We start from the raw sequence: 72,089 nt of genomic DNA on the forward strand, positions 1-72,089 counted from the left end.
ATTACATAAATAAAAAAATAAATGCATGAATACAGAAATAAAAATTTAAAAACCCAAATGAAGTTAAAGAATTGCATTAAAAATAGTATCTGTGTATACATTTTTATATTATTTCTTATAAATTACAAGAATCTACATGTCTAAGAATAGGAAAGTGGTTAAATTAATTGTATAAATATATATGAAGAACTTTTATTCAATCCTAATAACACTAAATCATCCTTATTATAAGTATTAATTATACAATATAAATTTAAAGTGGCCAAATTTATGTTTTAATATGTCACAATCCAGACTTTTGCCAAAAACACATATTGCTAACATGTATGTATATATGTATATGAATATATATGTATATTCACACTCATGAGCTATATATGTATATATTTATATAGGATATATATAAAAGTATCATAAGTTAACAATACATTACACAATTTAGGAATGCTGTTTATCTCCTCCCAAACATTTATATTTTTCAAAATCAATCAAAATATGCAGGCATAGTTTCTCAAAAATCAACTTTATTAAGTACGATTTATAGACAACAAAGTGTGTTCATTTAAAGTGTGCAATTTGATGAGTTTTGACACAGTATATACTCATGAAACCACCACCACAATCAAGATACAAAACATTTCTATTACCTCAAAGATTTTTTTTATACCCACTTGTAGTTCAGGCCTCCTTTCACCCTGGACCCACATAACCACTGATTTGCTTTCTGTCACTACAGATTAGTTTGGATTTGTTTAGTTTTGATTTCTCTTTCCCTGATGATAAGTGATGTTGAGCATCTTTTCATGTGCCTGTTAGCCATCTGGATGTCTTCTTTGGAAAAATGTCTATTCATGTCTTCTGTCCATTTCTTCACTGGATTATTTGTTTTTTGGGTGTTGAGTTTGATAAGTTCTTTATACATTTTGGATACTAAGACTTTATCAGATATATCATTTGCAAATATCTGCTCCCATTCTGAATGTTGTCTTTATTTTTATTGATTGTTTCCCCTACTGTGCAGAGGCTTTTTATCTTGATGAAGTTCCAATAGTTTATTCTTGCTTTTATTTTCCTTGTATCTGGAGACATATCTAGTAAGATGTTGCTGCAGTTGAGATCAAAGAGGTTGCTGCCTATGTTCTGTTCTATGATTTTGATGGTTTCTTGTCTCACATTTAGGTCTTTCATCCATGTTGAAAGTATTTTTGTGTATGGTGTAGGAAAGTGGTCCAGTTTCATTCTTGTGCATGTTGCTGTCCAGTTTTCCCAACACCATTTGTTGAAGAGACCATCTTTTCTCCATTGGATATTCTTTTCTACTTCGTACAAGATTATTTGACCATGTAGTAGTGGGCCCATTTCTGGATTTTTGATTCTGTTCCATTGATCTCTGTGTCTGTTTTTCTGCCAGTACCATACTGTCCTGATGATTACAGCTTTGTAATATAGCTTGAAGACCACAATTGTGACACTTCCAACTTTGCTTTTCTTTTTCAGGATTGCTTTGGCTATTCGAGGTCTTGTGTGGTTCGATACAAATTTTGGGATTGTTTGTTCTAACTCTGTGAGAAATGTTTGTGGTATTTTGATAGAGATTGCATTAAATATATAGATTGCTTTGGATAGTATTGACATCTTAACAATATTTGTTCTTCCAATCCATGAGAATGGAATGTTTTTCTATTTCTTTGTATCCTTTTCTTTTTTTTTTTATTTATTTATTTATTTATTTTTTTTATTTATTTATTTTTTATTTTTTATTTTTTAATATATGAAATTTACTGTCAAATTGGTTTCCATACAACACCCAGTGCTCATCCCAAAAGGTGCCCTCCTCAATACCCATCACCCACCCTGCCCTCCCTCCCACCCCCCATCAACCCTCAGTTTGTTCTCAGTTTTTAACAGTCTCTTATGCTTTGGCTCTCTCCCACTCTAACCTCTTTTTTTTTTTTTTCCCTTCCCCTCCCCCATGGGTTTCTGTTACGTTTCTCAGGATCCACATAAGAGTGAAACCATATGGTATCTGTCTTTCTCTGTATGGCTTATTTCACTTAGCATCAAACTCTCCAGTTCCATCCACGTTGCTACAAAAGGCCATATTTCATTCTTTCTCATTGCCACGTAGTATTCCATTGTGTATATAAACCACAATTTCTTTATCCATTCATCAGTTGATGGACATTTAGGCTCTTTCCATAATTTGGCGATTGTTGAGAGTGCTGCTATAAACATTGGGGTACAAGTGCCCCTAGGCATCAGTACTCCTGTATCCCTTGGATAAATTCCTAGCAGTGCTATTGCTGGGTCATAGGGTAGGTCTATTTTTAATTTTCTGAGGAACCTCCACACTGCTTTCCAGAGCGGCTGCACCAATTTGCATTCCCACCAACAGTGCAAGAGGGTTCCCGTCTCTCCACATCCTCTCCAGCATCTATAGTCTCCTGATTTCTTCATTTTGGCCACTCTGACTGGCGTGAGGTGGTATCTGAGTGTGGTTTTGATTTGTATTTCCCTGATGAGGAGCGACGTTGAACATCTTTTCATGTGCCTGTTGGCCATCCGGATGTCTTCTTTAGAGAAGTGTCTATTCATGTTTTCTGCCCATTTCTTCACTGGGTTATTTGTTTTTCGGGTGTGGAGTTTGATGAGCTCTTTATAGATTTTGGATACTAGCCCTTTGTCCGATGTGACATTTGCAAATATCTTTTCCCATTCCGTTGGTTGCCTTTTAGTTTTGTTGGTTGTTTCCTTTGCTGTGCAGAAGCTTTTTATCTTCATAAGGTCCCAGTAATTCACTTTTGCTTTTAATTCCCTTGCCTTTGGGGATGTGCCGAGTAAGAGATTGCTACGGCTGAGGTCAGAGAGGTCTTTTCCTGCTTTCTCCTCTAAGGTTTTGATGGTTTCCTGTCTCACATTCAGGTCCTTTATCCATTTTGAGTTTATTTTTGTGAATGGTGTGAGAAAGTGGTCTAGTTTCAACCTTCTGCATGTTGCTGTCCAGTTCTCCCAGCACCATTTGTTAAAGAGACTGTCTTTTTTCCATTGGATGTTCTTTCCTGCTTTGTCAAAAATGAGTTGGCCATACGTTTGTGGGTCTAGTTCTGGGGTTTCTATTCGATTCCATTGGTCTATGTGTCTGTTTTTATGCCAATACCATGCTGTCTTGATGATGACAGCTTTGTAGTAGAGGCTAAAGTCTGGGATTGTGATGCCTCCTGCTTTGGTCTTCTTCTTCAAAATTACTTTGGCTATTCGGGGCCTTTTGTGGTTCCATATGAATTTTAGGATTGCTTGTTCTAGTTTCGAGAAGAATGCTGGTGCAATTTTGATTGGGATTGCATTGAATGTGTAGATAGCTTTGGGTAGTATTGACATTTTGACAATATTTATTCTTCCAATCCATGAGCAGGGAATGTCTTTCCATTTCTTTATATCTTCTTCAATTACCTGCATAAGCTTTCTATAGTTTTCAGCATACAGATCTTTTACATCTTTGGTTAGATTTATTCCTAGGTATTTTATGCTTCTTGGTGCAATTGTGAATGGGATCAGTTTCTTTATTTGTCTTTCTGTTGCTTCATTGTTAGTGTATAAGAATGCAACTGATTTCTGTACATTGATTTTGTATCCGGCAACTTTGCTGAATTCATGTATCAGTTCTAGCAGACTTTTGGTGGAGTCTATCGGATTTTCCATGTATAATATCATGTCATCTGCAAAAAGCGAAAGCTTGACTTCATCTTTGCCAATTTGGATGCCTTTGATTTCCTTTTGTTGTCTGATTGCTGATGCTAGAACTTCCAGCACTATATTAAACAGCAGCGGTGAGAGTGGGCATCCCTGTCGTGTTCCTGATCTCAGGGAAAAAGCTCTCAGTTTTTCCCCATTGAGGATGATGTTAGCTGTGGGCTTTTCATAAATGGCTTTTATGATCTTTAAGTATGTTCCTTCTATCCCGACTTTCTCAAGGGTTTTTATTAAGAAAGGGTGCTGGATTTTGTCAAAGGCCTTTTCTGCATCGATTGACAGGGTCATATGGTTCTTTTCTTTTTTTTTGTTAATGTGATGTATCACGTTGATCGATTTGCGAATGTTGAACCAGCCCTGCATCCCAGGAATGAATCCCACTTGATCATGGTGAATAATTCTTTTTATATGCTGTTGAATTCGATTTGCTAGTATCTTATTGAGAATTTTTGCATCCATATTCATCAGGGATATTGGCCTGTAGTTCTCTTTCTTTACTGGGTCTCTGTCTGGCTTAGGAATCAAAGTAATACTGGCTTCATAGAATGAGTCTGGAAGTTTTCCTTCCCTTTCTATTTCTTGGAATAGCTTGAGAAGGATAGGTATTATCTCTGCTTTAAACGTCTGGTAGAACTCCCCTGGGAAGCCATCTGGTCCTGGACTCTTATTTGTTGGGAGATTTTTGATAACCGATTCAATTTCTTCGCTGGTTATGGGTCTGTTCAAGCTTTCTATTTCCTCCTGATTGAGTTTTGGAAGAGTGTGGGTGTTTAGGAATTTGTCCATTTCTTCCAGGTTGTCCAATTTGTTGGCATATAATTTTTCATAGTATTCCCTGATAATTGTTTGTATCTCTGAGGGATTGGTTGTAATAATTCCATTTTCATTCATGATTTTATCTATTTGGGTCATCTCCCTTTTCTTTTTGAGAAGCCTGGCTAGAGGTTTGTCAATTTTGTTTATTTTTTCAAAAAACCAACTCTTGGTTTCGTTGATCTGCTCTACAGTTTTTTTAGATTCTATATTGTTTATTTCTGCTCTGATCTTTATGATTTCTCTTCTTCTGCTGGGTTTAGGCTCCCTTTGCTGTTCTGCCTCTATTTCCTTTAGGTGTGCTGTTAGATTTTGTATTTGGGATTTTTCTTGTTTCTTGAGATAGGCCTGGATTGCAATGTATTTTCCTCTCAGGACTGCCTTCGCTGCGTCCCAAAGCGTTTGGATTGTCGTATTTTCATTTTCGTTTGTTTCCATATATTTTTTAATTTCTTCTCTAATTGCCTGGTTGACCCACTCATTCGTTAGTAGGGTGTTCTTTAACCTCCATGCTTTTGGAGGTTTTCCAGACTTTTTCCTGTGGTTGATTTCAAGCTTCATAGCATTGTGGTCTGAAAGTATGCATGGTATAATTTCAATTCTTGTAAACTTATGAAGGGCTGTTTTGTGACCCAGTATATGATCTATCTTGGAGAATGTTCCATGTGCACTCGAGAAGAAAGTATATTCTGTTGCTTTGGGATGCAGAGTTCTAAATATATCTGTCAAGTCCATCTGATCCAATGTATCATTCAGGGCCCTTGTTTCTTTATTGACTGTGTGTCTAGATGATCTATCCATTTCTGTAAGTGGTGTGTTAAAGTCCCCTGCAATGACCACATTCTTATCAATAAGGTTGCTTATGTTTATGAGTAACTGTTTTATATATCTGGGGGCTCCGGTATTTGGCGCATAGACATTTATAATTGTTAGCTCTTCCTGATGGATAGACCCTGTAATTATTATATAATGCCCTTCTTCATCTCTTGTTACAGCCTTTAATTTAAAGTCTAGTTTGTCTGATATAAGTATGGCTACTCCAGCTTTCTTTTGGCTTCCAGTAGCATGATAAATAGTTCTCCATCCCCTCACTCTCAATCTAAAGGTGTCCTCAGACCTAAAATGAGTCTCTTGTAGACAGCAAATAGATGGGTCTTGTTTTTTTATCCATTCTGATACCCTATGTCTTTTGGTTGGCGCATTTAATCCATTTACATTCAGTGTTATTATAGAAAGATACGGGTTTAGAGTCATTGTGATGTCTGTATGTTTTATGCTTGTAGTGATGTCTCTGGTACTTTGTCTCACAGGATCCCCCTTAGGATCTCTTGTAGGGCTGGTTTCGTGGTGACAAATTCCTTCAGTTTTTGTTTGTTTGGGAAGACCTTTATCTCTCCTTCTATTCTAAATGACAGACTTGCTGGATAAAGGATTCTCGGCTGCATATTTTTTCTGTTTAGCACACTGAAGATATCGTGCCAAGCCTTTCTGGCCTGCCAAGTTTCAAAGGAGAGATCAGTCACGAGTCTTATAGGTCTCCCTTTATATGTGAGGGCATGTTTATCCCTTGCTGCTTTCAGAATTTTCTCTTTATCCTTGTATTTTGCCAGTTTCACTATGATATGTCGTGCAGAAGATCGATTCAAGTTACGTCTGAAGGGAGTTCTCTGTGCCTCTTGGATTTCAATGCCTTTTTCCTTCCCCAGTTCAGGGAAGTTCTCAGCTATAATTTCTTCAAGTACCCCTTCAGCACCTTTCCCTCTCTCTTCCTCCTCTGGAATACCAATTATGCGTATATTATTTCTTTTTAGTGTATCACTTAGTTCTCTAATTTTCCCCTCATACTCCTGGATTTTTTTATCTCTCTTTCTTTCAGCTTCCTCTTTCTCCATAACTTTATCTTCTAGTTCACCTATTCTCTCCTCTGCCTCTTCAATCCGAGCCGTCGTGGTTTCCATTTTGTTTTGCATTTCATTTAAAGCGTTTTTCAGCTCCTCGTGACTGTTCCTTAGTCCCTTGATCTCTGTGGCAAGAGATTCTCTGCTGTCCTGTATACTGTTTTCAAGCCCAGCGATTAATTTTATGACTATTATTCTAAATTCACTTTCTGTTATATTATTTAAATCCTTTTTGATCAGTTCATTAGCTGTTGTTATTTCCTGGAGATTCTTCTGAGGGGAATTCTTCCGTTTGGTCATTTTGGACAGTCCCTGGAGTGGTGAGGACCCGCAGGGCACTTCCCCCGTGCTGTGGTGTATAACTGGAGTTGGTGGGCGGGGCCGCAGTCCGACCTGATGTCTGCCCCCAGCCCACCGCTGGGGCCACAGTCAGACTGGTGTGTGCCTTCTCTTCCCCTCTCCTAGGGGCGGGATTCACTGTGGGGTGGTGTGGCCCGTCTGGTCTACTTGCACACTGCCAGGCTTGTGGTGCTGGGGAGCTGGCGTATTAGCTGGGGTGGGTAGGCAAGGTGCACGGGGGCGGGAGGGGCAGGCTTAGCTCGCTTCTCCTTAGGTGATCCACTTCAGGAGGGGCCCTGTGGCAGCGGGAGGGAGTCAGATCCGCTGCCGGAGGTTTGGCTCCGCAGAAGCACAGAGTTGGGTGTTTGCGCGGAGCGAGCAAGTTCCCTGGCAGGAACTGGTTCTCTTTGGGATTTTGGCTGGGGGATGGGCGGGGGAGATGGCGCTGGCGAGCGCCTTTGTTCCCCGCCAAGCTGAGCTCTGCCGTCCGGGGGCTCAGCAGCTCTCCCTCCCTTTGTCCTCCAGCCTTCCCGCTTTCTGAGCAGAGCTGTTAACTTCTGACCTCCCAGACGCTAAGTCGCGCTTGCTGTCGGAACACAGTCCGTCCGGCCCCTCCGCTTTTGCCAGCCCGACTCGGGGGCTCTGCTTGGCCGGCGAGCCGCCCCTCCGCCCCGGCTCCCTCCCGCCAGTCCGTGGAGCGCGCACCGCCTTGCCGCCCTTCCTAGCCTCTTCCGTGGGCCTCTCGTCTGCGCTTGGCTCCGGAGACTCCGTTCTGCTAATCCTCTGGCGGTTTTCTGGGTTCTTTAGGCAGGTGTAGGTGGAATCTAAGTGATCAGCAGGACGCGCGGTGAGCCCAGCGTCCTCCTACGCCGCCATCTTCCGGAACTCTCTTTGTATCCTTTTCAATTGCTTTCATAAACTTTCTGTAGCTTTCAGATACAGGTAATTTACTTTGGTTAGATATCTTATGGGTTTTGGTGCAACTGTAAATGGGATAGATTCTCTGATTTTGATTTCTGTTATTTCTTCATTTTTGGTGTATAGAAATGCAACAGATTTCTGTGTATTGATTTTGTATCCTGAGACTTTACTGAATTCATGTACTAGTTCTAGAATTTTTTTTTTGGCAGAGGCTTCAGATTTTCTACATGGAGTATTACATTGTCTGTGAATAGTGCAAGTTTGACTTCTTCCTTGCTGATCTGAATGCCTTTTATTTCTTTTTGTTGTATGATTGCTGAGGCTAACTTCTAGCACTATCTCATATAACAGTGATAAGAGTGGACATCCCTGTCCCCATCAATGGTTTTGGGGAACCGATTTCTTGTTCACTCCCTTGTGGATGTTTTCATTCTTTCTCTCTTTCTCTCCAGCTACTTTCAGGGGGAATGAGTTTTTGAGGGATCCTGATGAGCTGCATTCTCTCTTTTTCTCTTTCTCTCTCTGTCCTCTATCCCCGAAAACAGCTCCCTACCTTTTGCCGCTCTGCAGCTTTTCTCTCCTCCAGTTCACCTCTCCACACCACATACCTGCCAAGTTCTGTGGCTCAAGTTATGCAGATTGTTGAGTTAATCCTCATCAATTTCCTAGGTGTTCAAAACGGCTTGATTCTGATCTAGCTACGTTTCAGGGATGAGATGGGCTCAGGATGCCCATGCTGCTCCACCATCTTAACTCTTCTCCTAGTTTATATGTTTCTAGGAATTTATCCATTTCTTCCAGAATGCCCAATTTGTTGGCATATAATTTTTCATAATATTCTCTTATACTTGCATTTCTGTGGATTGGTTGTGATCTCTCCTCTCTAATTCATGATTTTATTGATTTAGGTACTTTCTCTTTTCTTTTTGATAAACCTGGCTAAGGGTTTACCAATTTTATTAATTCTTTCAAAGAACCATTTCCTGGTTTCATGGATCTGTTTTACTGGTTTTTGTTTTTTGTTTGTTTCTGTATCATTTATTTCACTTCTAAGCTTTATTATTTCCTATCTTCTGCTGACTTTAGGATCATTCGTTTTTCCTTTTATATCTCCTTTTGGTGTAAAGTTAGGATGCATATTTGAGATTTTTCTTGCTTCTTAGAGTAGGCCTGTATTGTATAAACTTTCCTCTTATGACGCTTTTCTGCATCTCAAAGGTTTTTTACCATCCTGTTTTCATTATCATTTGTTTCCACGTATTTTTTAATTTCTTCTTTAATTTCATGGTTGACTGATTCGTTCTTTAGTAGAATATTCTTTAACCTCCCTGTATTTGTGGTCTTTCCAATTTTTCTTGTGGTTTATTTGAAGTTTCATAGCATTGTGTTCAGAAAATATGCATGGTATGATCTCAATCTTTTTGTACTTGTTGAGACCTGATTTGTGACCTAGTTTGTGATCTATTCTTAAGAATGTCCTATGTGCACTCAAAAAGAATGTGTACCCAGGCGCCTGGGAGGCTCAGTAGATTAAGCATCCGACTTCGGCTCAGGTCATGATCTCACCATTCCCAAGTTTGAACCCCGTGTTGGGCTCAGTGCTAACAGCTCAGAGCCTGGATGGAGCCTGTTTCAGATTCTGTGTCTCCCTCTCTGTCTCTGCCCCTCCTCCTCTCATGAGCTCTCTCTCTCTCTCTCTCTCAAAAGAAAAAAAAGAATGTGTACTCTGCTGCATTATGATGAAATGTTCTGAACATATCTGTTAAGTCCATCTAGTCCAGTGTATCATTCAAAGCCATTCTTTCCTTGTTGATTTTCTGTTTATATGATATGTTCATTGATATAAATAGGGTGTTAAAGTTCCTTACCGTTACTGTGTTGTTATCAATAAGCTCCTTTATGTTTGTTATCCATTGTTTTACGTATTTGAGTCTTCCTAGTTGGGGCATAAATATTTATAATTGTTAGATCTTCTTGTGGATTGATCCATTTATTATGATATAGTGCCTTTCTTCATCTCTTGTTACATTCTTTGGTTTAAAATCTAGTTTGTATAAGTATGGCTACTATGGTTTTCTTTTGATGTTCATTTTCATGATAAATCATTCTTCATCCCCTCACTTTCAATCTGCAACTGTCTTTAGGTCTGAAAAGAGTTTCTTGTAGGCAGCATATAGATGGGTCTTGTTTTTTTTTTTTTTAATCCATTCTGACAACCTATGTCTTTTTATTGGAGCATTTAGTCTATTTTCATTTGGAGTGATTATTGATATGAATTTAGTACCATTGTATTACCCATAAAGTCATTGTTTCTGGAGATTGTTTCTGTTCCTTTCTAGTCTGTGTTGCTTTTGGTCTTTCTTTTCTATTCTAAGAGTTCCATTTAATATTTTTTGCAGGGCTGGTTTAGTGTTCATGAACTTTATCTGGGAAAGTCTTTATCTTTCCTTCTATCCTGAATAATAACCTTGCTGGATAGAGTATTCTTGGCTACATAGTTTTCCCATTCAGTATTTTGAATCATGCCACTCTCTTCTGGCCTGCCAAGTTTCTGTGAGACATTTGCTGGTAACCTTATTTTTCTTCCCTGGCAAGCTAGGGACTTCTTTTGTCTTGCTGTGTTTAGGATTTTTTCTTATCTCTATATTTTGCAAATTTAAGATATGCATATTGCACATTACAATATGTCTTGGTCTGGGCCTGATTTTGCTTATTTTGATGGGAGTTTTCTGTGCCTCCTGGATTTGGATATCTATTTCCCCAGATTAGGCAAGTTTTCAGCTAGAATTTCCTCAAATAAAACTTCTGTCCCCTTTTCCCTCTCTTCTTCCTCCTGGAACTCCTATGATACAAATGTTATTACACTTTATGGAGTAAATGAGTACCCTACGTCTACATTCACGATCTAATATTTTTCTTTCCCTCTTCTTTTAAGCTTCACTCTTTTCCATAATTTAATCTTTCATATCACTCATTTGTTCCTCTGTGTCTTCCATCCTGTGGTCATTATAACCATTCAGTTTGAATCTTGGTTATTGCATTTTTCATTTTGGCCTGACGAGTTTTTAGGTTTTTTCAAAAATCTCTGAGGTAAAGCACTCCCTTTGGTTTTCTCAAGCCTAGCTGGTATCCTTATGATTGTTGCTTTAAATCCTAGTGAGGCATATTATTTATAATTGATTTATTAGATCCCTGTCTGCGACCTTTTTTTGTTCCTTCTTTTGGGATGAATTCCTCCATTTTGGCCTTTTGTCTAGGTCTCTGTTATATTGTTATATTTCCTGCTCCTGAAAGTAATGGTTTTATCAAGAAGGGGTCATATACTGTCTAGAGCCTGGCACTTCAGGAAGTGTTTCTGGTGTATGTTGTGTGCATTCTGCTGCTTTGTTTTAGCTGTTCTTTTTCTCAGGTCAGTCCTCTGCAGAGTTTCTCCTTGCCTACAGTGGGGTGTTTTGACCTTGTTCCGTGGTGAGTTTTAACTAGGTGTGCTCTGGTCTGCTTGTTAATAGAGGCCCAATACTATTCCCCTAGATCTAAAGCTTTGCAGCACTCTATGATCAGTAGACTTGGTGCAATGCAGTGGGGAGGGTGACTGTGTTAGTGTTTTGGGGGAGGGGCCCACTGCTCTGGTTCTCAGGTACACTTGCCCTAATAAAGAAGCACCTGCAGAGCACAGGGTGGCAGAGTTGGTTTCAGCAGTTCAGGTCATCAATGTTGGCACTGTGCTGCTTACTGAAGTTAGTTTATCCTAAGGGACAGGGGAAAGAAATGGTACCAGCTCCCTCCCTCGTCCCCAGAGAAGGGAGTTCATGTCTGCCATTGTCCTGGAAGCTCTCTCAGAAGAGTGAACAATCTCCCCTCGTGTGTCCCAGGCATCACTCAGATCCCTGCCTTTACCCTGTGTCCAGGCTGTCTGTCCACCTAGCAATATAATGCACCTGTGTTCTATTCCAGGAAAGCTGGCTGAGTTTTAAAATTCCAAACTTTACGGACTTGGCATGGTAGGGAATTGTGCTGGTCCTCTGGAGAGGGTCTTGCCACACTGGGACTGATGCAGGTTTGTCCAAGAAGGGCAGTGGCACAAAAGCACAGGTGTGTGGAGTTTGGAGTAAATTGCAGCAAAGAGCCAGTGTCCAGGTTAGCTGACCTTAGTTGCTCCAATGCTGAGGTGCAGGGGAGGGTAATGGCACCTGTCAGCTCTTTTGTCCCAGAGAGGCAATGCCACCCCTCTCAAATGTACTCCAAAAAAGGGGAAACCATCTCTCTCAATGTGTCCCAGGGGATCCTCACATCATGCCATCTGCCCCCAGGCTTTCTGCATCCTTCTCTACAGGAGCACTGCAGTGTCCCCTGGACTCCACACCAGCCATGCCATGGATCACTACAACTCCAGTCTTTGAGTCCCACTGGTTGTAAAATCTCAAGAAACTCAGGCCCTCTAGTTTTCCCAGTCAATGTCTTTGGGGGAAGAGTTTTCCTTGTGTGATCCCCTGTGTGGTTCTCTTCCTCTCTCTCTCTCTCTCTTCCTTTCTCTGTGACAAGGGCTTCCTCTCCTCTACAACACCTATGACCTGTTTCTCCTCCAAATCACAGCTGTGCATATCCTACCTTCCATGATGTGTCCTTTTCTTTCCGTCTAGTTGTGCAGTTTGTTCTGTCAGTCCTCAGATTGACTTCTTGGGTATTGAGAATGATTTGATATTTATCTAGCTGTGTTTGAGGAATAAAGCAAGCAAGCATAGGGTCTTCCTACTATTCTGCCATCTTAGTTCCTCTCCAGCGTCTAATTATTCCTTACATAATATGTATGCATAACAAGCCTGAACTTTCTCCAATGCCATAATATTCATCATCTATGTTAGGAGGAAGTAAATTTCTTTAAAACTAGGGCAGATCTGGGGCATCTGGGTGGCTCAGTCGGTTGTGTCTGACTCTTGGTTTGGGCTTAGGTCATGATTTCATGGGTTGTGGGTTCAAGCCCTGGATCGGGTTCTGTGCTGACAGCGCAGAGTCTGCTTGGGATTCTCTCTCTCCCTCTCTCTCTCTGCCCTTTGCCTGCCCGCTCTTTCTCCTTCTCTCAAATAAATGAATAAACTAAAAAATTTAAAAAAAAAAACCTAGGGCAGATCGTTTCTGATTCTTTTTTCATAGCTGTTAGCCTGACTTGGGGAGTGCTAAATCTTCAATGATGCTATTCAATTAGACACACGAAAATATAAACAAATAAAAGAAGTAGATGGATGTGTGAATGACTGAAACATTCTGATCTTAAGTGGTTTTTTTTTTTTTAATTTATTTTTGGGACAGAGAGAGACAAAGCATGAACCGGGGAGGGGCAGAGAGAGAGGGAGACACAGAATCGGAAACAGGTTCCAGGCTCCAAGCCATCAGCCCAGAGCCTGACGCGGGGCTCGAACTCACGGACCGCGAGATCGTGACCTGGCTGAAGTCAGACGCTTAACCGACTGCGCCACCCAGGCGCCCCTCTTAAGTGGTTTCAACTTGTGTCCTACAAGGTTCTACATAGAATGAAACAGCTCTGCAACAAATATTAAAATCACTAATATTCATTTTTAAAAGTTTATGTTATTCTCGTTTCCTCCCATATATACACACTCACAAACACACAACATATGAAATTATTCACTTATTTGTGTAATATTATATAGTTAGTAAACATGAAAATATTCCACTGTCTTTCATCCTCCCGAAGGGCTAAGCATGATCATGACACCTGCACCTGTGTCTTTAACGTTCTAAAATATCCTCTGGAGATATACATAATTTTCTCCCTTTGAGAAAAATGCAATAATTCTTTAAATGCTCAGTTAAATATTATAGACATCAAGGGATTTAGAGGTTAAGGGCTATACATGTACATATATTGTAGAATAGTGATGTTTTGTGACCAACATCCAGAACACCTGGAACAGACTGCATTCAGGTTATTGCTTTGCTGTCAGAAACCAGGTATTAAAGAACATACAAAAGTGGGACTAGAGACAGGATTTTTTATTTTATAGGCAGTACAATAAAGAGGAGAGAGTCTTTACATATATAACAATTGGTTATTATACTCTCAGAAACACAGGTTTGATTCCATCTACCCATCTGAAGGCAGAACTGTTGTGAAAGATTAGGTTTTCTTGGAAAAATGTTTATTTCTCCATTTCTCAGGTTGCAATTCAGTGTAACTTTCCATCACGATTATGAATATCTATGTTATCTTCCTCACCAAATAGGGATCACTTGTCCTCTTCAGGTATGAATCACCCCCATGACAAGAAGAAATGGCAGAGAGTAAGAGAACAGTTCTCATCCATGGTCAGAACACTCTTGCTGTTTACCTGCCCTTCCCTTGTTCTCAGAATGAGATCCTAATTTCCTTGTTTCATTTTTAAAGAGATTTACTTGTAATTATGGTTCTTCCATTCCAGATAGAAAAACATATTTGGAGGAACCCTCCATCATATTGAGAAAAAAACTTGTTTTATTTAAATTGAGAAAAGTATAGTGAGGGAATTAATTTATTATCTATGGGTTTGGGGAATGAAAATAGGCAACAGATGATATAAAAATGTACTTTACAAGTGGCAATATTCTTGTGTTGATGTTACTACTTCAGTATAACCTGCCCATCTATAGCATAATAGGAGCCCATTTTCCTTTCAGAAAAATTAAGTTATAATGTATGAAAATAATGTTAAATTTATTTGGGAGAAGTAATTTAATTTGTGGTTAATACCATTACTTGGCAAAAACTTGATGGATCTTTCAGAGTTTTGCAAATGTGTAGAAGATAGTACCCTAACTTCTCATGTAATAATAAAGCTAGTTTTATTCATTGACACTAGAGTTATAAAAAGGAAACACAAGGGCCATAAATATGGTATTTACCTCATATTTAGGATATATGTTCTTAAAAATAGAGCACAAGTGATCTCTGAGATATAATTCCTATTCCCAGTTTATGGGTATGTGTGCTTTCCCTAAATTTTCTACTTGCTTCTACTGCATGTATACATAGAATTAAGAGTTTACAGTTCAAATGCATTAGATGAATAAACAAGTAGTGATCTTATTTTTCAACAGCTTGTGATAATTTGACATATACTGGTCAAATAAGTGAAATAAGTCAGTCTGAGGAAGACAAATACAATATGATTTCACTCATATGTGGAATTTAAGAAACAAAACAGATGAACATGGTAGGGGGGAAGAGAACGGAAAACCAAGAAACAGACTCTTAACTATAGATGGATACCAGAGGGGAAGGGGCCGGGGGGATGAGTTAAACAGGTGATGGGCACTACGGAGGGTACTTGTGATGAGCACTGGGTATTGTATGTAAGTGATGAATCACTAAATTCTACTCAAACTAATATTACGTTATATGCTAACTACCTGGAGTTTAAATAAAAACCTATATCTATATCTATCTATATCTATATCATCTATATATATAAAGGTTATCTTATATCTATAATAATCAAATGAGGTAAAACGCTCAATAACATACTCATCCTAGATTGCTTTGCTATTTCTAAAAAAGGAAGTTCCTTTTTGCAGTACCTAATCTCTCATCATTCAGTGTGAATAAATAAAGATTAAACAGGGGTGTAGGTAGAAAAACAGAATAAGGAACAACTTGATATCTCTGATTTATCCACTATACTAAGCAGTGTTAGCTATCCTTTTAGGATGACCGGAAGTTTATTCTGGGAAGAAAATAACAAGTCCTATCAATGCATATATGTGAGGTGTGATGAAGTCCAAGGCTGCAGCATTATAAAATATGTGAGGGTTTAATCCAACATTCATATTTAAGTGTGACATCTGCAGTGTCCTTCTATTCAACTCCAAGAATGCTGGCAAACAATAAAATTTTCATTCCAGGAAGTAGATTGACAGATTCTTTTAGAAATATTACAAGTCCCTGAGAAAAGACCTATAAACAATGACAACTAAGGATGTCAACAATGAAGCAAAGAGGTCCTTACAGAAGATTCAAAATAAATATTACCAATTTCTGACACTCAATTATCACCTGGAGTTTCAAATCAGCTTTCTAAAGACTCCATATTAAGTGTGAATTAAGTCAAAATTTAAGACAATTGAGAAACACTTCCAAAATGAAAGATAAAAAATGAAGTAGGCTATAAAAATAATTTATTAAACTTAAAGGTTACAGAAATAATAGATGAGAAGTAAAATATATATGCATATATCTGTATACATATATAATTTTAATATATGTAAGTATACATATGTTTATGTATATATATATATATATATATATATATATATAATTTTTATACATTCACACTAATCAGAGAAAAATAGGAAGTTGGAAATTTGTAATATTATACAACAACAACCAAAACAATATATTTGGGCTATATAACACTTCCAGAACACTTTTAGAAAGTGGATTAAGTAGATTCAGCCTGAACAATTTTAATTAGCAAAAAAAGAAAAAAAAAAAAGAAAAAAAAGAATAAATTCAGAAGAACCAATATCTGACTAAAAAATGTGTAGAAAATAACAGGAAAAAATATTGGGAATAAATTATTAGAAATTAAGTAAATTTCAAAAGTCAAAGGTTTTAGATTTCCATTGTCAGAAACCCCATTAAATGCCTCGACAATTAGACATACACAAGCACAATACCCTTCTATCATCACCATTTAACTTCAAAGCACAAAAATTTTATATGTTCTTAAGTAATTCAGGGCCCCAAAACATAAAAATAATTTTTAAAAAATGCCAGCGGGAAAGTTCATGTACAAGATCAAGAACTGGAATGCACCTCTTAATATCTCACTAGAAGCTAGGAGATCCATATAGAAGTGTTTTTAGAAAAACTGGGGGTGAGGGGGAATAGCATTTAATCCAATTTTAAATCTAGCAAAATGATGAATAGACTAAACCATATTCAGACATTGATACTCTTCCAAAAAAGTTTTTCATGCAGTCCAGGAAATAGAAAGAAGAAAAATCAGATTTACAAATAGCAATATGACACAAACAGTAGGTGAAGAGGAATTTCTAGATGAGAATTATGTGTCTAACTGAGAAAAAAACTATTTCAGTGAAGCAGGACAAAGACTTCCCAGAAACAGACAGATGGTGTGGGATGAACTAACATTGATAGTGTTTAACTATCAAGCAATGATAGTAAAATGTTTTACAATTCTGAAAATAAGTTAAATTTTTTGAGATATCTACATCAAATACTAAGAAAAATAAAGTATTATCAGACGAGATTGGGCATATTCAGGGTGGTATGGCCGTAGACAATAAAGTATTATCAAAAGGAATTTGATATTGCATGCCAGCAACTCAGACATGAAGAAGCATCATCTAAATAGTGCCTCAATGCATTCAACTGTAAAGTGCAGATTAATAAAAATACATCCTGGACTTGTAGTTAGGATTAAATGAGTTAATATTTGTGAAGTTCTTGGAATGGTATTTAGTATAGCATAAATATAACCCAATAAGGGTAATGACAACAACAAAAACATTGTTACCATATCTGTTAGTTCATTGGAGAAATGATCGATGAACTTCTCCCTAAGAAAACACTCAAAGGGAGATATGCATAGTAATTAACATTTAAATAACATATGCTAACAAAACATCATGAGAAAGATCATAATATAATTATCATTCATTATAAATTTGAGTATTGAATTTATGAATATTGAATCTATTCCTTTTTGTTTCAAAATAGTGAAGACACAATATATGTCACAAAATCTGGAAACCAATGAGTGCTAAATATTCATTTTGAATGTATCATTAAATTAATGAATTAATGATAAACACACTCTGGGTTTGAACTATGTTTCAGTATTCTCTCATGTTGGCAATATTTGGTTGATATTAAAATGCACACTTGACAGAAAGAGAAAGGGAGAGTGAGAGAGAAAGTATGGCTAAAATTTCTCTCTTTTTTTAAAAGAATTTTTCCCCTATCTTGGAGGATCAGCAAACAAAAAAAAAACAGAAACACACAAAAATCTATAAGCTGTTTAATGATTACAGTAACGTGATCATGCTAATGTTAAACCAAACAGACCTGACTCCAGCCTCATTCATTCTTAATGGGATCCCAGGACTGGAGGATGTGCACATGTGGATTTCCTTCCCATTCTGCTCCATGTATGCTGTGGCAGTGGTAGGGAATTGTGGGCTCCTCTACCTCATCCGCTATGAGGACTCCCTGCACAGGACCATGTACTATTTCTTGGCTATGCTTTCCCTAACGGATCTTGTCATGTGCACTACTACAATCCCTAAAGCTCTCTGCATCTTCTGGTTCCACCTTAAGGAAATCAGCTTTAATGAATGCCTAGTCCAGATGTTCTTCATCTATACCTCAACAGGGATGGAATCTGGGGTACTCATGCTTATGGCGCTGGACCGTTATGTGGCCATCTGCTACCCTCTGCGCTACTCAACTATCCTTACCAATCCTGTCATTGCAAAGGTTGGGCTTGCTACTTTCCTGAGAGTGGTGCTGCTTGTCATTCCTTTGACTTTCATCATCAAGAGGCTACCCTACTGTAGAGGGAATATACTACACCATACCTACTGTGACCATATGTCTGTAGCCAAGTTATCCTGTGGAAATATCAAGGTCAATGTCATCTATGGTCTGATGGTTGCCCTCCTGATTGGGGGCTTTGACATCCTGTGCATAACAATCTCCTACACCATGATCCTCCGGGCAGTAGTCAGCCTCTCCTCAGCAGATGCTCGGCAGAAGGCCTTCAGCACCTGCACTGCCCACATCTGTGCCATCGTTTTCTCCTACAGTCCAGCCTTCTTCTGTTTCTTTTCCCACCGCTTTGGGGGCCACACAATTCCTCCATCTTGCCACATCATTGTGGCCAATATTTATCTGCTCCTGCCTCCCACTATGAACCCTATTGTCTATGGAGTGAAAACCAAACAGATACGAGACTGTGTCATAAGGATCTTTTCAAGTTCTAAGGACATCAAATCCCACAGCATATGAAAGGGATATTTGTAAGGGAAGGAAGGAGGAGTGAAGTAGAAGAGAAGCAAAGGGGGGAAAAAAGGAAGAGAAGAGAAAGGGAAGGGAGTCTACAGGAGGAAATAGAATAAAAGAAATACTTCTGTTGGTTGTTTTGTCAGGATCTAATAATGCCTTCCTGAAAGTACCATTTGGGCCAAGAAAATGGAGAGTGTTGAGTATCTCATTCTCACTCAGTGTCTTCGGAATCCTAATATCACTGTCATGCCCACAACATTTTCTATGTGTTTTCATCTCCTCTGTGAAGGACTGGTCTCATCATTAATCAGGTTTCCACAAACAAAAACATAATGAGACAACTGAGGGACATGAAATCAGCTTTGATGGATGTTTGATGGAAGGCAATCATCTACAACCAGATGCCAGTTTGTCCAATTTCAAAATAGTGATTGGAATTTCCAGTTTGAAAATATATTGTTACTTTATTTGCTCTATTTTAAATGAATTGCTGTATTTTTGTCATCATTACCAAAATTCCTCTATTTTCTCAATGTTGTTTTCCTGACAGAGAATCTATGAAATGTTCATGAGGACATTAGTTTAATGCGGTTTCAGCCTCTACATTTTTAATTTGGAAATAAGTTAGGCACCTAACCACATCTCTCCTAGCGTGTCCCAAACAAAACTGTTTCCTTACAGACTGGTGGGATATGCAGTTCTTTTCAAAATTAGCTTCAATAATAGTGTGGAGAGGTGGAAATACCTGTTAGCCAAATTAAGAAGGCTAACGGTATGCATTATTTTATGAGCACAGGATTAGGAAAGAACAAAAGGTACTTATTTTGTCTTCTTTCCATTCAAGAATGAAATTCGTGAAATAAAATTCACAGTTTTTCATCTTCATATTCTTACAAATTAATAACTAGTGGATAGACCAAAAAGTAGTAATTTTACATGAATTTCACAGAAGTAATGCCAATTAAAATAATGCAGAGTAAATTCATTAATTTAATTTCTCCCTCTCCAAGTAACAAGAATACACATTTCTTCCAGTGATTCAATTTATGGGTACTCATTAAGTTTTATTTAATTATGTCAAGTTTCCTATACTGCTCCCATTATAAAATCCTGCAAAACATCTGCCCCACCCCTCAAAATATAATTATTCTCCATGTATCATCTTTTCACTTCTCACTGTAACAGCAAGCCTTCTATAAAAGAAATTGTCAACATTCACTTTCTCTTCTCATAACCACTTTCCCTATAGTTTGTCTTTCTAACCATCACCTGGAATTAGTTTTGGTGATTTTATCATTGCCTTCCAAAGTAAATTGAATAGGTCATTCTGTAATCTCATGGAACATTACCTCTCAGAAATATTGTATGTGTATACCCCAGAGTAGCTTAACTTGTTCACACCCTTGGAAAAGCTTTTCTTTCTGTTCTTCAATTCATGTATTTGCTCCCTTTTTTTCCCCCATAAAAAACCTCTTTCTTTTACTCTACAAGCAGGAACACTATTTGGGTTTCTATCTGAATCTGTGCTCCCTGAATTGCAATTCTTTGGTCCCATATAAATTCTCATTTACCTCCCCCCCCAAAAATATATGTTTAATTTATTTATTCCTGTTGTTTTGAAATATATATATTTTTTAATATCAGAAGCATTAAAAATGTCATGTTTTTCTCCACTTTTGCTGAACACTCTTTACAACCGCTAGTTTCATGGGGTGACATAGGATATCTTTGCCTTGCTCTTTTTTTTTCCATACAGAGTGTTTATTTTATTACCACAGGTCACAAATGAAACATCACACTGCAAGAAATGTGTTCCAGATGACTGAGTTTACTGAAATTGATAAAATACCTTATTCGTATTTGCTGATGTGAAAACTCATTAGTAGTTCTTGATGTTAGTAGCATGGAGTCTCTGTTGAATATGATACAAGCTGGGGTTGTTTGTATGTATCTTTTGTTAAGGCAGGAAGTTTTCTTTTTTTTTTTTTTTAGTGTTTTTATGATAAACTGGTATAGAACCATAAAAATCACTTTCTATAACTTCTATAAATATTAAGATAATTATATGATCTTTGTTTCTTTTTTAATATGGTAGGTATATCAATTAGCTGCATCAAATCACTTATGTATCACTGAGATAAACATTTCTTGTTTATTACATAGTTTTAATACACTATTATTGGTTAACTAATCTTTTACTTACAATTTTTGTTATAAATAATGAAGAAACTGTGCCTATAATTTTGTTTCTTCATATCATCTCTATAAAGTACATGTCTTTGAAATTAACATTGTAAGTGCTTGGCAAAATGAATTGTATATCTTTTCTTATTTTACCATTTTCTGGTATACTTTGCATAATTAAAAAATTATCTATCACTTGAAATTTGCTCTTCTGCTGTGAACAGAAACAATCTGGGCCTACAGGATTATTTACTTGTTGGGGGGAATGGAGTGGATTGAAAGGGTTTGAATATGGTATTAATTGTCTTTAATTTTGCCCTGTTTAATTTTTTAGTTCTCTTCTGTTATTTTTTGTTTTCAAATATGTTAGCATATAGTGCTTAAAATGTAAAAAGTATTTAAAGAGTGCATGCTATTTGGTTCTTATACTTTTAGGGCCCAAATTTGGTTTTTTTGCATCTTATTTATAATTTTTCTCTCACTCAGATATATAAGAAATGTATCTATATTAATAATATTTTTAGAATAAGTTTTTTTTCATTAATCTTCAATATTTTTTATAGTTTTATTTCCTGTTTTTATTGCATTAAATTCTGTCCTGTCCTGATTATTTTAGTTTTTGACTTAATTCACTTGTTCTTCATCTGTATTTCTGTATAAAATATTGGATTTGTTATGGTTAAAATGTTTTTTTTCTTTTTGATAGAAGTTAAAAATTAAAAAAAGAGAACTTATTTGGATATAGTTTTTACATATGTCATCCACATTTTATCATGAAATTCTTTAAATATAATTTGTTTTTATGAAATTTCTTTTTCTCCCTACAAGATATTAAGTAGCATATATTTTAGATTCTGGCCAAACTGTCCTCTCTTATTAAGTTCTAGTTTTCTTCTGTTATAGTCAGATAATATTTTTATTGATGTAAATTTTGAGAGGACTGAGACATTGGAACCCAAAATATGTTTATTTATGTGTACATATCTTGTGGTCTCATTAATAGATGTGTGTTTTCTCTTTGTTGTAGGGTTCTGTATCTCTTCTTTGTTCATACTTGTTAATCATGTTATTCATGGCTTTTTTATTCATATGTGTCAGGTTTAAGGTCCAATGTTAGTAAAGGGGTTTCTCCAGTTACTATATCATCGAGATCCATAAAAATTCTTATTTATATGCTTTTTTAAAATTGATTTTTTTCTCTACCCAAATTGTTCGTGAGGGCAGGAACATTGTTCTTCTTATTCAGCACAGTAACTATAGGCATGGCTCAGGTGCATGTGCATACACACAACATTCAAAACATATTAGTTGAATAAAGAAATAAATGCATTGATGAGATTATCAAAAGGGAATTTAGGAAAAGAAACTTCAGTCCAAATTCTGAAGAACAATAATACTTAAAGAGTGGGCATTAGAATAAAAGACCATCCAACTTTCTTGGAAGGAATGAATAGGGATGTGAAAAGAATTATTGGTGTATAACAGCTCTGAGTAAAAGGAAGGCAGTGTTTTCTTTCTTTCTTTTTTTTTAATGTTTGTTTACTTTTGAGAGAGACAGAACACGAGTAGGGTAGGGGAAGAGAGAGAGGGAGACACAGAATCAGAAACAGGGTCCAGGCTCCTAATTGTTAGCACAGAGCCCAACATGGGGCTCAAACTCACAGACTGCGAGATCATAATCTCAGCCGTAGTTGGTTGCTAACCGACTGAGCCACCCAGGGAAACCACTGACTGCCTTCCCAAGAAGGCAGTGTTTCCTGATGAAGGACTGAGTCAAATATAGTTTGTCACAGTAAAATTGTATAACAAGCAACCATAAAACTTCAGAGGCACACAATAAAAAATTAGTTTTGTCCATGAGCCAAGGACTCACCTGGAGACTTGTGTTAATTTACGTTAGAATTATCTTGCTGATCCTAGCTGGGTTTGTTCATGTATCCAGCAGTCAGCTGGCTGGATGAGTTGAGACTGACTGGGGGACAGCCTCATTTGAGACTCACTTCTACCACATGGGTCATGAATCCTTTCAAGCTGGAAAGCTCCTTCATTTGTAACATGTTACTGGTCAGGTTCCAAGAGAGGAGGTGAAAAGTATATGCATTTTGCAAGCCTATAATTATATCTAGTTTTCTATTGTCCCATTGACCAAAGCAAGAGAGCTAAGCCCAAGATATTAGACAGGCGACTGTACAAATTTATAGGTCTAAGGGTGTGAATATCGACAGACCATTAGCTGCGGTCTCTATGAGGATTTCGTTAGTAAGGAAGTTTAATGACAAGAAACTGTATTACAGTAGAATTAATAATAGGTACAAAAAGAAGAAAACAACAACACTTATAAAAATATTATCTATGAAGCAAATGAGACTATTAGTTTCTTCCTAATGATTGAGAATTAAACATATTTAAATGTTTGAAGGAGAAAGCAGTAAAAATTGAAATGCAGACCCCAAAGGCAAAAAATAAACAATAAAAAGTGAGTATCTGAGATACTGAGATAAGTATCTGAGACCAGGAGCACATCTGGAGGCAATAGCCGGAAGAGGAGCAATCTCTTCCGCTATGACAGGCGGACTGGTGGAGAGGGGTGAAAAACGGGCTGTGCTTGTGACTTCGGTAAGAAGTCAGTTTAATTTACAGAAAATGTTATCTTCTTCTTTCTCTCCTCTCACCCTCTGGTTTATTTGTAGAACACCTTCTAAAATGGAGCACTCTTCTCATTATCTTATATACTTATTAGGTTTTTTTTTTTAATTTAACTCTTAACTGATATAATCTCGAGAAAATAAAACTAACATCTTGCCCAGAAACTTAATTTGAAAGTTCCCCTGTGTCTTAACCAAACTTGCATATTACCACTGTGTATCTTACCCTACTTCCTGAATACGCAATTCCTTGTGTTTGAAATATGCTTACTTTTCTCTTTTACCTTTTTGGAGTGCTCCTGCTCACCCTCCAAAGTCCACCTCAAAATTTATGTATTCTGCCTTTTTTATTATTTATCACATGTATAATTGATGCTTCTATAATTGCTTGCTTCTACATGCTCTTTTATAATACAGAAATGTACATAATACTATATTAATCGTGTTGTGTTATATAGGTTATTACATTATTATACTATATTAATAATGTGACTTTCACCTTTGATAGACAATAATTTCTTCAAACTCAAGATCTTTGGTTCATTGCTTAAAATTTCCAGCAAATGAAAATGTCTGAACATGGTTGAAGTTTCTAAATACTCATTAAATGTGGGTACTTTTGTAAGTAAATGAATGGATCGTCTATACTTAGATTTTATACATAATCACAACAATAGAATATTCAATTTTGCGAGAGCACATGGACTTTTTTGAAAACCTATAACGTCAGAATCTACAAAGTATCACATATCTGGCTCCATATTCAAGGCACAGATTTGGATAAGATGAGCATTTGTACTCAGAAATTGTACAACTATGAAGAGGATGCGCTGATGATAAAGGGGGCAATGTCTTAAAATTTAGTACTGCTGGTTTTGTTAAGAAGGGAAATATGGGGCGCCTGGGTGGCGCAGTCGGTTAAGCGTCCGACTTCAGCCAGGTCACGATCTCGCGGTCGGTGAGTTCGAGCCCCGCGTCGGGCTCTGGGCTGATGGCTGGGAGCCTGGACCCTGTTTCTGATTCTTTGTCTCCCTCTCTCTCTGCCCCTCCCCCGTTCATGCTCTGTCTCTCTCTGTCCCAAAAATAAAAATAAAAAACGTTGAAAAAAAAATTAAAAAAAAAAAAAGGGAAATATGCTCGTGGTTAAAGAAACATTTTGATATAGAAATAGAATTTGGAATACGCCTGAGAATAAGTGAAAATGACTAATAGAGATTTTAATCTAGTGTTGGGGTTGTTTTTTGTGTATACAAGATGAATGGGAAGTAGTGAGCACTTGGATTCCAAGTTTAGTTCCACCACATTCTAACTGTATGACGACAGGCCACTTTCTTCACATTTATGCACATCAGTTTACTCATGTATACAGTGGGCAAATAATAGTAATGAACTTCATGGAGGTATTATGAGAATTAATTTTTTAATATATGTAACATGTTTAGAATATCTTATGGCATGCAAGAAGTACTAGACAAGTGTTTGCTATTTTTTTGTGTGAAATAGATAAAGTAGTTCTGATACTGGCTTGCATGAAGGAAAAAAAAAAACTTACAAAAGGCTTCCTTTAAAGAGAAAGCTATGCTAAAATGTAGATATTTAAATACATTTATGCCTGTATGTAATAAAAGCTTAGCTGCATCAAACCCAGATTAGGGTGTTGGCTAAATGATGTGATTTCAATACTTGTTCCTAATTACGTTGCTGGATTTGACTGACTTCAGACTGACTTGGGACTTACTGGCCCTAGGGAATTGGCTTTCTCGCCACAGAACAGGCCACTGAATTTCTCTCCACTGATCATAAAACCCTGAAGTTCATCTTCAGTACTGGTATCCCATCTCTGGTTATCCTGAAGGCCATTACTTAAGATAAGTCAAATACAGCACACCCACAGTAAGTACATAGTTGGGGACAAAGCCAATCTTTTCATCTTCTGCAGAGATATGGGGATGTCTTCTACAGAAAAGAAGGACCCATCTGTGATAAGCATAACTGTATAATAATCTCCAGTGATTCTATAGAAATCATGAAATCACTTGGTGCCAAATTAACATAAATCCTGGAAAATTTAACCAAACTTGATAGGACAAAATGATGGAATTTCCATAACCACTATGCTGTAATACGTAAAAAAAATATTATAGTATATTAGTACTGACATTGTTTAGAATCATATTCACTGTTTTGTCAATTTTCTTTTATTAGATGTTATGTATCTTACGATTTTTCAGAAAATTTTCCAAACTCAAGATTTAGTTGGCTGTATCAGAAGTCATCACTTTCCTTTGGGTTTCTGTAACATATTTATACTCCTGTTTCTCTTAGCTTTCTGTCTCCTAATAATCATGGTATTAAGCCTTGATGGCTACTGTCCTGAGTAAGGAAAGAGCCATCCAATGGCCTCATTTAAACTGACCACATAAATATTAATTCTGCTTCTATTTTGCAAGGATTTTAACAGAATTTAATTGTTAATACAAACCCAGGAGCTAGAACTGAATTATCTTATTTCATGGTTAGAAGAGAGGATCCTAGAGGCTAAGGTAATTTTTCAAGTTCATTGGGGCCACATAGAGCTACATTTCACTCAAAATATTTGAAGGTTTTCTGAACTCTAAGAACAATACATTTTGGGTGTGTAGCTTTCAGTAGGAAGCCCTGTAACTGAAAAGACACTCAGCTATTCTTAAATGTCTGGCCAGAAATATTAAGTTTTAGCACAAGTCAGTAAATAAATAAACATAATGCACGGTAAGAACACATTACACTGTGTGTTCACTAACTGGAATTAAAATAAAAACTTAAACCCACCAAGTCAATGCAAATGCAAAAAAAAAAAAAAGAATACATTACTCAGTTTTTCTTCAAAGTAATATTTTGTGTTTTACTAACACATTAGCCTTTGGACCTCTAATGTATTGATGAATGTGAACTGAGATAGTGGGCATCTCTGTCCTGTTGATTAAATAAATGATCTTTGTTAGACAATACTTACCATATTACAAAAGTTCTTTTTTAAATACCTGTTGTTGAAGTTGATTTTTAAAATTATAAATAGATAAAATCAAATACTTCTCTGACCTACCTGACACATATTTATTTTCCTTTAATTTTTAAAAACATTAATAGCATTTATGTTTTAGACCAACTAGGTTCAAAGCAAAATTGAGCAGAAGGCAGTGGGTCAAAAAGAAATTAAAAAAAAAATTATCATATGATCCAGCAATTCCACTTCTGGATATATACTTAATCAAATTGAAAGTAAGGTCTCAGACATATTTATAAATCCATGTATATAGCAGAATTATGCACAATAGCTAAAATATAGAAGCAACCCAAGAGGCCATCAACCAGTGAATGAATAAACAAAATGTGGTGTGTGTGCGTGTGTGTGTGTGTGTGATGGAATATTACTCAACCTTAAAAAGGGAGGAAATTCTGCAATAGGCTACAATATGGATTGACCTTGGGGACATTATTTTGAATGAAATAAACCAGTCAGAAAAAGACAAATACTGTTTGATTCTACTTATATGAGATACTCAGTAGTCAAAAAAAAAAGACAGGGTAATGGTGGTGGCCAGGCGATTGAGGGAAGAGAGAATGTTCAATAGTTATAGAATATCAATTTTACAAGATAAAAAGAATTATGGGAACGGGTGGTGGTGATAGTTGCACACAATGGGAATGTATTTAATGTCATTGAACTGTACACTTAAAAATAGTTAAGATAATAAATTTCATGCAATTTGGGTTACACCACAATAAAAGAAAATTGAGCAGAAGGTGTACAGAGATATCCTATGTATTGCCTGCCCCCGTACATACATTTCTAAAATGATATGTTTTAATGTCATGAATTATAAATAATATATCTCTAATGATAAACTATATCTGGTTGTGTATGGTAGATATATTTTACATGTTGCATAATTAGATTTGCAAATATTAGAAATTTATAATCAAAATAGTCCTAAAACATTTCTTTTTGCAAGGTATTTTCCGGTTTGAAATTGTCTTATTCTAGCAGCTTGAAAGTTTTCCTCTTTTTATAATTCCTTGAATAACTGCAGAGGATAGCAATTATATCTTCTAAGAAGTAAATTTTAAGATATAATTTAAGAGTTAATATTAGATCCTTTGGCATATTATTCTGATATTTTACACATTTCCAACTTCTGTTTCAATTTATTTATCTATTCAGTCAATCATAGTAAGCTTTACACTCTTTAAAATATTGCACAGTTCCTGAATGTCCAGTTTTGATTCATAAAGTATACCACTATATTCTTTAATATTTCAAAACAATTTTTCCAAATGCTATGTCTCAACTTTGAGTTTTTGTTTTCTGTTGAATAAGTTCTTAGATTGTGTTTATTTTTTAAATGTTTTTATTTATTTTTGAGAGTGAGAGAGCACAAGCAGAATTAGGGAGAGGGAGAGAGGGAGACACAGAATCCGAAGCAGGCTCCAGGCTCTGAACTGTCAGCACAGAGCCTGACGCAGAGTTCGAACTTATAAACCACAAGATTGTGACCTGAGCCGAAGTCAGATGCTTAACCGACTGAACCATCCCGGTAACCCAGATTGTGTCTATTTTTAATTAAAATATAGTTAACATACATGTTACATTAGTTTCAGGGGTACAACAAAGTGATTTGAAAGTCTTTATGTTATGCTGTGTTCACACAAGTGTAGCTAGCTACCATCTGTCACCATATGACACGATTACAACACCACTGAATATATTTCCTGTAGTGTGCTTTTCATCCCTGTGACTTATTCATTCCATAACTGGAAGCCTATATTTCCCCTCCCCTTCCCCTATGCCTAAGATTGTGTCTATTTTACGACACTCTTTAAATAATAGCTTTCATTTTTTGAGACTTCTTACTACATTTTTCCAGTTCCACTACTTTGCTCTCTTATTTTTATTGTTTTCTTTGTTTAATCTGAAATTAGTTGCTGTAATGCCTTGTATTATATCATTACTTTATCACTTCATAGACACTTTTTTGTTTTCTATTGTATACATTTGAAGTTACAGATTTATTAATGCTTATTAAATTTACAAATGTATTAACCATATTCCCAAAGGTTTAAGTTCATCATTATTTTTCTATTCTTTCTTTTTTACAATTTCTATTATTATATTATATTTGTTACATTTATAAGTTCATACTGTTCCTAAATATTTCCAAATGTATGTATTCTTTTGTCTCTATAAGAATTTTTTGTTATTTCTCACTTATGGCCCATAACATGATGTATCTTGTGTACTTAAAATAGTCTGTAATCTCCAATTTTTGCATGTAGGTTTATAATTAAACCCTTGGGTACAAAATTGTTAATACTGTTATCAGACATATCATTACCAATTATTGTTTACATATTTGTTTCAAGAAATATATTTTCACATTTCTCACCCTAACTTTAAATTTGTAATTTTCTACTTGAATTTCTTACAAGTTATGGTTCAGTGTTCAGATTCAGGTGAGTCACAAATATTATATTATCCTATAAATTGTCCCATACATCACTGCATAATTGTTATTTTTAACTCCATTAATGCTTTATTTTTTTTTCAACGTTTTTTATTTATTTTTGGGACAGAGAGAGACAGAGCATGAACGGGGGAGGGGCAGAGAGAGAGGGAGACACAGAATCGGAAACAGGCTCCAGGCTCCGAGCCATCAGCCCAGAGCCTGACGCGGGGCTCGAACTCACGGACCGCGAGATCGTGACCTGGCTGAAGTCGGACGCTTAACCGACTGCGCCACCCAGGCGCCCCCATTAATGCTTTAAAAATAGCTGATACTGATGTTATTATATTGCTTTAAGAATACTTGATTCTTTCTATACATTTACTTTCCAACTTTGCACTTTTAGTGCCCCTTAGAAATAATACAAGTTTTTAAAAAAAAAATTAATTTGAAAATTCCTCCTGTAATCTGCAAATGTATTCTAATAATTATTGTATTTACCGATGTATATGAATTGTCTTTTTCATGCCAATATCCATTATTTTATTTTTGTTTTGATAAAATATCCATTATTCTTTTCTAACTCTATATTGTTTTGATTTGCTTCTCCCTTACATTTTTTAACATTCTCCATTACATTTTCCCTTACATCATTCCTTTACATTTTTAACATACGTGAATATGTCACTATGTCTGTTAACAGCTCAAACCTCCTCATGAATAATTCAAGAATCATGGGCATATAAACTGCTTAATCCTCCTCCAGTATTCTTTCATATAACAAATATGTACTGAGTGTATATTAAGTGCCAGGCATTATAAATGATATAAATTACACAAATACCATGTCTTTGCTTTCTTTTTTTTAAATTAATTTTTATTATTTTTTTTTTTTTGAGAGAGAGAGACAGAGACAGAGCACGAGCGGGGGAGGGGGGGTGCGGGCAGAAAGAGAGGGAGACAGAATCTGAAGCAGGCTCCAGGTTCTGAGCTGTCAGCATAGAGCCCGTTGCAGGGTTGGAGCTCATCAACCGTGAGATCATGACCTGAGCCAAAGTGAAATGCTTAACCGACTAAGCCACCCCTTGCTTTTGCTTTCTTTGGGAGATATGTATATTAACTTAATGAACTAGACACTGACACCCATTATTGCTCCTTCTTTGGGAAGTTAGAAACAGTCTTTCTGTTTGTTCTTTTAAGTGAAGTTGAAATTATTCCATTGCTCTGAACTGATGAAGGAATCTCACTGTCAGTACCCAAAATAGCACGCCCAAAGCTATTTCACTGTTTGGGTTTGGGTGTCAAAATGCCAAACCATAAACACTAGAGCTTTTAACCTATATAGTATATATCTAAACTACTATAGCATCAGTTTGAAATTTTAAAAACTTTGATTACATTTATCTCTTCATTTCGATCTCAAGTATTTTTAATTCTTAACTTGAAATTTAGCATATTTGTTAAAAATATTGCTATGTTTTCTTAACAATTAAAAATTAATAGTTACATCTTATTTCATTTAATTAGTTCATTATGTTGTAAGGAGTATAAAATGCCATTATCTGGATTAGGTGAATATATCCACCAAGACTATATTAACACTACCTTTCTGTACATACTATCATTTTAAGACACAGTTATTTTTAAATACTCTTTATTTATATTGTATCCTTAATATATGCAATCCTTAAGAAGAAATAAATAAATAGCACACATTTTGAAAGAACACACAATGTAATCTCCTTTCATTTTAAATACAAAATATTAGTAAAATACTATATCAAAGAAATGTCTTATATAGAGAGTAATTTGATCTTATCAGAACTTCTGAATAAAATATTGATCCCATACTCATTAGTTTGTCAGTTTTGTTTTTGTTTTCACTTCTGCTTTATTAAGTATAATGTGACTGTCTGGACTACTTAAGAAGCAAAACTATGTCCAAAAGGGGAAAGTTACACAAAACCAGAAAGAACTGGCTTGAAAATACTGAGATTTCCAACCCATGTTGAAAACCCATATTTATAGTTGCATGGACTTAGGTAAGTAGCATACTGGACAGCACTTTACTGCTTATAAAATTAATATACTAAATGAACTCATATATTTTAATGACATATAAATAATATTCTATAACCTTATCTGTCATCTGAGAAGACTCCATGCATGGAAATCTCTACTCTGAGACTTGCATTTGGTCTACAAAGAAAGCAATCTACCAGCAAAGTCAAACTTAAAGACCAGGCTATGACATGAGATGGTTTTCTTTTTATCAAGCTTCCATGACATAATATGGAAGATAATAAGCAAGACCCTATTGCTATACTGTTCTATTCCTCAATTATCAGAGAGTTGAAATCTTACAACTTTCTTTATAGAGTATTTGTGATGATTGAATGACTCCTAATTTGAAACGTGTTACCAACATTCCAGTTTTGTAATAATATCACACAAATGTTAGTACTGAAATGAGAATAATGAAGATGAATACCCCTTTTAATCTCATGAACCCAGGTAACTCCTTTTCAAATACTTACAGTGTTTGTGATATTAAGTACAGTAACTTTGAATGTTTTCTTCCCTTAGTGAAGGATGTTCCAGCATCCTGGAGATTCCAACATCTCTAAGTTCCAGGTCTCTGAGTTCATTCTGATGGGATTCCCAGGCATTCACACCTGGCAGCACTGGCTCTCCCTGCCCCTGGCTCTGCTCTACCTCTTAGCTCTCACTGCCAACATCTTTATCCTGATCATCATCAATCAGGAGGCCACACTGCATCAGCCTATGTACTTTTTCCTAGGTGTCCTGGCTGTTGTAGACATGGGACTGGCTACCACCATCATGCCCAAGATTTTGGCCATCTTATGGTTCAGTGCCAAGGCCATCAGTCTCCCTGAGTGTTTTGCTCAGATGTATGTCATACATTGTTTTGTAGCCATGGAATCAGGTATCTTTGTCTGTATGGCTATAGATAGATATATAGCCATTTGCAAACCACTACGCTATCCAGCAATAGTTACTGATTCTTTTGTGGTCAAGGCAACTGTGTTCATGGCACTTAGAAACAGCCTGGCTACCATCCCAGTGCCTGTGTTGGCTGCTCAGAGACACTACTGCTCACAGAACCAAATTGAGCACTGCCTGTGCTCTAACCTTGGAGTCACTAGCTTATCCTGTGATGACAGGACAATCAACAGCGTCTACCAGCTACTTCTGGCATGGACACTGATGGGGAGTGACCTGGCTTTGATTTTTTTATCATATGCTTTGATACTTCACTCGGTGCTAAAGCTGAACTCAGCAGAAGCTGCTTCCAAAGCCCTAAGTACCTGCACTTCCCACCTCATCCTCATTTTGTTCTTTTACACAGTCATTGTTGTCATTTCCATCACCCATAATGCAGCAATGACGCTTCCCCTTGTCCCAGTTCTCCTCAATGTATTACACAATGTCATTCCTCCTGCCCTCAACCCCATGGTGTATGCACTCAAGAACAGGGAGCTTAGGCAGGGCTTGTATAAGGTTCTGAAGATGGACAAGGAGAACTAACCCTGAGAATGGGCTCACTTAGATAATTCTCCCACATATTTATCCATCATATTATCCAATCATTACACATGGCAGAAGAACTAAGGAACATGTACACTGGCAACTTTCAGTTAGTATAAGGAAACTGTGGTGAAAGTGAAACTTCACAAAAAGGGGTGATACTAATATTTGAAATCTTGGTAGTCAGAAAAGTTTTTCGCCATAACACAATGATGCTGATTGTCTCAAGGATTCCAAGGGACAAGTGCAATATGCATCTCATTTTCCTACCTAGTTGCCCTGGCTAGAACTTCTAGACAATGTTGAATGAGGTGGCTAAGGCAGATATATGCCAGTCTCTTCTTTTTAATGGAAGAGTTTAGTCCATGCATATTAATTTGCTTAGTAATAACATAGTACCAATTTCTGCTGTTTGTATATATGCTTTCTAATGTGTCTTATATCTTTTAAAATTAGCAAAGGACTTGAATAGACATTTCTGTAAAGAAGATGTGCAATTTCCTTCATGCACATGAAGGAATGCTCAACATCATTAGTCATTAGACGAATTCAAATCAAAACCACAAGATAGCACTATATCCTCTAAATTGGCCTTAATTCTTTGTTGTTGTTGTTGTTGTTGTTGTTGTTGAAGTATAATTAACATACAGTGTTATATTAGTCTCAGGTGTACAATATAATGATTGAAAACATTATTCAGTTATCATCACGATAAGTGCACTCTTAATCTCCTTTATCTATTTCCCCTATCCCCTCCTCCCTTACCTTCCTCTGGCAAACAATTTGTTCTCAGTATTTAAGAGTGGATTTTTGTTTGCTTGCTTGTCTCCATTTTCTTTGTTAGTTCATTTGTTTTGTTTCTTAAATTCCACATATAAGTGAAATCATATGGTATTTATTTTTCTCTGGCTGACATTGCTCTTAACATTATACCCTCTAGGTCCTTCCATGTTGTTGCAAATTGAAAGAGCTCATTCTTTTTTATGGCAAGTAATATTTCATTGTATATATATACTACATGTTCTTTCTCCATTCATCTATGGACACTTGGGTTGCTTCCATATCTTGGCTATTGTAAATATTATGGCAAAAAGACACAGGGGTGCATACATATGTTTTTGAATTTGTGTTTTCATTTTCTTTGAGCAAATACTTAGACGTGGAATTACTGAATTATATGGTAATTCTATTTTTAATTTTTTGAGGAACCACCATAGTGTTTTCCCAAGTGGCTGTACCAATTTGCATTCCCACCAGAGGTTTTTTTTTAGTATCTTGTACTTTGAAAATTATAAGACACTGATGAAAGAAATTGAAGATGATACAAGCAAATGGAAAGATATTCCATACTTATATATAGTTTGGAAGAACCAATATTGTTAAAATGTCCATACTACCCAAAGCAATCTATAGATTCAATCCAATGCCTATCAAAATACCAACATTTTTCACAGAACTAGAACAAATAATCCGAAAATTTGTATGAAACCACAAAGACCTAAGCTAACAAAGTAATTTTGAGAAGGCAGAACAAAGCTGGAGGTATCAAATTTCAAGATATGCTACAAAGCTGTAGTAATCAAAACAATATGGCACTGGCACAAAAATAGACACAGGGATCAATGGAACAGAATAGAGAACCCAGAATGTAACCCATGCTTATATGGTCAATGAATCTATAACAGAGAAGGCAAGAATATTCAATGGGGAAAATATAGTCTCTTCAAAAGATGGTGTTTGGAAAACTGGACAGCTACATGCAAAAGAATAAAACTGGACCACTATCTTATACCCTACACACAATAAACTTAAAATGGATTAAAGACCTAACTGTGAGACCTGAAATCATAAAACTTCTAGAAGAAAACATATGCAGTAATTTCTTTGGCATTGGCCTTAGCAACTTTTTTCTAGATATGTTCTTAAGCAAGTGAAACAAAACCACAAATGAACCAAAATAGTCTTTCACAGACTAAAGAAAACCATCAACAAAACAAAAAGGCAACCTATTGAATGGGAAAAAATATTTTCAAATGATATATAAATCAGGGTAATATCTAAAATGTATAAAGAACTTATATAACTCACACCAAAACAATAAATAATATGATCAAAAATGGCTTTATTTTTTTAAATATATGAAATTTATTGTCAAATTGGTTTCTATACAACACCCATTGCTCATCCCAAAAGACGCCCTCTTCAATACCCATCACCCACCCTCCCCTCCCTCCCACCCCCCATCAGCCCTCAGTTTGTTCTCACAAAAATGGCTTTAATTCTTTTCAATTAGTCAGTGTCAGAGATTTTGTGGAAATATTGGTGTACTCACACATTGCTGATGGGAATATAAAATCATACAGGAGATGTTAAGACAGTTCAAAAATTACTCAAAAAGTTGAAAACAACTACCATATGACTAATCAGTTCAAACCCTTAGTATCAAAAGAACCCAAATGTCCATCAGCTGCCTAATGAATGAACAGGCTGAGACATATTCATCCACAAGGCATTACTATTTATCCATAAAAAGGATGAAATACTGATACATGCAATTATAGAGATGAACTTTGAAAACATTATGCTACATGAAAAAAATTAAACATAAAAGTTACATGTTTCATGATTACAGTTATTGGATGTCCAAAATAGGTGATCTATTGAATCAGAGAGCGTATTAGTTATTGTCAGGGGCAAGAGAGACAGGAGAATAGGGAATGACTAATGGTTATGGAATTTTCTTCTGAGCTAACAGAAATATTTTGGAATTATAAAGTGCTAATACTTGCACAGCATTGAGAATGTACTTTAATCCACCCAATTGTACATTTTCAAACAGTTTAACTGGGTAATTTTATGGTATGTGAGTTTTGCCCCTCAAAAAGAAAAGATTAAATGAAAAAAGTGCTAAAAATGTTCTCTACATATGTATTTGTTGATCATTTCCAGCAAAATAAAGAAATATGTATGTCTAAGAGTAGGAAATGGTTTAAAAATTATGTAAATACATATTATGTAATGTTATATAATCATAATATTAATGAATAATCCTATTTTGAATGTGATTCTTATATAATGTCAATTGAAAATGGCAGAATTTATTTTAATATGGTATTATCCAAACTTTCTTCAAAAACATATATAGCAAAAGTGTATTAAGAAATGTATTAGAAGTTACCTCTACATTATAGGATATGAGTTTTGTTTATCTATTCCAAACTCATTTTAGTTTTTTCCGTCAATAAAAATATATAAGCATTACTCATTATCTAATAAAAGTCATAAAAATAAAATCAGATATTACATTTTATAATTGCTATTATCACCATTAATATCTCAAATTTTTATTATTTATTGCAACATCAAAATATTCTTGTCCTAATATGTAGGCGTAATAAACCTGAGCCTGAATTTCTACAATGCCATAATATCATAAACATTGTCACTTTAAGGTGAAATAAACAATTAAAGAACACATAAATGTGTGTGATGGTGATTGAAACTTTGTGAAAAATTTAAATGCTTTCAACTTGTGTCCTGAAGAACTTGACACTAAAAGAAACGAAATTCTCAATGAATATTAAAATCACTAACTTTCATTAAAATTTCCTGTCTCGTTCTCACCCCCCATGCATAATTCTTCACACACAAGTACACCAATATTCATGCATATTAAATTATTCTCTTATTTGTGCACCATCTCATAAGTGGTAAGAATGTAAAGCTTCTCTTTTTCTACTTCAGTAAGGGTTAGTTTGACTCTTATACCAGCGTCTGTGTCTCTAATATGGTGCAATATACCCTTGGGAGACATAACATTGTTATTTAAAGATTCAATTCAGTAGTACAGACATCAAGAGATTTAGAGGTGGAGGGTTGCGCATATACATAGCATCAGGACGTTTTTTACCTCAACACTTGGACCAGATTTCATTCATCTGTCTTCTACAGAGAAACTAAGGTACTAAAGGACATCAAAAGTGAGACTAGTGACAGGATTTAATAAACTTGTCAGTACTGAGATAAATAGGAGCCAGGCTTTGAGGATATATGAATTGATTATTATAAATTCACAAACACAGGTTTGGTTCCATCCATCAATTTGAAGGCATTAATGCCATAAATGATTGGATTTTCTTTACAATGTTCATTTCCTCAATTCTCAGAGTACCATTCAGTGTAATTTTCCCTCGCGATTATGAATATGTATGTTATCTCCCTAACCAAACAGGAATCACTGGCCCTGTTGTAGCAGAAGTGAGATATGAATCATCCCCATGACCAGAAGAAATGAAGAGCTAGAGACTAGTTTTCAGTCATGGTCAGAACATTCTTGCTTTTCACCTGTCATCCCATTATCTTGGAATGAGAATCTAATTTACTTGCTTCATTCCTAGAGAGATTTATTTGTCACTATGCTTCTTCCATTCTAGATAGCAAAATCTACTTGGAGGAAACCTCTGTCATATTGAAAGAACACTCAGGGTTGTAAAATAAGGACCATCCAGTGAGGAAACATGCTTATTGTCTATGGAGTTTGAAAATGAAAACAGACAATAGATGATAAAAAAGTTTACCTTATAAACAGCTATATTTGTGTGTTAATGCTACTACCTCAATATACCTGTACATTTTCCTTGCAGAAAAATTAAGTTATAATGTATTGAAATCATTTAAATTGTTATGGAAAAGATGTGCTATGATTTGTGGTTATTGCTATATTATATGGTATTAACTTGGAGCTTTAACTGAGAATTTGGCAAATGTATTGAAGGTGGACTGAAATCTCTCAGGTAATATTAAAACCATTAGAGTAATCACCACTAGAACTATCAAAAGGAAACACATGGAAAATAAATATTTATCTCATAGAAGAAATATATTCTTAAGAATGGAGCACAAGTAATATCAGAGACAGATTTCTTAAACTCAATTTATGGGTTTGTATGCTTTTGCTCATTTTCTACTTTCTTTTCTTGCATTGAGTCAAGAATTGACTTCAAAAAACAGAGAAATAAATGAAGAATGATCCTATTTTCAACATTTTGACAACTAGTAACACTCATCAAATACTAATAAATAAAACATTTCAAATCTATCATACATATGCAGTAATCAAATGTTATGGGTGTACAAATACATAGTATATATACATGGATATAAGTTGTTGCAGATTTGTACCTCAATAATTTTTAAAAGAAACATGAAATATAATTATCTATAAATACTAAGGAGAAATTTACAGCCCTCACAAAGAGACTTGATGACAATTTTAGCATGTAAGAAATCAAATTTTAATATTGCAAACTCCTACTATCCTTTATCTATAATACAAATTATAAGGCTTTTGAGAGTCTTGCAATTATTAGCTTAAATGCACATTAATACCGCTATGCAAGATATTGTGGATTAGCTAATGAGTTGCAACATATTTCAGTGAATTCCCCACTTTGCATTTTCCACCTTGGATGAATAAATTGAAAATATTACTTCAGGGTTTTCTATTAATTTGTGAGTGGAAAACCATATCATCCCTCTAGTCTTGACTGATCTGTGATGACACCAGGACAGTATTCAAAGAGCATTCTTATTAGTTTGCCTTATGTTGCTTTGCTACTTCCAAAAAGTGTTGCTTTTTGAAGTATCTAATCTTTCATTCTCCTATACGAATTATGGTAAAAGAGAAATGTAGGTTGGAAAACTGCATAAAGAACAACTTGACATCTCTGACTCATCCACTATGCAACACAACATTAATTATCAACTTATGATGCCTGGTCATTCTGGGAGGAAACATTAACATGTACTATACATGCAGATGCATCCACTGCGATGTGGGCAAGGGGGAATGAAAGGGCTGAATTCAATATTCATATTTAAGTGTGAGGCCCAGAGTGTCCAAGAACACTGGAAGTCCATCACATATTCCTCCAGGAATTAACCATGTGGATTCTTTTCTAAAAAAAGAGTGAGTAAAGACCTATAAACACTGATAACTAAGGATGTCAACAATGGGGCAAAGAGGTCCCCAAGAGGACCAAAGTAAATCCTACCAATTGCTGAGACTCAATCATCACCTGGAGTTTCACATCAGCTTCAAAGACTTTTTATTAACTGTGAATTCATGCTCAAAGATTCCAAGATATTTGACAAATAGATCCAAAATTAAAGATAAAAGAGCAAGCTATAAAAATTTAAAAAATTGAAAGTAATATCTTATGAAAATAACAGATATAAAACAGAATAGGTATATTTACATAAATACATATCTTCTTAATATACAACTCTTCATTATGATATATATATAACAGAATGTGTTTACTTGGGTGAGGAAGAATATATGTGTCATGTCTATTTATACACTGCTCTTCTGTAGATACTATAATTTGAACCACAATATGTTCCAAATATTCTGTTTTTATATTAAGTTCTTAATATGTCCAGTTTTAAGGGAAATAATAATAAATAGCACATATTTGGTAGAAGTACATCACAAAAGTCTGTTTCACTTTTACCTCTTAATGAAGAAATTATTGAATTAAGGAATTGCTTAGATATACAGTAATTCAGTAATATGACTTAAAACCCTTATCTCAAACTCATATTCTCAAAAACATGTATTACTCATTACAGTGAGAGGATCTACTTGGCTCCAAGAGGAAAAGTATGTAGAAATAGGAGAAAGTTACTCAAAACTTGAATCAATTGGATTTAAAGAGCACTGAGGGGCGCCTGGGTGGCGCAGTCGGTTAAGCGTCCGACTTCAGCCAGGTCACGAGCTCGCGGTCCGTGAGTTCGAGCCCCGCGTCAGGCTCTGGGCTGATGGCTCGGAGCCTGGAGCCTGTGTCCGATTCTGTGTCTCCCTCTCTCTCTGCCCCTCCCCCGTTCATGCTCTGTCTCTCTCTGTCCCAAAAATAAATAAAAAACGTTGAAAAAAAAAATTTAAAGAGCACTGAGATTCCTGAAACACATTTCTCTCTGTTCTAGTTACTTGGATTTGGGTAAGTTATTAGAAATTTTGGAAATTTGTTTCTTCACAAAAAAATTGGGTATACTAATTTACTCCATGCATTTTCATTAAAACTAAATAATATTCATGAATACCTCAAAAAATCCCATGTACCTGAGTAAATGCAGTAATTTTCAAAATCTATAACCTGATCCATGACCTAAATGTCTTAATGCCTAAACATTCTATTCTCATTCTGTACTCTCTCAATGCCTAAACATCTCTACTCTCATTCTGCACTCTCATTCTATACCTGCAAATTATTTGTTGCCCAGAGCTGGAAGGATGAGTCAAACAGTCTGTAAAGAAAGTAACCCCATAGCAAAATCAAAGTGAAGAGGCCAGCTTGTGGTATCAGATCACTTTTCTCTTATTCAGGCTCCATGATTTACCAGACAGAAGATAATGACCAAGGTCCTGAAAATTCTACTGTGCAATTCTTCAATTATGGAATGGTGTAAGTAATATGTTCTGTCTTATGGAACTTTTAGGATGATTAACTGAGTTAACACATAGAAAGTGCTATCACAGTTTTCATTTCACCAGAAGTGTCCATAAATATTAGTGGTAGGATCAGAATAATGAAGATGAAGAACCCTCAATTTCAACATCTTAAACATGGATAACTTCTTTCCAAATGTAATCAGAGAGGTTATTAAAAATAATGACCCTGGGGCCCCTGGTGGCTCAGTCAGTTAAATGTCCGACTTGGCTTAGGTCATGACCTAGTGGTTCATGGGTTTGATCCTCCCTTGGGCTCTGTGCTGACAGCTTGGAGTTTGAAGCTTGTTTTGGATTCTGTGTTTCCCTCTCTGCTTCTTCCTCAATTGTCCTCTCTCTCTCTCTCTCACTCTCTCCTTGTCTCTGTCTCTATCTCTCTCTGTCTCTCTCTCTTTCAAAAATACATAAACATTTAAAATAAAAGAATAATGACCCTGAATACTTTCCTTCTTAGGGAAGGATGTTCCAGCATCCCGGAGATTCCAACATCTCTAAGTTCCAGGTCTCTGAGTTCATTCTGATGGGATTCCCAGGCATTCACACCTGGCAGCACTGGCTCTCCCTGCCCCTGGCTCTGCTCTACCTCTTAGCTCTCACTGCCAACATCCTTATCCTGATCATCATCAATCAGGAGGCCACACTGCATCAGCCTATGTACTATTTCCTGGGGATCCTGGCTGTGGTAGACATGGGACTGGCTACCAACATCATGCCCAAAATTTTGGCTATTTTATGGTTCAACACCAAGGCCATCAGTCTCCCTGAGTGTTTTGCTCAGATGTATGTCATACATTGTTTTGTGGGCATGGAATCAGGTATCTTTGTCTGCATGGCTATAGATAGATATGTAGCCATTTGTAAACCACTACACTATCCAGCAATAATCACTGAATCTTTTGTGGTCAAAGCAACTGTGCTCATGGCCCTCCGAAATACCCTAACTACCATCCCAGTGCCTGTGTTGGCTGCTGAGAGACACTACTGCTCACAGAACCAAATTGAGCACTGCCTGTGCTCTAATCTTGCAGTCACTAGCTTATCCTGTGATGACAGGACAATTAACAGCATCTACCAGCTACTTCTGGCATGGACACTGATGGGGAGTGATGTGGCTTTGATTTTTTTATCATATGTTTTGATACTACACTCAGTGCTGAAGCTGAACTCAGCAGAAGCTGCTTCCAAAGCCCTAAGTACCTGCACTTCCCACCTCATCCTAATCCTATTCTTCTACACAGTTGTCATTGTCATTTCCATCACCCATAGTGAAGCAATCACGCTTCCCCTTGTCCCAGTTCTTCTCAATGTACTTGAAAACACCATTCCTCCTGCCCTCAACCCCATGGTGTATGCACTCAAGAATAAGGAGATGAGACAGGGCGTGTATAAGTTTCTAAAGCTAAACACTAAGGGCAACTAACATGACCATGAGGCTCACTTTTAATTTTCATATTAATTCATCGATTATATTCTCAAACACTGCATATTGCAGAAAGAACTAAGGAACATATAATCTGGCAACTACTCAGTATAAGAAATCTGGTGAAAATGAAACTTCAAAATATAACTACATTTGAAACATTCGTTGTCAAGAATGATTTCCAGATGAACAAAATGATGCTTATTATCTCAAGGAATCCAAGGGAGGGATGAATAGAATATGCATCTCACTTTTTTACCTGGCCTCCCTAGCTAAAACTTCTAGATAATGTGTAACTGAGGTAGTTAGAACAGATATCTGCCAATCTTTTTTAAATTGGAGTTTAATTGACGTGCATTGGTGTAAGTAGTGATACTGATACTGATACTGCCATTTGTCTTTTGCTTTCTAATGTGTCATATATATTTTTAAGTGGACAAAAGTACTTGAATAGACATTTCTCTAAAGAAGATGTGCAATTGCCATCAAGCACATAAAGACATGCTCATCTTGTTTGTCATTAGACAAATTCAAATGAAACCACAATAGACCCCATATATCCCCTAAAATGGCTGTAATTTTTTTAAGTTTATTTTTGAGAGAGAGACAGAGCATGAGTGGGGAGGGGCCGAGAGACGGGGAGACACAGATCCGAAGCAGGCTCTAGGCTCTGAGCTGTCAGCACAGAGCCCAACGTTGGGCTCAAACTTGTCAACCTTGAGATCATGACCTGAGCTGAAGTCGGACGCTCAAGTGACTGAGCCACCCAGGTGCCCCTAAAATGGCTGTAATTTTTTAAATTAGCCAGTGTTGGAGATTTTGTGTGAATATTACAATCCTCATACATTGTTAGTGAGAATATAAAATCATGCATGAGATGTGGAAAGCAGTTTGATATTTATTCAGAAATTTGAACGCAATTACCATATGACTCAGCAGCTCAACCTCTAAGTATATACCCAAATGAATGACAACTAATATTATAACAATAACTTATACACAAATGCTCATAATAGCAATATTAGCCAAAAAAAAGGAAAGAATGGAAATGTCTATCAGCAGCCTAATAGACAAACAAGTTGAGGCATATTCATACAAGGCATTATTATTCATCCATAAATAGGATAAAGTACTCATCCATGCTGTTACATGGCTGAACTTTGTAAGCACTGTGCTGAGTGAAAAAAGCCAGACACAAAAAGCTACCAGTTGTACATGTATGCAAAATTCCATTTATTTGGTATGTCCAGAATAAGTAAGTCCATTGAACTAGAAAGCAAATTATTTGTTGCACAGGACTGGAAGGATGGGTCAAAATGGAGTACTGATTAATGATTATGAAGGTTTTGTTTTGTTTTGTTTTGTTTTCTGGTTTTGTTTGGGACTGAATCCTTTCTGGAGTTATATATTTCTGATGGTAACACAGCATTGGAAACGTACTAAAAGCCACTTAATTATGCACATTAATTGATTTAAATGGGTAATAGATGATATGTGAATTTTACCTCAATAAAATAAAATTATAAAGTCGAAAACCGTGCAAAAAGTGTCATCTCCATATATATTTGTTGTTACATAGCTTGTGAAATAAAAAAATTAAATATGATTAAAAGTGGAAAATGGTTAAAGGAATGGTATAAGTACATGTGATATACTTTTATGTAGTCATAATACTACTGAATAATCCTGTTAATGCTTATTACATGTCCATTGAAAATGGCAGAACTTATATGTTAATATTGTATTACCCAAACCTTTTTTCCAAAACGTATAGTAAATATTTATTAAGAGAAATCAAAATTTACCCCTAAATTATGGAATTTGAGAGTTCTATTTATCTTCCTCCAAAATAATTTTCTTTTTCCAATGAATACAAATATACAGGAATGAATCTTATTATCTAATTAACATTATTAATAACTAAAATCATATATGTTGCTATCATCACCATCATCATTATTATCTCAAAATTTGGGTGTCTAAATATTCTTACTTAATATGTATGCATAATAAGCCTGATCTTTGAATGAATTTCTACAGCGCCATAATATTTATCATCAGCGTCACTTAGAAAAAAAGAAAATAAACCAATAAAAAAGACATGAATGTATGCGAGAGTACATCAAACTTTCTGAAACATTTTAAGTGCTTTCAACTGTGGTCCTAACATCTTTCACAGAAAGAAACAAAATTCTCAATAAATATTAAAATTGCTAATATTTATTGAAATTACCTTCATTTCCATCCCCCACCCAATACTTTTCTCACACAAGTACAGAGATATAGGTATATGCATGTAAAATTATTATTTTATTTGTATATGACCTTATAGACAGTACGAATGTAAAACTTACATAATGTCAGAATCATGGCAGCCTAAGTTGTTACTTTTTTCTCTCCCCTTGATTTACAATATTTAAAATTAACAAACTGGCTAAGGGACTACAACTTTGTTATACCAGTGAAAAGAAAGAATAATTATGTAACATCATATAGGTGCTAATTATTGTTACCTTGACCATCATATTACGGCATATAAATGTACCAAATTATCATATTATACACCTTAATTTACACAATGTTTAAGTAAAATGGATATTAATAACAATTTAAAGATTTATTTTACTTAAGAAAATGTAAAGCTTCCACGCTTCCACTCTTACTTGACTCCAATACCAGAACCTATATCTCCAATGTTGTGCAATATTCCTTTGGGATAAATAACACATATATTTCTCTAAAGATTCAGTTCAATGGTACAGATATCAAGGGATTTAGAGTTTTCAGGCTGTGAATGTACATATATGGTAGAATCATAATGTTTTTGACCCATACCCTGAACACCTGGACCAGATTGCATTCTACTCACTGTTTTTGCTGTTCAGAAACTAAGGTATTAAAGAAAGCACAAAAGTGGAACTGACAAAATTCTTGTTGTTTTTGTTAGTACTGAGATAAATTAGGGAGAGTCTTTGAGAGTATATGAATTGAATTGATTTCTATTTGAGAATTACAGGTTTGATTCCATCCACCCATTTGAAGGCATAAATGTTGTCAAAGGATGGGTTTTCTTAAAAATGTTTATTTCCCCAATTCTCAGGTTACAATTTAGTGCAACTAAATTTCCATGATGTTATGAATATCTTTTATCTTCCTAACCAAATAGGAATCACTGTTCCTGTTCAGCTGAAGTTAGGTATGAATCACCCCATATGATACAAGGAAATGGTGGCGAGCTAGAGAATAGTTCTCAGTCATGGTCAGAACACTCTTGCTCTTTACCTGCCTTCTCCTTGTTCTCAGAATGGTAATCCAACTTGCTACATTTCTAGAGAGATTTATTTGTGATGTGTATCTTCCATTTTATATAACAAAACCTACTTGGAGGAACCCACTGTCATATTGAAAGAAGAGCATGAGGTTACCCTGAGGACAGTCTAGTGAGGAAACAAATTTCCTGTTTATGGGGTTTGGGAAAGAGAGTAGACAATAGATGATGTAAAATTGTACTTTATAAGTGGTGATATTCCTGTGTTGATGTTACTACTTCTACATATTTGCCCACCCATAGCATAATGAGTCCATTTTCCTTAGAGAAAAATTAAATTATAATGTATTGAAATTACTGAAATTTGTTTTAGAAAAATTCTAATGTAATTGGTGGTTAATGCTATATTACTCAGTTAATTCGGATCTTTAGCTGAGATTTTATTTTATTTTATTTTATTTTATTTTACTGTTTTTATTTATTTTTGAGACAGAGAGAGACAGAGCATGAACGGGGGAGGGGCAGAGAGAGAGGGAGACACAGAATCAGAAGCAGGCTCCAGGCTCTGAGCCATCAGCCCAGACCCGAAGTGGGGCTCGGACTCACGGACCGCGAGATTGTGACCTGAGCTGAAGTCGGATGCTTAACCGACTGAGCCACCCAGGCGCCCCTTTAGCTGAGATTTTAAAAATGCATTGAAGATTAACCTAAATGACTCATATAACAATAATACCAGTTATAGTAATCACAGTAGAATTATCCAAAGGAAACACAAGGAACATAAAAAGGATATTTATCTCAGATATAAAAATGTGTTCTTAAGAATGGAGTACATGTAATCTAAGAGACGTAATTCCTGTTCTCACTCTATGGGTATTCTACATTCTCCTGTTGCATGAACACCTGGTGCCAAGAGTTGACACCAAGAGTTCAAAAGTATTGAGAGGGAGAAATGAGAAATGATCCTATTTTTTTCAACATCTTTGACACAGGTCAAATTACATCAGTCAATGCATTTCAGTCTATTGCATTTCCATAGTAATTAGTTACACACACACACACACACACACACATATATATATATATACATATACATATGAATTATTATAGTTTTGTTTCTTAATAATAATTTTGAAATGAAATATGAAAAATATAATGTATACAAACACTAAGTAGAAATTTACAAGACTGACAAAAAGAAATGATGACAATATTGGTGAGTAAGGGAAGATGCTAATACTGTAAACTCATGTTATTATTCTATCTGTACTGTACATTACAAGGTTTTTGTTAGTGTTGCAATTATGAGCTTCAATGCAATTTAAATCTATACAAGAAATGGCAGATGATTGCTATACAAGAAACTGAAGATTAACTAATGAGTTTCAATATATTTAAGTGAATTCCCCACTTTTGAATTTTCCACTGTGGCTTAATAAAGTGAAAAATGTTATTTCAGAGTTTTCTATTATTTTGTAAATGGAAAATCATTTCATAACTGCAAATGAAACACTTTGTAGAATCATAGAGAATAGAACTGTGTCAAGCATGTAATCTTGTCTCTCAAAAGTGATCTTGATCCAAAATTTGCTTGTTTGGTCTCATTCTTGTCTGACATTAATATCTCTGGACTAGTTTTGGGGTATGCATTTAGTGTGTATGTATGACTTTTGTTAACCAAAAGTCTTTGTGCATACTTTGTGTATGGTTTGCTTTGCACATCTTGTTCAAAAATATTTATATATATATATATATATATATATATATATATATATATGCATATATTTTTATAGCATAAGTTTGTATATAAAATCACTATGAGTTGTGAACCAAATGTAGTATATGTTACTTAATTGACCCTTATTTCCCAATCCAAAACGTTCGTTTTTCTTGCTGCCTTATTATTTCTCTGCTTTTTTATGTTTCTTCTGATTTATCTATTTCATGATGGGGACTATTTTTGAAATTTAGGTTTTCTATAAATTTATGAAGTACACATTATAGTTCAGCTTCCTATACTCTTCTCCAAAAAATTATACTCTAGAAAAAATAGTATTTGACTGCCTACAAGAATACTCAAAGTCTATTATGAAGTTTGAGTTGTTTTTACATTAGTCATTCATTCACTCACAAACCCCTGTTGACAACTAACATGTGCATAATGTCTTGCTAGACACTGCAAATGCAAATATAAAATTAAAAATAAATATAAATATAATATGTATTTAATATATAAAGGGTTTGGTTAAACTGACTGACACAAGAACATCAGTAGGTTTTTACAATACCATCAAGTTAGAATAGAAAAAAGAGATTGATCCATTGGCAAATATACTCCTCACCTACAAAGTCTGCCACTTTTCCAATTATTTGATATTAAGAACATTTAAGGGGTGGGTCTCTCTTCTCTCTGAGAAACAGTTGTTCTTCTGAAGAAGGTGATGAATGCAGCTGGATTCGGTGGCGGGAGGACACAAAATAGATTGGAGGGGTGCCAAATCAAACGCCAAAATTACCAGCGTGAGCTGAGTAGGAAAGAGCAAACAGCATTATAACAGATAGCTGACCTGGCAGAATCCTAATCATGTTTCAGGTCTAAGAGCATTTGTCTTTTCCTTTTTGAAAACTTTCCTGATCTCCACCAAAAGTTAGCTTAGTTGCCCTTTCCCTCTAATTTTGCCTGATCTGTGATGACACCAGAACCATCTTCAAGGAGCATTCTTATTAATTAGTTTGCCTTATGTTGCTTTGCTACTTCCAAAAAGTGTTGCTTTTTGAGGTATCTAATCTTTCTTTCTTCTATGAGAATAAAGGTAAAAGAGAAATGTAGGTTGGAAAAGTGCATAAAGAACACCTTGATATCTCTGATTCATCCACTATGCAACACAACATTATCATCTTATGATGCCTGGTCGTTCTGGGAGGAAACATTAACATGTACTATACATGCAGATGCATCCACTGCGATGTGGGCAAGGGGGAATGAAAGGGCTGAATTCAATATTCATATTTAAGTGTGAGGCCCAGAGTGTCCAAGAACACTGGAAGTCCATCACATATTCCTCCAGGAATTAACCATGTGGATTCTTTTCTCAAAAAAGCTCTCTGAGTAAAGACCTATAAACACTGATAACTAAGGATGTCAACAATGGAGCAAAGAGGTCCCCAGGAGGACCGAAGTAAATCCTACCAATTGCTGAGACTCGATCATCACCTGGAGTTTCACATCAGCTTCAAAGACTTTTTATTAACTGTGAATTCATGCTCAAAGATTCCAAGATATTTGACAAATAGATCCAAAATTAAAGATAAAAGATCAAGGTATAAAAATTAAAAAAATTGAAAGTAATATGTTATAAAAATAACAGATATAAAGCAGAATATATATACATAGGTATATATATATATCTTTGTATATATAATTTCACCTTTAATTTACCTTTCTTCACTATAAGTGTAAAGGAAAGTTTTTACATGAGTTACAGTGAGTTTATCCATCAAGTCTAATCCACACTGATCCTCTACTATAATTTTGAACAGATTATTTTTAAAATATTCTGTTTCTATTAAGTCCTTAATATTTCCATTATTGCAAGGAAATAAATAATAAATTACACGTATTTGGTAGAATTACTTCATGAAAATTTGTTTCAGTTTTTACATTAAAATAAAGAAAGGCTTAAATATAAGAATTTGCTTAGATATGTGGTAATAATTTATTCATTTGTTTTAAAAACATTTATCCATTTATCTCAAACTCATTTTCATTAAGGATTCACTTTAATTATTATAGTGTGAGTAGCTGTACAGCTCCAAGAAGAAAAAATGTGTTAAAGAGAGGAAACCAGAAACAACTGGATTTAAAGAATACTGAGATACCTGAAACATATTTCTCTCTGTTATAATTACTTTGATTTGAGCAGGTCATTCACAATTCTGGACATCACTTTCCTCACTAAAAAAAAAGGGTAACTTACTTACTTCACACATTTTAATTAAAATTAAATAGTATTCAGGGGCGCCTGGGCGGCTCAGTTGGTTGAGTGTCTGACTTCAGGTCAGGTCATGATCTCACGGTTTATGAGTTCAAGAACCACGTCTGGCTCTCTGCTAACAGCTCAGAGCCTGGAGCCTGCTTTGGATTCTGTATTTCTTCCTTTCTCTGCCTTCCCATGCTCATGCCCTTCTCTCTCTGTCACTCAATAATAAATAAATGTTAAAAAAAATAAAATTAAATAGTATTCATGAATACTTAAAATATTCTCATGTACTTGAATCAAAACAGAGTTCTCTTCAGTAATCTATATTCTGATCTGTGACTTAAGTGTCTCAACACATAAACATCTCTATTTTCCCTCTGTATGTTAGGTGTCTAGAGAAAGTATCAGAGCACTTTCCTCTTCTCCAGGTTCCATGATTTACCAGACAGAAGATAATGACCAAAGTCCTGACAATTCTAATGTGCAATTCTTCAATTATGAGAAGATGTAAATAATGTGTCCTGCCTATGGAGCTTTTAGGATGATTGGCTGAGGCAACATGTAGAATGCACTACCATGTTTACTGTTTTGCTAGAAATTTCCAATAAATGATAGTGGCAGTATCAGAATAATTAAGACGAAGACTTCTCCATTTCTAAAACTTAAACCTCGGTGCCTTCTTTTCAAAAATAATTAGAGGTTATTAAGAATAATGACCCTGAATACTTTCCTTCTTAGGGAAGGATGTTCCAGCATCCTGGAGATTCCAACATCTCTAAGTTCCAGGTCTCTGAGTTCATTCTGATGGGATTCCCAGGCATTCACACCTGGCAGCACTGGCTCTCCCTGCCCCTGGCTCTGCTCTACCTCTTAGCTCTCACTGCCAACATCCTTATCCTGATCATCATCAATCAGGAGGCCACACTGCATCAGCCTATGTACTATTTCCTGGGGATCCTGGCTGTGGTAGACATGGGACTGGCTACCACCATCATGCCCAAGATTTTGGCCATCTTATGGTTCAGTGCCAAGGCCATCAGTCTCCCTGAGTGTTTTGCTCAGATGTATGTCATACATTGTTTTGTGGGCATGGAATCAGGTATCTTTGTCTGCATGGCTATAGATAGATATGTAGCCATTTGTAAACCACTACACTATCCAGCAATAATCACTGAATCTTTTGTGGTCAAAGCAACTGTGCTCATGGCCCTCCGAAATACCCTAACTACCATCCCAGTGCCTGTGTTGGCTGCTCAGAGACACTACTGCTCACAGAACCAAATTGAGCACTGCCTGTGCTCTAATCTTGGAGTCACTAGCTTATCCTGTGATGACAGGACAATTAACAGCATCTACCAGCTACTTCTGGCATGGACACTGATGGGGAGTGATGTGGCTTTGATTTTTTTATCATATGTTTTGATACTACACTCAGTGCTGAAGCTGAACTCAGCAGAAGCTGCTTCCAAAGCCCTAAGTACCTGCACTTCCCACCTCATCCTAATCCTATTCTTCTACACAGTTGTCATTGTCATTTCTATCACCCATAATGCAACAATGACGTTTCCCCTTGTCCCAGTTCTACTCAATGTACTACACAATGTCATTCCTCCTGCCCTCAACCCCATGGTATATGCACTCAAGAACAAGGAGCTCAGGGAGGGCTTGTATAAACTTGTGAAGCTGAACATCAAAGGCAACGAACGTGGAAGAGGCTCACTTAGGTAATTTTCCCACATATTTATCCATTATATTTTCCAATCATTATATGTGGTTGAAGAAGTAGGGTACATGGGCATTGTGGCTACTTCAGTTAGTGTAAGGAATCTCTTTTGTAAATGAAGCTTCCAAAAAGGGGGTGAAACTAATATTTCAAATCTTGTAAGTCAGGAAGGATCTTCATCATAACACAATGATGCCACTTATCTCAAGGAATCCAAGGAAGGGACAAGTAGAATATTCATCTCATTTTCCATGCTAGTTGCTTGGCTACAATTTCTAGACAGTGTTGAGTGGAAGTGGTTAGAGCAGATACTGCCACTCTCTTCTTTTTAATTGGAGAGTTTAATCCATGCACATTTATTTGCTTACTGAAACATAGGACTTACTCCTGCCATTTGCCTATTTGCTTTTAAATGTGCCTTATACATTTTTAAATGAACAAAATACTTGAGTAGACATTTTTTTAAAGATGTGTAAGTGCCATCAAGCACATAAAGAAATGTTCAATATCATTAGTCATTGGACAAATTCAATTCAAAACCATGATTTGTATTTCCCTGATGATGAGTGATATTATACGACATCCTACATCCTTTCAAATGGCTGTAATTTCTTTTTCTTAATCAAGTAAGCAAGTGTTGGATTTTGTGGCTACAGTGGAATCATTGTGTATTGCTGGTGGGAATGTAAAATCATGCAAGAGATGTGGCAAACAGCTCAGGAAAATAGACAAAAAGTTAAGTACACTTACTATATAATTCAACAATGCAACTCCTAAGTATATACCCAGACTACTTAAAAATAGGTATTACTATAAAAGTTTGTACATGAATGTTCCTAGTAGCATTATTTGCCAAAAAAATGGGAATAAACCAAATGTCAATCAGCTTTTAAATGGAAAAAGAGAATTAGATGTAGTCACACAAGAAAATTAATCATCTATTAGTATAAAGTACTGATACATGGTATTATAGATATTAACTTTGAAAACATTCTAAGTGAAAAAGCCAGACACAAAAGACTACATCTTGTATGATTCCATTTATATGAAGTGTTCTGAACAGGTAAGTCTACTGAATTAGAAAGCAAATTGGTTATTTCCCAGGGTAGGAGAGACAGGACAATTAACGTTTATTGAGTTTCCTTCTGAGGTAATGAAATGTTCTGGAATTATATAGTGCTGATGGTTTCAGAGCCATTTAATTTACATTTCAAATGGTAAAATGGTTAATTTTATGGTATGTGGATTTTACCCAATAAAAAATAAAATAAAATAAAATAAAATAAAACTGTCAAAAGTGTTCTCTACACATGTGCTTATTGTTTCAATCCTGCAATATAAAGAACATATATGTCTAAGAATAGAAAAATGGATAAACAAACCATGTAATTATGTATGATAATACTTTTATTTAATTATAATATTACTGGATAATCTTGTTTGAGTTGCTTATTATATAATGTCAATTGAAAATTACAAGATTTATATTTTAAAATGATAGTGTCTAATTTTTTTCAAAAATGTATATAGCAAATGTTTATTAAGAAATGCATAAGAAGTTACCTGTAGTCTTTTTAATTTGAGTTCAAGTTATCTCCTTCATCATTATTATCTCAAAATTTGGGCATCTAAATATTTCTAACTTAATATATCAGCTAGTTAACTGGGACTTTTGATGAATTTCTACAATGCCAAAATATCCATCATCAACCTTATTTTTTTAAAGAAATCAAGTAAACATATGAATGAACGTGTATGAGAGTGATTACAACATTCTGACACATTGTAGATACTGTCAAATGCATCCTACTGGTCCAACAGAGAAAGAAACACAACTCTTCAATCAATATTAAAATTGGTAGCATTCAGTAGATGTTGCTGTGTTTATTCCAATCTTCCCCATATATAATTCTCTTACACAAGCAGATATAAATACATGCACATAAAATTACTCTCTTATTTATATATCATCTTATAGGTGACAAGAAGGTAAAGTTTCCATTCGTTTTCCTCCTCAGATAAGGTTTGACTAGAGTCTCAGATCAGCACCTATGCTCTAATGTGGCAAAATAGCCCCTTGGGATATATAACACACCTTTTTTTTTTCTTTAAGGATTCAGTTCAACAGCATAGATATCAAGGGATTTAGAGGTTTAGAGCTGTACATATACATATATTGTAGAATTGTAATTTTTTTACCAATACCCTCAACATCTAGACCAGATTGCATTCAGCTCATTGTTTTTGCTGTCCAGAAAGTAAGGTATTAAAAGAATATAAAAAGTGGGACTAGTAATAGGATTTTTGCTGTTCTTCTTAGTTCTAAGTTGAACTGGAGGGAAGCTCTCATAAAGAAGAGACAGGCTTTGAGTGCCTATGAATTGATTATTATATTCTCAGAAACACAGGTTTGATTGCATCCACCCATGTGAAGGCAGAGGTGTTGTAAAATAATGGGTTTTCTTGACAATTTTTATTTCCTCAATTCTCACATTGCAGTTTAGTGTAAATTTGCAACATGATTATGAATATCTATGCTATTTTCCTACATAAATAGGAATTATTGGTTCTAGAAGTCCCATATGAATTACCTTCATGACAAGAAGAAATAGAATAACTAGAGAATAGTTTTCAGTCCTGGTCAAAATACTCTTGCTTTTTACCTGCCCTCCTATTGTCTCAGAATGAGATTCTAATTTACTTGCTTCATTTCTAGAGAGATTTATTTGTGACTGTGTTTCTTCCACTCTAGATAGCAAAACCTACTTGAAGGAACTCACTGTCATATTGACACAGTGACATGAGATTACACAGAGTGAGAAAACAACCTTACTCTTTATAGGGTTTGGAAAAGAGAACAGACAAGAGACCATATAAAATTGTGCTTTAGTAGTGGTAATACTCCTTTGTTAATGTTACTACTTGAATACCCCTGCCCACCCACCCTTAGCATGATATCAGTCCGTTTCTCTTGCAGAAAAATTAAAGTACAATATATTTAAATCATTTAATCTTGTTTTGGAAAAAGTCTGATATAATTTGTCATTAATACCATATTACATGGTGTTAACTGGTATCTTTAACCAAAAGGTTTGCAAATGTATCGAAGATGGACCTAAATGTCTCATAAAAATAAAACCAGTTTTAGTAACCAACACTAGAACTACCAAAGAGAAACACAAGGAACATAACTAGGATATTTATATCACATATAGGAAACATATTCTTTAGAAAGGAGCAAAATTGATCTCAGACATACTTCCTATTCTTAATTTATGGGTATCTAGCTTTCCCCATTTTTTCTACTTTCTTCAGCTGCAGGAAAACATAATGTCAACAACTGACTGGTTAAAAATACTGAGAGGGAGAAATGAGGAATGATCCAATTTTTTCAACAGTTTTAACAATTTGTACACCCTATTGAAATATTTATCAATAATATATTTCTAAGTCTATCTTATTTTCATAGTAATCACTTATTTTTATGGGTAGGTAATTATGTATCTGTACCCATATATGAATTGTAATACTTCTATTCCTTAATGATAATTTCAAAAAAAAAGTGAAAGACATAATGTGTTATACAAACATTAAGTAGAAATGTATAAGCTGGACAGAAACTTGATGACAATATTGGTATGAAAAAAATCCAGATTCTTACACTGCAAACTCATATTATTATTTTGTCATTAACACAAATTACAAGGCTTTTGTTAGTCTTTCAGTGATTAGCTTCTAGTGTACACCAGTGTTGCCAAACAGGAAATTGAAAAACAACCAAAAAGTTGTTAAATATTTAAGCGGATTCCTCTTTTAAAAAATTTCTACCCCAGAGCGCCTGGATGGCTCAGTCGGTTAAGCGTCTGACTTTGGCTCAGGTCATGATCTCACAGTTCATGAGGTCAAGCCCAGCCGGGCTCTGCACTAGTGGTCTGAAGCCTGCTTGGGATTCTCCCTCTCTCTGTCTCTGTCTGCCCGTTTGCCACTTGCATTCTCTCAATCTCTCTCTCTCTCTCTCAAAATACATAAATAAACTTAAAAAAATAAAAACAAAAATTTTCTACCATGTACTAATAAAGTGAAAACGATATTGTCAGTATTTTCTGTGTGGAAAAATGTATTAAACCTTTGGTGATTAAATAATTTGGTACAGTCAACTTTAATTGTATGCCATCTATTATTTCTCAAAGATGACCTTTATCCCACTTATGTTTTTGTTTTCTATTTTGTGTGACATTAATATTTCCAGCCAAATTTTGTTTTGTGTGTTTGATGTGTTAGTATGTACTTTGTTTCCCCAAAATATCTGTGCATAATTTGTGTATTGCTTTATATATATATATATATATATATATGCATATGTAAATTATATATGTATATTTTTATTGCATATGTGTATATAAAATCACTAGGTAATATGACCAATTAATAGTGTAGTTTAATTGACCTTTACTGCCCAATCCTAAATGCATGTTTTTTTCTCTGCTTTATTTTTTTCTTTGCTTTTTTTGGGGATTTCCTTTGTTTAATCTATTTTATGAAAAAGGATTTTTTTTTTTTACAATTTTAAGTTTCTTTCGTATGAAGTAGTTTGGTTTCTTCTGGTGGCTCCTTTTGTGCTTTTCAAAGAATAATATTTGGACAACAGCATACTAATTCTTAAAGTCTATTAGGAAATTTAAATCATTTTCATTCATCTGTTTATTTACTCAAAAACATCTGTCATATCTAATATGTGCATGATGCCTTGCTAGACACTGCAAATACAAATGTAAATACAGTATGTACAAATATTAAGGGTTTGGTTAAATTGTGGCTGGTTCAAGAACGTCATTAGGCTTTTACAATACCATGATGTTAGAACAGAAAAAAGAGATTGGTCCATCAGGAGATATACTCCTTACCTACAAAGCCTGCCACTTTTCCAATTATTTGATATTAAGAACATTTAATGTTCTTAGAGTCTCTCTTCTCTCTGAGAAACAGTTGTTCTTCTGAAGAAGGTGAAGAATGCAGCTGGATTCGGTGGTGGGAGGACACAAAATAGATTGGAGGGGTGCCAAATCAAACGCCAAAATTACCAGCGTGAGCTGAGTAGGAAAGAGCAAACAGCATTATAACAGATAGCTGACCTGGCAGAACCCTAATCATGTTTCAGGTCTAAGAGCATTTGTCTTTTCCTTTTTGAAAACTTTCCTGATCTCCACCAAAAGTTAGCTTAGTTGCCCTTTCCCTCTAATTTTGCCTGATCTGTGATGACACCAGAACCATCTTCAAGGAGCATTCTTATTAATTAGTTTGCCTTATGTTGCTTTGCTACTTCCAAAAAGTGTTGCTTTTTGAGGTATCTAATCTTTCTTTCTTCTATGAGAATAAAGATAAAAGAGAAATGTAGGTGGAAAAACTAATCTCCAAGGCACAGATGCAAATCTTGTTGGGGAATTTGATTGCATAAAACTAAGTTAATGGAGCGGGGTTTGGCCAAGGGGTCAGGGGACAGCACCTCCAAATTCTGGTTCTAGTTTCCCTGGAAAGATTTTGTTTTGTTTTGTTTTTTTAACTTGAACTTTAAACATGTAATAACATGATTTTTTGGCAAACCAAAAAAAAATCGATAGTTTTAATCTATCCACTATCCTTAATATTAAGTATTCCCTTATGATGACTGAAAGTTTATTTTGAGAAGAAATTTTAACAAACACTATATATATATATATATATATATATATATATGATGAAAGCCAAGGATGAGGCATCATAAAAAATGAGAGGGTAGAATTCAATATTCACACTAAATGTGAGAAACCCAGTGTTCATCTACTACTCAACTCCAAACTAGCAACCAGTCATATATTCCTGCAGGAAGTAAGTTGGTGGGTTATTTTCTGAACAAATTCAGAGTCCCTGAGAAAAGACATATAACACTGATCACTAAGAATGTCTACAAAGAAGCAGTAGTCCCTATAAGAGCTCTCAAAGGAAAAGATACCAACTGACGATATGTACTCATCACCTGGAATCTCAAGTAAGCCTTCAAAGGCTCTTCTGTATTAAGTGTAACTTAATAGTCAAATGTTGCATAACATTTGAGGAATAGTTCCCAAACTAAAGTTAAAAGATAAAGCAAGCTAGAAAAAATATGATTCAACCTTAGAAGTTATAAAAACAATAGATATGAAGCAGAATAGGTATATTAATACAATACATAGTTTATTTTTCTTCACTATGTTATAAGCACACAGCATGTCATTACATGGTTTAAGATTAGTATATCCACCAGTCTACATTAACATTAATTATTGTGTTTTATTATGCCCTTGATATTTGAAACACTGAAAACAATAATAAATAGAACATCTTTGGTAAAAACAGATAATGAAAATCTGCTTTCAGTTTTTAATTAAAATATTATAAATGATTAAAATAAGAATGTTACAGTGTAATTTGATTATAGCAACACTTCTGTCAAATCATTTATCTTAAACTCTATTTTTTCCTATCTGCTTTATTCATTATAGTGTGACTGGCTGGACAGCTTTAAGATGCAAAAGTATGTCCCACTAGGGGAAAGTCACTCAAAGTCAGAATCAAGTGGACACAAACTACTGAGTTTCCAGGTATATTTCTTTTACAGTAACTTGGCTTTAGACAGCTTGTTTGCATTTTTAGATATCAGTTCTCCTGTTTAAAAATGGATATACTAAATTACCTCATATATTATAATGACATTATAATATTCATGATTATTTCACAAATTTTTGAGTACTTGAACTTTTAAAAAAGGATAATTCTTATATTCTTTCACCTAATCTGTTACCAAAAGGTTTCTCTGCATAAAAACCTCTACTCTGAATCTATACCTTTGGTTCCTAAAAAAACCAACTCTGTCAAAATAAAGCTTAAGAGGCCAGGCTGTGTTACAAGATTGCTTTCATCTTGTCAGTCTCCATAACTTATAATATGGAAGGTAATGACCAAGGTTCTGGTAACTCCAATGTCCTTATTCTTCAATTGTAAGAAGGTGGAAATAATGTCACCTGCCTTATGGAGATTTTGTGATGATTAACAGAGTTAAACATGGAATGTGCTATCATGGTTCGTATCATTAGAAATGTCCGATTGGGGCGCCTGGGTGGCTCAGTGGGTTAAGCCTCCGACTTCAGCTCAGGTCACGATCTCGCGGTCCGTGAGTCCGAGCCCCACGTCGGGCTCTGGGCTGACTGCTCAGAGCCTGGAGCCTGCTTCCGATTCTGTGTCTCCCTCTCTCTCTGCCCCTCCCCTGTTCATGCTCTGTCTCTCTCTGTCTCAAAAATAAATAAACGTTAAAAAAAATAAATGTCCGATAAATGTTAGTGGCAGGATCAGAATAATGAAGATGAAGACTCCTGCATTTCATAAACATGAAGGTGGGTAACATCTTTTAAAATACTGTCAGAGAGAATATTAAGAATTGTAACTTTGTATATGCTTTTCCCTTAGTGAAGGATGTTCCAGGATCTCACACATTCCAACATCTCTAAGTTCCAGGTCTCTGAGTTCATTCTGATGGGATTCCCAGGCATTCACACCTGGCAGCACTGGCTCTCCCTGCCCCTGGCTCTGCTCTACCTCTTAGCTCTCACTGCCAACATCTTTATCCTGATCATCATCAATCAGGAGGCCACACTGCATCAGCCTATGTACTATTTCCTGGGGATCCTGGCTGTGGTAGACATGGGACTGGCTACCACCATCATGCCCAAGATTTTGGCCATCTTATGGTTCAGTGCCAAGGCCATCAGTCTCCCTGAGTGTTTTGCTCAGATGTATGTCATACATTGTTTTGTGGTTATGGAGTCAGGTATCTTTGTCTGCATGGCTATAGATAGATATGTAGCCATTTGCAAACCACTACGCTATCCAGCAATAGTTACTGATTCTTTTGTGGTCAAGGCAACTGTGTTCATGGCACTTAGAAACAGCCTGGCTACCATCCCAGTGCCTGTGTTGGCTGCTCAGAGACACTACTGCTCACAGAACCAAATTGAGCACTGCCTGTGCTCTAACCTTGGAGTCACTAGCTTATCCTGTGATGACAGGACAATCAATAGCATCTACCAGCTATTTCTGGCATGGACATTGATGGGGAGTGACCTAGCTTTGATTTTTTTATCGTATGTTTTGATACTTCACTCAGTGCTGAAACTGAACTCAGCAGAAGCTGCTTCCAAAGCCCTAAGTACCTGTACTTCCCACCTCATCCTCATTTTGTTCTTTTACACAGTCATTGTTGTCATTTCTATCACCCATAGTGCAGCAATCACGCTTCCCCTTATCCCAGTTCTCCTCAATGTACTACACAATGTCATTCCTCCCGCCCTCAACCCCATAGTGTATGCACTCAAGAATAAGGAACTCAGGCATGGCTTATATAAGGCTCTTAAGTTGAACATCAAAAGCAACTAACATGGAGAAGGGGCTCACTTAGGTAAAATCCCAAATATTTATCCTTATGTTTTTCCTATCATTATGCATGACAGAAGTACTATGGAAAAAGGGCACTGTGGCAGTTTTTCAGTTAATGTAACGAATTAGTGATAACAAATGAACTTAAAAAACAACCAGGTGACAATTAGTTTTGAAATGTTTGGGTTTCAAGCAAACATCTTACTGGAAAAGGGGACCATTCTGATTCTTACATTCCCAGGGATTCTAGGGAAAGACAAGTGAAATATACTACTTGACTTTCCTCAGACCTCTCTGAGGAGGTTTATCTTTTCTTTGCATATTTCACACTCTTTTTTTCTTGTTTAAGAATGTCTTTCTCCAGCGGTGTGCCTGGGTGGCTTAGGCAGTTAAATACCCCTTGATTTTGGTTGGGGTCATGATCTCAGGGTTCATTTAATGGTTCGTCTCATAGTTCAGGAGTTCAAGTCCCAAGTTGGAATCCCTGCTTGTGATTCTCTCTCTCTCTGTCTCTCCCTGCTCCTCCCTGTTCATTCTCTATAAAAATAAATAAATAAACTTAAAAAAATGTCTTTCTCCATTTCTCAATTCACAAGGAAGAAAATACTGATTGTCCAAATTAATCATATTTATTCGTTCAATACATTTCAGTATCAATTGGAATATTTTTTCCCATTGCAAATGTCCAGGGAAGCATTCTGATTGTCCATATTTATTTTAGGAAATCCTTTCTGAAATAATTAACCATTATCCAAGATCCATACCCTTCATGCATCACTCAGTTAGAAACTAAATAATGTCCTTGGATACCAAAGTAACAAGAAATAAAAATCATGAGGGGCGCCTGGGTGGCTCAGTCGGTTGAGCGCCCAACTTCGCTCAGGTCATGATCTCACAGTTTGTGGGTTCGAGCCCCACATCGTGCTCTGTGCTGACAGCTCAGAGCCTGGAGCCTGCTTTGGATTCTGTGTCTCCCTCTCTCTGCCCCTCACCTGCTCATGTTCTGTCTCTCAAAAATAAATAAACATTAAGAAACAATTTTAAAAAAGAAATAAAAATCATGAGAATAATACACTGTTAATGGATTATTAAAATACTGCAATCTAAGTGTCTAGAAAATAACTTTATATGAGTATCAACACTAATAGAGGTCTTTGTAACTTGGCAAGACTTTAACAACTGTATATAATTAAAGCATCTTCATATTTTCCTATTTTGAATTCAGGGCATCTAGAATTGCTACACTACTTTGGGGTTTGTGGATTTGTAACATGATTTTCATGGGTTCCATGTTGATAAATTGTTGAAAGAGCAGTTTCCAGAATGAGGAGGAATGTTACAGGGGACAGTAGGCACTGAAGAAGCAAAATGAAAAAAACATTTAATGTAATTTACATTGAGGTGTAGATACACTCTCATAATTTCACTGCTTATAAAATGTATAGCAAACATGAATGAAAAAGTATCAGGACTGTTTCTAATATTGCCGATGCCATGGTTACACTACCCTTAAAAATTTTTCTCAATGATCATAACCAAAAGACCATGGTTAAGTTTGAGATAATTTTTTTTTTGTTTTTAAGCCTTTTATTCTTCTATACCAGGCTAGTCGCTTTTTTTTTTTCAGGGGGGGCTTCATCCACTTAAAGCCATTCTGTTATTCAGTCCAATTTTATTTGGGGATCTCTCTAAGCCATCTTAGAGGCAACTGAAATCTGTTTTTTCACTTGCTGTTTATTGTTTATATATTTACCTCACCACCCATTTAACTGTTGAATTGACATAGATTGCAAAAATGCTGGTGATAAAATAGGAAAAAGATAGGAATTTGTGGAAATATGGCATAAGCAAAATATGAATAAGAAAATATAATCTAATTACAAAATTCACAAACAGAAATTTATAGTTATGCTTTCACCCAAATGTGAAATTTAAGAAATTTAAGAAATGAGACAGATGAACAATGGGGGAAAAAAAGAGAGAAGCAAACCATAAAACAGACTCTTAGCTGTGGAGAACAAACTGAGGGTTGCCGGAGGGGAAAAGGGTGGTGGGTTTAATGGGTGAAGGGTATTAAGGAGGGCACTTGTAAGGAGCACTTTGTGTTATATGTAAGTGATGAGTCACTAAATTCTACTTCTGAAACTCATACTACACTATATGTTAGATAACTGGAATTTAAATAAAAACTCAAAACTATAAAATCAAAAGAAAAAGAAAGAAATTTTTATCATGTTGCTTAAAAATTGCTACAATTGGGATTTAAATTTTCCTTCAGTCATTTTGGCTACAAAAAGAAAGTTCTAAATTATAAGTTTCACAAAAGCTTAATCAAAACAAGTTGTTCTGGATGGGCTCAACATTCCTGTTATTGAGATGGGAGAGGTGATATTTTGCATGAGTTCTAATCAATATAAGCACTTTTATAACTTATGGAACTCCCAATAGCATCTCTATAACAAAAATAATGGATTTTTCCTGTTTGTTGTTTCATATAGTGTACCTCATAGGACTAAGGAAATAACAAGAAAAGAAGTTTCAGTAAATGCAATTTCATAAGGGCACAATGTTGACCTCACTGCAATCCTGGTATAAAGTTCTCTTGTATTCTTTTTCATTTAAGTGTTAAATTGTGGATATATAAATGAATATAAGAAATCAGATGTCCTTCAGTCAATCCTTTGTTAATATCACAAATCTTGACTTTAAGATGTATTGAAAGTCACTAATACTAGCAGGAATTAGGGGTAATCTGTTAGTGTAATCTGTTAATTAAGGGATATTTAATTATTTTTGTTAATCAACTAGTTAAATGATATGCACAGTCTTGCCCTAGATCAAGTCAAAAGATCTTTCATTTGATTATCTAAGAACCTTCTTAATTTTCACAACACAGCAGTTCATATTATAGCATATGTGCCAGTTGTACAACTGTCTGGACCTCTGGACCAAACATTCCATGAAAAGATTAATGACTTATTCATCTCTGTATCAATAGCATTTAATATAATGTAAGATGTACACTGTAAATTATAAATGAATACTTTTGACTGAGCAAGTACATTTTCTTCACTTTAAATTTAACAGCCATTGACTTATAATTTATATCACAATTAGCATAATACCCAGCTCATCGTGATGTGTTAGATTTGCAGCTGCTCCAGAAGATATTAGTAGTATGGAAGAACTTTGAGAGTTGTAGGACTATACCTACGAGATTCACTGAACCTCATGGAGCCACCTGGAGAAGTTTCAGGTCTGTCTACCTCTATATCTTGTCTAACACACATGGAGCTGTAGAATTGTGTCTAACTTCAGCAAGAGAGATAGACTGCAAATGTAAAGTTCAGCATGATGTACATCCAAACGATGTTACTATTAGCAATGTAGTATGTTTTAGCTTGCTAGGAACCTTAGGGTAGTGAATACCAAAACAAAAATGTCTGTTTGTACACTGGAACCCTTGATACAGGATAAGGAAATAATGTAAATGTTGCTCAGTAAGGAGTGCCTGTGTGGCTCAGGCAGTTAAGCCTTGGATTCTTGATTTCAAAATAAATAAATAAAGTTTTTAAAAAATGTCACTCAGTAAAATAAATTTCTGAAGCTTGAAAATAATGTATATCTGATATGATATAGCTATTTTCTATCGAAGTGTAAAATAAAACAGATCTTATTCTCTTCAGGCAAGTTTTTTTTTCATTAATATTTATTTGGTTTGTGTTCCTGTTAAAGGTTTGGGTTCATTAATTAGAAAAAATCTGGGGGTAAGCAGGTCTCCTTCTTTTAAATTTATTTATTTACTTTGAAATAAAGAGAGAAAGAGAGAGAGAGAGAACACGAGCAGGAGAGAAAGAGGGAGAGAGAGAGAGTCCCACACAGGCTCAATGCTGCCAGTGCGAGCCTGACATGGGGTTCAATCTCACTAGCATGAGATCAGAACCTGAGCCACCATTAAGAGTTGGTTGCTTAACCAACTGAGCCACCCAGGCACCCCAAGCAGGTCTCTTACTTTCACAAGATAGAGATAAAAACTCTCATCTGCACTGACTAGAAACTGAGACATGTCTTTAAAATGACCTTCAAAACCTGTGTAAATATCTTTACATGACTCTCTCCACGTCTAGATTTGAACTTTGCCTTGAAAAAGACTGTAAAATTTTTATAGTTGCAAAGTTAGCACATGGTACAATGTCAAGCACCTTCTCAATATATGTTTTTGATTAATATAATAAGCTTTCACTATAAATGTATGTCAACATTACTGTATTACCTAGCCCATTGTTGCCATCAGCTAAAAATTTGAGACGCAAATATTAAATTAACTAAAAAACCCCAAATGTTGCTACCTTATTTTTAAAGTAATATTTAATTGAGGTATAACAAAGACACAGATAAGAACAATTCATGACTACAAAGCTTGGTGAATTAGCATGAAGAGAACACAAGCCAGGTCAAGAAATGTATTTTCTCAGCATCTGAATTGCTCCACTCGTGCCCCTTCCAAGTCAATAACCTGAAAATAACCACTCTTTTGACTTTTATCCACATTGATTAGTTTGGGCCTGTTCTTGTGCTTTATGCAAATGCCACCTCATTATTAACTAAGCAATTTATATATAAATACTTGTTAGTTCTTATACTGCAATGAGAGCTGTTATCCATAATTCCTAAAATTACCATATGACTCATATACTTCGTGGTTCAACCTTTTCTATAATTTCCTTAGCAGCAACTTAGAGAAAATTAAATGACTGAATCAATATTTCCTTTTTCTCCTTCAGAGGCAGTAGTAGTTTAAGATGAAGATGTATAGTACACCAGTTAAAAACTTTGTCTCTGGTATCAGAACAGATCATCTTCCAAACACTAACTCGGCCCCTGTTATTTGTATGAAATCTGAATTTCATTCCTAAAGTGTGGATGATAATATGCCCTTTTATTCAACCTGTTAGTATTAGTTCATATTATAAATAAATAAAATAAATGCTGAGTATCTCTCTTTAGGGAAGTGGCTTCTCAAATTTATAGTCTGTTTTAGAAGAGACACTATCCCATGGTGAGCTCTCCCAGAAGCAGATGTAAGGTAAAAATTTGACTTAAAGGTTTTATTTGGTAGACGATACTGGGAAACACTGATGACAGGGAACATAAGACAAGAAAGACAACGAAATCTGTACAAGGTGTGTAAATAAGCAGGTTACTGACTATAAGTACATGGGCTCAGAAAATCTGGGGTTTTTTTAAAGATAATGTTATGGGACATGTATCAGCATTCTCCCACCATGAGATGAGAACACCTGAGGACTTGTCCTCCAAATTCAACTCCAACTCATGGGTCTTAGGTAACTTAATCCCTGGTCACTTCTGGGTTTGACTACTTGCTAGCTAGTGGTAGTTTTCAAGCAGAGTCATCACTTTCAATAAGACACTATGGGTAACTGAGGGCCAGAGGATATGGGAGGGGTGCCGAAGCATCTAGTATATTCTACCACCCACAAGATCCAGACCCAGTGGTGTCTGACATTAACTCTAGCTTTTCATGGTCTTTCAAGTTAGCAGCCAGTCACAATTTCTATAATAATAAAAAAGACAACTTGCAACAGGAAGGTTAATGAGACAATATACAAACCCACTGCTGTAGGTGATACTAAAGAAATGATAACCATCATCTCCTAGCTACTTCCTATTATAGATTCTCCTCTCCCATGGTTAGAACTTCTGCTAGCTTATGTTTTATGCCAAAGCAAATTTATACATTTTTATCCATGAAGGGACTAAACCCTTAGGTTTCTATGCCCTTTCCAGTATTATTCTATGCCCTTTCCACTATATTTGCCTATTGATAATCACCAAACATTGGAAGCACCTAGAGTCTGCATTGAACTCCAAACATGCCCATCTGGACCAAGTATATCTGCCACTAGAGCTACTGCTTTTTCTACTTCCTGGTCGATAGACAGGGCCATCCACAAATATTCATGTAGCAGCCATAGTTTTAGGCACTGTATGCCAGGTAGAAAAGATCCCCTATCCTTGGAAATTAGAAGCTACTACCAATAGAGACTAAATTGAGAGGGGAAAAAAAGACAGGAGTGATAACAATAACGATTTCTATTTCTACCCATTGGCTTCTGAATGTTGTGGTTTAATTACCAAAGACAGAAGACCATGTAATGTACTTCAGACATCTACCACATACGCCTCAACTCCATAGAATGTCATGCTTGAGTTAGTGTCTTAGCTGCATTTTCTAAGACATGTTAAAAGAAAAAAAGTCTGTTTTTAAAACCATTCTAGTGAAATGTCTCACAATTTCAAATGGTTTGCAGACTGTTGCTGAAAGTATTAAATCCAACTTAGTTAGACCACATCAACCTTAACCAAATGTCAATGCTAACATCATCAAAGTGGAATAAAATGACAACATATGCCCTTGGTGTTTTGATGCACTGACAAGGCCAAAATATGTAAATATATTCCAAGAATGCATAATCTGAATCTAATCATGAGGAATACTCTTATCTAGGATACAAGCTGTTCTATTAAAAAAAATTTTAATGTCAACTTTATAAAATTCAAAGAAATTCAGTAAAAGTATTTCAGTTTTAAAAAGACCAAAGATAATTGTTAAGTACAATTTATAACTTGGATTGGGGAACAAGAAGTTACTACATGGAACATTATAGGGAAAATTGAATTGCTTTATATATTAACTATACATCAGTTAAAAATGTTATCTCTAAATTTGCAACTGCACTAAACAGAGATATAGAGACAGGGAAAAAGAGAGAGAGAGAGAAAGAGAGAGAAACAGAGAGAAGGAATTTGCAATGACTACATTTAACAAATACAAACTTTAATAAATTAGAAAACTCAATAGGAAAATTGCAAACGATTTAGATACTTCAAAACGAGAACATCTAAATGGGAAATATTCAAATGAAATGTTTGGCAGCAGTCGTGAGTGAAATGCAAATTAAAAAACCACAGTGATTATACAACTCAAAACCAAAAAAAAATCCAACTTAAAAATGGGCAGAAGACATGAACAGACGTTTGTTCAAAGAAGACACAGATGGCCAAGAGGCACATGAAAAGATGATCAAAATCACTAATCATCAAGGAAATGCAAATCAAAACCACAATGAGATATCACCTTACAATGAGATATCAACCATTTAACAATGGCTAAAATAAAAAATACAAGAAACAACAAGTGTTGGCAAGGATGTGGAGAAAAAGGAACTTTCTTACACTGTTGGTGGGAATGCAAACTGGTACAGCCACTCTGGAAAACAGTATGGAGTTTCCTCAGAAAGTTAAAAATAAAACTACTCTACAATCCAGCAATTACAATACTGGGCATTTACCCAAAGGATAAAAAGTACTAATCCAAAGGGATACACTCACCCTGATGTTTATAGCAGCATTATCTACCATAGCCAAATTATGGAAAGAGCACAAATATCCACTGAATGATGAATGGATAAAGAAGATACGGTATGTATGTATGTATGTATGTATGTGTGTGTATATATATATGTATATATATATATACATATACATATATATATAATGGAATATATTCCATAATATTACTAGAGAGTATTATGCTAAGTGAAATAAGTCAGTCAGAGAAAGGCAAATATATGATTTCATTCATATGTGGAATTTAAGAAACATACAAGTAAAATAAGGAGGAAGAGAGGCAAACTAAGAAACAAACTCTTAAGTATAGAGAACAAACATATGATTACTGAAGGAGAGGTGAGCAGGGGAATGGATTAAATTGGTGATGGGTAGTAAGGAGGGTACCCATTATGAGCACTGAGTGTTGTATACAACGGATGAACCATGAAATTCTACACCTGAAAATAATATTGTAATGCATGTAAATAAATAAATAAATAAACAAATAAACAAATAATACAACATTCAATTGGTCAAAAAAAGAGAGTATATCTTATGTTATTAGTATTAAACAAATTTTTAAAAATACAAGGAAGTCTATGATGCTGAAGTCAAAATTGTAGTTATCTTTGGTGACCATATGGAAACCACTACATATGGAAATGTCCTATAATTGGGTCTGCCAGTAAGATAAGTATACTTAATATTTGTGCACTGTACTCTAAATAAGTTGTATTTCAATTTAAAGAAGAGGTATAATAACAATGACCTCATGAGAATGGTTGACAGAGCTGAATTTACTCATAGGTATTAGATCAGTGATTCTTAAAATCATTGGTCTTACTATCCAATTTACACTATTAAACTTTACTGAAACTCTAAAAAGCTTTTGTTTATGTGGTTCATATCTATAAATATATGTTGAAAATTAAAACAAAAATTTTGAAACTTTATGTATTAATTTTAAAATAGCAAATAATAAATCTATGTACCATAAGATGTTTTTATGAAAAATAAGTATATTTTGGACTACACAAATAGTAAGAAGAGTCATATTATTTTATATTTTTGCAAGTATTTTAATCCCTGGCTTAATAGACAACAACTAGATTCTCATATCTGTTTCTGCATGAAACCTGTTGAAATATGTTGTTTTGTTTCATATTTATGAATATGACATCACATAGATATACAGTTGTAAGAGGAAGAAGTTGAGATTTTAATACCTTTTTTAGTTAATTGTGAATATTCTTTGATACTACACACCAAATCAACAACAGATAGTTTTCTAAAGATTAGTGCAATGTAGGGGTGCCTGGGTGGCTCAGTAGGTTAAGCATCCAACTTCAGCTCAGGTCATGATCTCGTGGTTCATGAGTTTAAGCCCCACATCGGGCTCTGTGCTGACAGCTCAGAGCCTGGAGCCTGCTTCATATTCTGTGTCTCCCTCTTTCTCTGGCCCTTCCCCTCTTGAGCTCTGTCTCTCTCTGTCTCTCTCTCAAAAATAAATAAACATTAAAAAATTAAAAAAAAAAGATTAGTGCAATGTATAATCTGAAAGTTTATCAATAAATTTTAGTACTCTGTTGCATTAAAACCCATTGGTCTATAAGAGGATGCCATATTGGAAAAGAAATTAAACTGTCACTTTTTGAAGATGGCATGATATTATACATGGAAAGTCCTAAAGATGCCACCAAAATACTACTAGAAGTAATAAATTAATTCAGTAAAGTTATAGGGTACAAAGTTAATACCCAGAAATTGGTAGCATTTCTACATGTTAATAACAAATTAACAGAAAGAGAAATTTAAAAACAAAAACCCACAACACTATTTTCAATGACAGCAAAAAGAATGAAATACCTATAAATACACTTAAAGAAAGAGGTGAAAAATCTGTACTCTGAAAACTATGGAGCACTGGTGGAATAAATTGAAGATGACACACAAATACATGGAAAGACATTCCATGTTCATGGATTGGAAGAATGAATATTGTTAAAATGTCCATACTATCCAAAGCAATCTACAAATTCATTGCAATTCCTATCAAAATACCAACAATATTTTCCACAAATTGAGAACAAATAATCCTAAAATTTGTATGGAGCCACAAAGACCCTGAAGAGCCAAAGCAATCTTGAGAAAGAAAAACAAAGCTGGAGTTATCACTATTCCAGATTTCCAGATATACTACAAAGCTGAATAATCAAAAAAGTATGGTATTTGCACAAAGAAACATAGATCTATGAAACAGAATAGCGAGCCCAGAAATAAACTCATGTTTCTATAGTCAATTAATGTATGAGAAAGGAGGTGGTAATATACAATGGGGGAAATTCAATCTCTTCAATAAATTGTCCCGAGAAAACTTGACACCTACATGCAAAAGAATGAACGTGGACCACTTTCTTACACAATACACAAAAATAAACTAAAAATGGGATTAAAGAGAGGAGGAGCCAAGATGGCGGATCATGATGGAAGCTTTTTGTGTGTCTCGCATCCATGAAATACAGCCAGACCAACACTGAACCATCCTACACACCTATAAAACAGATTGGAAGATTAACACAACAATCGGCACAACCTGAACCACAGAATTCAGCAGTTACCCAGCGCAGAGAGGTGAACTTGGGGAGCAAGAAGGAGGATGAAGGGAGGTGCTTTTGCAAGCAGAAAGAAGACAGAGACTGGGGGGAGGGGGGGGAATATGGGAAAAGCAGCCCTCCCCAAAAGCAGCTGGAGAGAAAGTGGAAAATTAGAAACAGCCGCAGGGACTAAACTAAAAAGGGAGAAAGGAGAAAGGAGAAAGGAGAGGGTTTAAATTCCATTAAGACTGTAAACAAAGGGAACGCAAAGGCTGCAACTCCTCAGCTCAATACCTGGCGGTGCACTGGTGGGAAGGGTGAATCCCCAGGAACAGAGTGGGGTCCAGGAATTTCTCGGGCCACACGGGGAAAAGCAGTTCCACTACTGGAAGGACATTTAGTAGAGACTGTTGAAGCCACCTGGTCCCAGCAGACTCCAGAAAATGGCCACATTCGCTGGTGCTGGAATAAGGTTGTTAAGGGTTAAGCCTGGTGCCAGATGTGTGTTGCAATTTACCATAAAACCTGAAACGCTGCTACTACTCTGTCTCGCGAACTTTTTCTGGGGCAGGCTGGCACCTGGCTGCGGTCTCGGGGCACCAGCAACAACAGGGTCCAGCGGGCATTCCTGGGTGCAGCCGATATTTGGCCATTGCCCATTCGGCCATTGCTTGGTGAGACCCTCCTGCAGAGGGGTGGAGCAGATCAAAGCCGCAGTCCTTCAGAAATAAGGGGCCGGGGGAAACAGCTGCATCTGAGACAAAACTTGGAAGGGAAGTACTGTCTGGGGCCTGGTCACAGAGAATGAAAAAGTGGGGAGTGGACAAGAGCTGAAGACAGAGGACCGGGGCACAATTGCTGATCGGAGAGAACAGACTGGGTAGCTGGGTGGAGCCATTTTCACTGTTCCCACGCATGCGCATATGCACCTACAAGGGTGCAACAATCCACCTGAGTAAGCTAGCAGCGCCATCTAGTGGAGAGCAGAACTGTTACACAGAGCCCCGCCCAAATGGGCCAACTTTGGTCTTCAAGCACAAGTCTCACTGACGGCTTGATTTATGGACTATAAAGAGATACATAGACTGACTTCTAGGGGAAAACAAAGCAATTTCAGTCCTACTTCAATCTGTTAGCAGGTTCATCTATTCAATTTTCTTTACTTTTTTCTTTTTTCTTTTTCTCTTTTACAATTCTTTTCTTTTTCTTGAATACAGAAAGAGAAAAATTCATTTTTATTTCCAATTATTAAAAATATCTTTTTTGTTTTATTGCTATATTTTTTACTTTTGTGTAATTTTTTTTCAAATTCTACTTTACTTCCATCATTTTATTTTAGTCTACTTCAGTGTATTCATTTTTTCAAGTCTGAAATGATTTCCTTTTATTTTCTCCCCCCCCCCCGTTTTATTTTTCATTTCTCTAATCTGTCAAACTACTTTCAACACCCAGACCAAAACACACCTAGGATCTAGCATCATCTATTCGATTTTTTGTGTGTGTGTGTGTTTTTAATTTTTAATTTTAATATTTTTTTTAATCTTTATATTTTTAAATTTCAATTTTTCTACCTCATTAATTCCTTTTCTCCCTTAAAAATGACAAATGAAGGAATTCGCCAAAAAAGAAAGAGCACAAAGAAATGACAGCCAGGAAGTTAACAAACACAGATATAAGCAACATGTCTGAACCAGAATTTAGAATCACGATAATAAGAATACTAGCTGGAGTCAAAAATAGAGTAGAATCCTTATCTGCGGAGATAAAAGATGTAAAAAATAGCCAGCATGAAATTGAAAATGTTATAACTAAGGTGCAATCACGGATGGATGCAGCGGCAGCAAGGATGGACGAGACAGAACAGAGAATCAGCGATATACATGACAAACTTATAGAGAATAACAAAACAGAAAAAAAGAGGGAGATGAAGGCAAAAGAGCACAATTTAAGAATTAGAAAAATCAGTGACTCATTAAAAAGGAACAACATCAGAATCATAGGGGTCCCAGAAGAGGAAGAGACAGAAATAGGAGTGGAAGTGTTATGTGAGCAAATCATAGTAGAAAACTTTTCTAACCTGGGGAAAGACACAGACATCAAAATCCAGGAGCACAGAGGACCCCCATTAGATTCAACAAAAACCGACCATCAACAAGGCATATCATAGTCAAATTCACAAAATACTCAGGCAAGGAGAGAATCATGAAAGCAGCAAGGGAAAAAAAGTCCCTAACCTACAAGGGAAGACAGATCAGGTTTGCAGCAGACCTATCCACAGAAACTTGGCAGGCCAGAAGGGAGTGGCAGGATATATTCAGTGTGCTGAATCAGAAAAATATGCAGCCAAGAATTCTGTATCCAGCAAGGCTGTCATTCAAAATAGAAGGAGAGATAAAAAGTTTCCCAGACAAACAAAAATTAAAGGAGTTTGTGACCACTAAACCAGCCCTGCAAGATTTTAGGGGGAATCTCTGAGGATAGGGAAGATAAAAATATAAACAAATAAATAAATAAATACCAAAAGCAACAAAGATTAGAAAGGACCAGAGAACACCAACAGAAACTCCAACTCTACAGGCATCATAATGCCCATAAATTCATATCTTTCAGTACTCAGTCTAACGTCAATGGACTCAATGCTTCAATCAAAAGACATAGGGTAACAGAATGGATAAGAAAACAAGATCCATCTATAGGCTGTTTACAAGAGACCCACTTGAGACCTAAAGACACCTTCAGATTGAAAATAAGGGGATGGAGAACCATCTATCATGCTAATGGTCAACAAAAGAAAGCCAGAGTAGCCATACTTATATCAGACAACCTAGACTTTAAAATAAGACTGTATCAAAAGTTGCAGAAGGGCATTATATCATAATCAATTATATCATAATCAATATAGACCAAGAAGATCTAACAATTGCAAACATGTATTTGCCAAATGTGGCAGCACCCAAATATATAAATCAATTAATCACAAACATAAAGATACTCATCGATAGTAATACCATAATAGTAGGAGACTTCAAGACCCCACTCACAGCAATGGACAGATCATCTCATCAAAAAATCAACAAGTAAACAATGGCTTTGAATGACACATTGGACCAGATGGACTTAACAGATATATT

At 35.6% G+C, this 72,089-nt stretch overlaps 5 protein-coding genes across 6 annotated transcripts; all 5 read left to right on the forward strand.

Moving 5' to 3' along the window:
• The first annotated feature begins 17,781 nt into the window (after positions 1-17,781).
• On the forward strand, positions 17,782-18,747 carry LOC131488687 (olfactory receptor 52N4-like). The gene has a single exon (XM_058690547.1). The coding sequence runs from the start codon at positions 17,782-17,784 to the stop codon at positions 18,745-18,747; it is 966 nt and encodes a 321-aa protein (XP_058546530.1).
• Positions 18,748-31,452: 12,705 nt separating this feature from the next.
• On the forward strand, positions 31,453-32,605 carry LOC131488688 (putative olfactory receptor 56B2). Of its 2 annotated transcripts, XM_058690549.1 has the most exons (2): positions 31,453-31,471; positions 31,668-32,605. In XM_058690549.1, exons 1-2 carry the CDS (start codon positions 31,453-31,455, stop codon positions 32,603-32,605), a joined length of 957 nt encoding a protein of 318 aa, XP_058546532.1. The 2 variants fall into 2 exon arrangements, with proteins under 2 accessions (XP_058546532.1, XP_058546531.1); XM_058690548.1 differs by lacking the exon at positions 31,453-31,471 and having other exon boundaries at positions 31,585-32,605.
• A 7,970-nt stretch (positions 32,606-40,575) lies between these two features.
• On the forward strand, positions 40,576-41,535 carry LOC131488689 (putative olfactory receptor 56B2). The gene has a single exon (XM_058690550.1). The coding sequence runs from the start codon at positions 40,576-40,578 to the stop codon at positions 41,533-41,535; it is 960 nt and encodes a 319-aa protein (XP_058546533.1).
• Positions 41,536-49,527: 7,992 nt separating this feature from the next.
• On the forward strand, positions 49,528-50,511 carry LOC131486600 (putative olfactory receptor 56B2). Its single transcript, XM_058686507.1, has one exon. It carries the CDS (start codon positions 49,528-49,530, stop codon positions 50,509-50,511), a length of 984 nt encoding a protein of 327 aa, XP_058542490.1.
• Positions 50,512-57,991: 7,480 nt separating this feature from the next.
• On the forward strand, positions 57,992-58,951 carry LOC131488690 (putative olfactory receptor 56B2). The gene has a single exon (XM_058690552.1). It carries the CDS (start codon positions 57,992-57,994, stop codon positions 58,949-58,951), a length of 960 nt encoding a protein of 319 aa, XP_058546535.1.
• The last annotated feature ends 13,138 nt before the right edge of the window (positions 58,952-72,089 follow it).

Source organism: Neofelis nebulosa, chromosome 10 (genome assembly GCF_028018385.1).
Source record: "Neofelis nebulosa isolate mNeoNeb1 chromosome 10, mNeoNeb1.pri, whole genome shotgun sequence".
Classification (NCBI taxonomy): Eukaryota; Metazoa; Chordata; class Mammalia; order Carnivora; family Felidae; genus Neofelis; species Neofelis nebulosa.

Coding starts and splice junctions, on each gene's coding strand:
- LOC131488687 (XM_058690547.1), top strand. CDS start 17,782: ATGCTAATGTTAAACCAAACAGACCTGACTCCAGCCTCATTCATTCTT.
- LOC131488689 (XM_058690550.1), top strand. CDS start 40,576: ATGTTCCAGCATCCCGGAGATTCCAACATCTCTAAGTTCCAGGTCTCT.
- LOC131486600 (XM_058686507.1), top strand. CDS start 49,528: ATGTTCCAGCATCCTGGAGATTCCAACATCTCTAAGTTCCAGGTCTCT.
- LOC131488690 (XM_058690552.1), top strand. CDS start 57,992: ATGTTCCAGGATCTCACACATTCCAACATCTCTAAGTTCCAGGTCTCT.